Here is a 53742-nt window from a genome sequence, read left to right on the forward strand (position 1 = left end):
TTTTTTATGCGAAGCGGATTTATTCGAACTTCGAATAATTTTTTCATCTTTTATCTGTATCTTTTATTTTTATCGAAGCCTTCGAATAAATCTTCGAATACTTTTGCCGAGCGCCGAGCATCAAAGACCCAGCGACGACAGACGACATACAATGTAAGCGGATGGAGAATCGCGCACGAATGAAAGTTTAAACTTTTAGATTTTTCAATATATCTTCATAAAATTGTGACGAGCGAATGGAGGTGATTTTCCTGATGAAAATGAGGTCAAATTCGAGTGTAATCGAACAAGTTTCACTGATACGTAATGGTACGATAAAAATTACAATCTCATTAAAGACAGTCCAAATGATGTCGTGTTTCGACACATTTCGATCGGAACAAGCTCTAGAACTCATTCGTCTTAACAATATTGTTCTGATTAAAAACATACAAGCATAAATTGCCAATAATGCTCGATTCTCCATACACGCCGACCAGGCGGTGTGCGAGTGTGCCGCCATGTCAGTTTCCCTTAGCCTCCCTGACAAACGACATGCTGCCGAATATTGCTAACCATTTCCCAATGATGCAAAAGTAGGACTGCTGAGGATCTTTCCCGCCTAGATTGAACTTTTATCTAGCTCTTTTCCCTGTGGAAAAGTCCCGTCTCTGCATTATTGGGAAATATTTACAGGCATCCCGGACCCTTTTTTTTTTTTATCGTGAGGAAATGTTTTATACATACCCCGACTCCCTGGGGGAAGCCGGGGTTATGTGGGATTCTCCCCGGAGGACGAACCCCCGGGGACTACCCACTAAAACCTCACGCCCACCTAAGCTACACGGGAGGTGCCTGGATCACGCGAGTACTCAACAGGACACCTCCCAGCTATCATCATGCCCCGGGGGAGGGGTTAACCTCCCCCACTGCCTACGCTATAAGACCCCGGGCGGAGGGACCCGCCCGGTGTCCCCATCCCTGGAGCCTTCGGATTGGACTTCCCGAGCCCCAGCTCGGTCCACCCACAGCTCCCGGAGTCTTCGTGCCCCGCTCGGGGCCAGTGTCCCGAAGGAACCAGCCCCGGCCGAGGCAAGAAGACGCCGCCACCGGAAGGAAGGGCCGTCGGAGGCGCGATCCGGCACGCCCCGACCCTTCCTTTCCCCAAGCCCCCCACGGATCCCCCTCCCCTAAACGGGGAGGGACGGACCGACACCCCCCCAAACCGGGAAATTAACCCGGGGGGTGTCGTCCTATCACGGGGGGAGCTATGCTCCCCCCCGGGGGCCCGGGTCAGCTCACACCCCGGGCCCCCAAGATCACCGCCCCCAGTTGTGGGGGCGTAACAGGGCGCGGGGAAACTCCCCGCGCCAACCCCACCCCGCCCCCCACCACCAGGGGCACACGTTGACGCGGGGGAGACCCCGCGCCCTCCCAGCCGTCGCCGCCCTCTCCTGGGGGGCACACGTCGACGCGGGGGTCGTCCCCGCGCCCACACCCTCCTCGCGGAGCCCGAGACCCGTTCCCGCGCCAATGCGGCTGCCCTCCTCTCTAGTCGGGGGGCGAGGAGCTCGAAGTGTCCATCGAATCGCCAGCGGCCGTCTATGACCAGGCCCAGGTACCTCATCCTGGGCCCGATCGCGACGGAGGTTTCAGCGACGCGAATCCGGAGATCTTGACCACGGGGTAGCCGCCACACCCGAGACGAATATAGCCATATCGCCTCGGTTTTTGTGGCGGCCACTGTCAACCCCAGGCATCCCGGACCCTTGCGATCGGCGTAGGCACACGTACACGCCGACAAGGCGGTGTGTGAGTGTACCGCGGCACGGCTATGCGAACGGTAGCACGGCTACGCATGTTGCCGCACCTTGCCGCAGCGCTAGCGTCGCCGGCATTAGCCGCGTGCAAGCGGCAAGAGCGAGTCGCCGCTCTCGACTCTGCGTGTCCGACGACCCAAGGCGGATTTGCCGCCGCCGAGATTACACAATCTCTCTCCTGTATCAGCCTTCGTCGAGTAAAGACATAATAAAGTTCTCCGTACTACAACACGGAACAGTGCCTTCCACCAGTTTCCGTTTTCCCGGCGGTAGTAGGCCGCAGTCTGGAAATCCCCCAGACCGTAAACCTACAACGAAGCTACGAGAGCGCCATCCACGCTGTCGCGTCGCGCATGATCCTATGGCCTCTGTTTTACCGATACAGTAACTGCTGACGATGCGAGAGATCGGGTACAGAGTACAGCGCTCGGAGCGAAAAATGCCGGAACTATATTTTGATGAAATATCCAATGTTCCCTCAATGATCCAATGTTTGTGGGTTCCCGCAATTATTTGATTAATACGTAAGCATACAACGTGATTGGCGTTGCATTGAGATCCTATATGTTCCCGCTAGGCGGAAAGGTCCTACGAACTCCATACGAGCTCTAAATCTCTCGATATTTACGATAATGTCACTCGATAACACACGAAATCAGCATGCTGCTGATATTGCAAATTACGGCTAAAAAACGCAAAAGTAGGACTTCTGAGGACCTTTGCCGCCTAGATTGAACCTTTATCTAACGCTTTTGACTACAAAATAGTATTATCTTTGCATTATTAAGAAATGAAAGCGGGACTCCCGTACCCTTGCAAATCTCGTGTACGCGTACGGAGTTAGGGAGGGGATGCACGGCGCGGCCAGTGGTGGTTCGATAAATCGATTACAACGCGCAAATGCTTATACTTACTCAAATAGCGATTCGAATGGTCATAAAAAGAAACGACTTAGGAAACTATTATTTTCTTATGGCTTTAACCATCTTCGCATAAAATAAAAGGCGCCACGCCTTCGTTATAATGATTGTAAATACTTCAATTTGGTTTGGAATAGTAAATGGAGTGTACAGAAAGCTGAACAATTTAAAAAACAAATCTTTGTTTATTTCACATTTCGTACATACAGAAAGTTAAAATCTGGTTTCTTAGCTAGAAAAAATACGCATTCGTTGGAATAAAACCGAAGAGTTTACGTATTTACGTAACTTCAGATCTAGAAGCGAGTAGAAACGTTTCGCGCAGTCTCTGTACACGGTTCTCATACAAAATTAATGGAATTCTCGACGTTCCATCTCTCGTTCCATATTAATTCTTCTTTATCGACGTCTGGGGATGTCGAGGCGGTTCTCAATAAATTGCAATTCCTTCTGTCAATTTACAATTACACGACGTAATATAACGGCGATTCACAAAATCAGCTATCCCGTCGTTAAGTTAGTTAATTTACAAGAATTTACACTTATACTTATCACAAGAATTGTATTATTCGTACAATACAGCCCTCACTGTCGACGGCTTATAAGCGTAAGCCCTGTTCTTTTGGATAATTTCACGGATCCCAACGTTTTGCTAATGCTAACGTTATCAGCAAGATAACAAAACGTTAAGAGCATCTTTTCGAAAGGACTAGGCTTACGCTGTTAGGTTAAACGTATCGACAAGAAGAACTGTACAACGCCATTAGAACTTGAACCTATTAACCAGGCGATTGTCTACGTGAAAACTGTAGTTTGTACCATCGCAGACATTTCTATAAAATCAGGTTGAAAAATCATGTCAAAGCAAACGTATGAAAATGAAAATGTTTAGTCAACTGATCTCTCCCGGTCAACAGGTTACTGCGCGATAAGAAGCCTATAGTCGAGATCGAACAAAGACGATCAGTCTATGGGGCTGTAGTCGTTCGGAAACTCTATGTTACTATAAGTCTCCGCTATCCATCCAAGCAAATATTTAATCTTTTCTGTGGTATCATCCGAGGCTTTGAAATCCGCAATCGCCTCTGACAAGCATTTCGAGAGATGTTTCAATACAGGCTGGAAAGAGAAACGTAAATTTGTTTATATCGATTGAATGGTCGATGGAATAGAAAGAGAAGGAAGTACTTACCACAGGCCAGTCCTGCCTAAACAATGCTACACACTGGTCGCTAAAACCATCGATGTCCACAATGTCCTTTGCTATTAATCTTTTAATGAACTTCCCGAAAAGTGGCCAGACGTAATCTTTTTGCGGCTGTGCTAACAGCATAACGTTCCGAGGACTAAATATTCTATATATAGGGAAGTCCAGTTCCAAAGCCTTCCAACGATCCATCAACCATATTTTGATAAACTTATCTTGAATCTTCTCGACAAATAGATCGCTCCGATAGGCAACTGTAAATTGAAATATATGTAGACATAAAGGTGTATAAAACGATCGATAATTGCAAGTTGGTGGATTCATACGTAGCAACAAAGCGAAATCCGTGCTGAGAAAGTACAAAACTTTCTCCGGACCTGCTACAAGATCGGCTCTTTCAGTTAAAGTTTGATACAAGTTGTCCAATATGTTTGACACAGTCGTCATCGACAGAGAATCTCCACCGTTGTCCAATATGTCCCACATAAGCTCCTGAACAAATAAAGTGGACCAATATTTACTGTACTTTAGAATATTTTAGGAAATATATTGTTCCTCATTTTTTCTACATACTCTTAAATCATCCGTAATGGTAGTTGGACTGACAGCGTTTGGATTGTGTTTAATCTCTTGGACAGAATGCAACTGTGAGTTATTCTTTAAAAATCTGTTTTTTTCGACCTCCATATCCTTTAAGAATAATGAGTCCACTATGTAAGATTGTATCCACTGGTGTATACGCTCGCTGGCCAACCTCGTTGCAATTTTCACGCAAATCTCTTTTACGGACGCTAGAGTGTCCTCCGCTAATAGAGAGTCTATAGATTTAACGACACGCGCTTCGCAGATCGTCGATATAGACGACTCACATTTTTCTTTCAGTTCCTTGCACATGCCTGTAGCTAAAGCGTTCATCTCATCTGCCACGGCCGTCTGGTAACAATACGAGTAAATAAATTACTTTAAGAATTACTCGAAGAATACAAGAAAGTTTCGCAAATCACCTTCAAAATAACCGTATCAGTCAACTCTTTCTCGTTCTGTTTCTTTTTCAAGACTTTTCCGAAAGCGCTCATGTTTGCTTCTCTGGAGGTCATCAACAGCGTATTACATATGTGTTTAACGCAAGCCGAAGCGACCCTTTCCGATACGAAATCAATGGTTTTCCAGGTAGACGCTGGTTGCCCGTGAAAAAATGCTTTTTCTAGTTTCAGCTATTGACACGTTGAAAATATAGTATTGTTTTGTGGACTGTTTCAAACAATTGATAAACTCACCTCTAAATGCCTCACACCCACACCCTTAGTTGACTTCAACAGTTGACTAGAAACGGGAGTAATATGCTTATTTGAATTATAATTCTTCGTGCTCGTTTTGGTGTTTATTATGGTCACTTGTCCTACCGAGGGACAACATATACGCATTGTTCTCTCGTTAATAATATCTATCTTATCCAGATTGCATTTAGTAGACGCTACAGGAACTATCAGGTCTCCCAACAGTGCGTTCTTTTGTACGTAGTGTTTGTCAAGTTGCTTCAGATTCTTTAATTCCTCAACTTTGTAAGTTTTCTGCCAAGAGGAGTAAAATTCCTTTGGGAAATTCGGCAAGTCGAACAACCAACTTAAAGTAGATTTCAATAGTATCGCCGTTTGTCTAGATATAGCACTGTCGAGAGCCTTGAAGTCAGAATTGTTCACAGCTTTGTAAATGTAATACAACAGCTCCAACACGTGCTTATAATATGGTAATCGGAGAGAAACGGTATCCAACATGGCCAAGTATTTTGCTATCCAGGGTACGGTTAACGATAATTTTCCTAATACTATTGCATTGTGAAGACAAAGATGTAAATTAATCGTTGGCAATACCTAGACCAGAAGCGTGCATAATATTAGTTTTAATTGTTAACATAATCATAAACATATGAACTGAACTTTTAATAGAGACATGGGTCACGAGTGACCCGAAATCATCTCTTACCTTACTCCTCACTTCTACTTGAGCTATTAAATCTTTCGAATTATTCGATTCTGATTTGTACGGTATAGACACAACAAGTCCTAACATTTTCGCGAGGAGTCGTAAACTGGATAAACAGGTCGTAAAATTTTGTTGTGTTTGCTCGTCGACCATTGTTTCTATTAGAAATAAATTACATTTGGGTATTAAAGAACATAGTCTATCGGTACACAAATAATTTCAAACATATCGATACCTGAATCTTCTATTTCGCTGCCGCTAAACTGAGTATCATTCAACTCCATAATTTCGTGAACTAAACAATTTTCTAAGTGAACATAAAAGATTGGATTAAAAGCGAACAATATGAAATCTTTGAAAAATTCTTGAACTCCTGGAAAAGACGGTTCCATATTTTGATTTTTCGAGGGCTGTGGTGTTATTAAACGTTTCTGAAGTTGATTTAATTTTTGTGGATTTACATATTTTAAAGCTTTAAGAAAACTTAAGCTTTCGTCATCCTCTGCCTCCAACTAAAAATGAAAAGAATCAATTTAACCAAAGAAATGGTACATGTACATACATATATTATAAATGACGAAAACATTTCTACCTACCTGTAACATTTTTTGTACGCATGAAATTAAAAGCTGAGATTTGAACAATCTTGCAAAATGATAGTAGTTTATAGCATCATTGTGTATGGTCAGCATACTTCGTATTTTACTTCCAAGAGCTATCTGAAACGACCACCCAGGCACAGAATGATTTTCTTCCCATATTCTAAATATACTGTAGAATGCATCTCTCTGCTTTCTGAAAGATTGAAAGGCGATTCCAGATGGGAAGTTCTCACGATTATCGGTATCTATTTGAAAGCAGACATTTAATTCCCCCATCGTTTTTTGGTGAACTAGAAAAAAAAATAAAGCATATTTTTCTGTTATAAAGAATACATTGATATTATGGTTAAATATTTGCTGTTTTATACAAAAAGATTTTTTTCAAAATTCCATGTTGCGTTAAATAAAAAATTAGAAAAAAATAGAAATACGTTTGCCACATAAACTTGTTCCGCAGATCGTGTTACCAAATAGTCTTTTTTAAGAAAGAAATAAAATTTCGTAATTCACGTAAATATTAACATATTGTGTTCAAATGCATGCATAATATTTTTTAGTGCAGTTTTTCAGAAGAATTTATTCATTCGTGCATTACATTTGAAAAATATATTCTCTCATAAAATATGTTAACATACTCGTTCGTTTAAATTGTCAAATACATGACGTCGGTGTCGACAGATGTAACAAATTTTGAGGTTATATTTACAATGCGTAATGTGATTGTTCCGTAATGAAATAAAATTTCTCCGATATTGATGCGCGCGATTAAAATTTTTTCCAGAAAATTATGTTAATTATAGTAAAATATCGACTCTGTGTAACGAAAAAGATAATTATTCGAAATTCGATTATTCGGGGAACCGATTACAGGAACATAGAACGAGTGACATTATAACACAGCAAGTCGCATAACACGTCGCTTTCATCAGAGTCTGGCATCGTTCAGAAACCAATTTACGTTCGTTCTGCGCATCTTCGCTCTTATTGGCTCCCTTCCCAATGCACTACGCATGCGCGGAGCGGACTGATGTGACGCCATGTCCGGCAGCGGCATTCGCAACCAAATACGCGGTGTGTCAAAGTATTTCGAATTTAAATAGCGAAAGGTTCTGGCAATCGTCACTTAAATGACCTGGCCCTCAACCCGACCTCCTATGGCATGCACTTGGGAAGGATGGAATTTCCGCGTCCGAAAATTCCCTCGTTCCCACACACCATGGTCGCTTCATTTACATTTTTCAACTAAAAACGTAAAGAAAGAATTCATTTACATTTTCCGACATTATACAGTTAATTATCGAGGTTGAAAAAATTATATTACTATAGTCCAATCCTTTCTAAATAAAACAAAAAAAAATTTAGCGCAATCGGACAAACAGTTCCTAAGATAAAAATTCGTAAATGAAGCCCATTTTCGCCACTCATTTCCTACCCACTTCTTCTGCCTATTAATCTGTACTTTTGTTCTACCGCGTATATTAATCTCGCAGTCTACAAAGTGGGGACTGAGTAGTGGAGTAGGGAGTCTGAGGAGCTCGCAGCGCCCCCAACGTCTTCCGGGCTGCGCGAAATAGTGCCAGACTCTGATGAACGCGACTTTATGTACATATATATGTAGCAGTGTTTACATTTTAGAAAAACAGAATTTAAAAATTAAAAATTTCGAAAAATATTATATGGTAATTATCAAAAAGACAATGTATTATTCGAATGAGAACATTCTCGAGATTTTAAAGTAAAATGTTACGCTGCTCCTAACTTAACAGATGGAAAATCTACAACTATTTTTATTTTAATTTGAACTATTGAAATTTTCAAATTCAGTAGCGAGCGAAAAATGTTGCCCAACAAAATGTTTTAAATAAGAGATTGCTCCTTTTAAAAGAGGGAAGGAATTGTTAATATAAACGATTCGTATATTTATAAAATGTACCTATATGTATATATATATTTGTTTTTTCAATGTACAAATGTGATCATAAATATAAGATACTTATTGCATATAATTTTACTTATTTAGTGGCTGCGCGATAACCTTTTGCCCCTAAAATTATTTACAGTTTTAAATTAATTATCCTTGAGGACCAACGAGGGGGTAGACGGCAGCAGTCGAAATGCCACAATTGTTCTTTCTGTTTCTAGCCATTTGGATGTAACCTTCATTACCCCACGTTGTTCCCCAACTGTTCTTCACCAACCAATAATCATCACCGTTTGCATCGGTTCCGTATCCTACCACTAATACTGCATGATCCAAATCTTTCGAGGAACACTCCGGTTCGTAATAGATTCCTGTATTAAAAGAGAAAATTCATATTAAATAGAAAAGCATTGGAACAATATCCTAAATACATTCGCACCGGATGACGCGTATAAATGATTCGGTGGAAAAATGTTAATAATCAGTAAACAAACCCTCAGAATAAAATTGGAAGGTTTCGTGTGAAGCATCGATAGCAACAGAAATTGGTCCTATAGTAGCAACAGCTGCTTTGAGTTTTTCTTCATCATTTTCAGGAATGTTTACGAAGCCAACGTCGGAAGCTCCACTGTTCTTTGGATTGTATCTAGAATTAATGGTACAATGCAATAATGTTTCGATATCTCGGTAAACTAATCGTTCTAGTTCAGCGTTATCTCAAAAAAATTAAAAAAAAAGATCGGTTTTTCTTCTATAGTAGCTTATACCGATGTGCATTATTGTTACCTGCACTTATCATTTTCAGCTTCGTACGTGTAAGTAGCCTCTGTATCGATACCATGATTGTCCTTAACGTATTGGAATGCAGCATCTATCATTCCACCTTCGCATCCATTGTTACCGTATTTTCCGCTGCAATCGATTAAATTCTGTTCGCTCAAAGAAATTAGAGATCCTGTAGCACGGAAATGTTGTGCTTCCAGACCTCCAGTCTACAATTAAAATGCATTATTAAGACAAAAACTAGTTCGGTAATGAGCATACACATAATAGTCCAGTAATGAACTTACTGCTGAGAATGACCAACATGAACCACAGTGACCTTGATCTTTAACCGGGGTAACAGCTCCAGAATCCCTCCAGTCTACAGAATCTGGCAGTTTTACATTTGCTGGTTCAACAAACATTGCTCCAGTAAACTTTGATCGATTTACATAGTTTACAGACTTGTTGTAACCATTCATTATATTCACAAATTCGTGGTGAAGCTATAAATACAATGTAAAAGTTTATAGAAAGTATAGTGGGCATACATAAATTATACAAAAAGATTATTTACCATGTCTCCATACTTGTTCATCTTCAATTTATAGGGTACATGATTCCTTCCATAATTACCATTATGTTTGGCAATTTTATGCTTATTATCCATAAATATCTTCATTCTGAACTTTTCTTCTATGTCAGAGTTGTATGTTTTAGAATGCTCCAGCTATAATACAAATAATTAATACATATACATATGAAGCAAAGTTGAGAATTTAATGCATTAAATCATTACTAGACTGCGGATTTAATACATTCATGGAAAAATTGAAGGATGTTGATATATTATTTACTACTGTATATACGATTGTTAAAGGATAGAAGATATTTGTATTTGACTCCTATTTCTTACAGTCGATGATGAAAATTTTTATTTTGCATGAAGATCCACAGTCTGATCCTTACTACTGAAATATGTGATTATCGATTACAATTAATGATCACGTTTTTAATTCTGCTAATCCAAGGGAAGTAACAATGTTTATTTGCTTCAGGTTTTTATATGAGCATAAAACTTTTAGTATTTTAGGTGAGATAAGCATGACAGAATGATACCACTATCTCTATGTAAATGATTTATGTACCTTAAACGCGTGCCATTCTTCTTTGACAACTTCATAAAAAGACACAGCTTGTGCCATGGCTATTACTGCCACAATTAAAAGTAGTAACACCTTCATGATTCTATGTTTTACGTCTGAAAAAGAAGATACAAAATATTAATTTTCTCAAACATTATCATTTCAATTTGCTTTCATCACGGGAGTAACTTGTTTAGTTTTTGTTCAAATATACATTAATTATATTTTTTTATAGCATTGAAAATAAAACCGACCTTCAAATCTTTGAACGATTGACACAGAAAATATAAAAACAATATTTTTCTGTACAACCTTATACGAAGCAGGAAAATAACATGAAACAGTCATTAGGTGACATCTACATAGTACATTTCATCCATACGAAATTAGTTCGTATATTAACGGAAAATTGTCAAAGGCGCAATATTGTTAAAATTACATAAGTAAAAGTGGTAAGAAACATTTCCAGATATTTTCTCACAGGAGAAACAATAAACGACCGTCTAATACGCCTAGATGTAATGAATGTATCTACGCGGAAAAATGATCTAAGCAAAAGATTAAATTACTGCAAATGACATTGAAACCAGTACTTCGATTTGATATAACGCAGTAAACGAGTAGATTATCGGACAAAGAAGCTAATAATGTTTTCGACATTCGACGCTCCTCAAGAACGAAACGTCGATCGCTTTTTTCGAAATCATCGTACAAAAAATGAGCCATACAATGAAGATTAACGACTCTTTATTTAAAAAAAAAAAACATCAAAACGAAGGTATATCACTAATATGTTATATGTAAATATATTTCGTCGAGTAACGGTATATTCGGTATTCTGACGATATCAGAACAGTTCGTTGGGAGGAAGCAACATTGGACTTCTTTGATGACGAAAAAAATCAATTCGAAGGCTATCGAGACGTACAACAAAGCAACAGGATATTTTGAACGATGATTGTCAGTATTCTGTCGTTACGTCAAACGATAAAAACAACAACGAGGGAACAGACGATATAATTATTTGAAATGTACCGATTTAGGTGCCAGAAACAGTACAAGAATTTTCGGAATTCTTACCACGCACGAAGATTTGTTAATTGAGGTCCCTCGAAAATAAAACAAGGTCCACGATCTAACTCGTGCAACTTTGAACTAACGAAAACGCTCTCTCTTCCCTATACATATTCTATTCCCTCCCCCTCTACTACGTGATTCATCGACGCATGCCACTGTACACCACAGCGTCTCCCAACTTCCTGTCACTGTAGATCCTAACAAAGAAATTCTCTACAGACAGAACACAAACATCTTGTTACAATAAAGATATTAATTGCAATACGAACTTACCATTTTTGTCGTTCTGCCCAGCAACATTTATCTACACTAACGATTAGACTGCGCATTTTACGCATTTATAACGAAAATAAATTGATGTAGTCTAACACTGTGGACATAGTACTTCGGAGAAAATTTCATGTCTGTTTCTGACGATTGACAGAGCAAATTTTGATTTCACAGATGTACTCGCGAGACGAGTGTGCATATTATTATCGAATCCTATCGTCTGATTAATAAACAAATCGCTGCTTATACCATAATATTTTTACTCATTATCGGGTTAGTAACGTTTGCATGAATTCAGTTCGATTATCTGTAATACTCAATTAATTTAAAAACTGAACTAAAGTAGGTATTTAATCGCTCGTTGCATTAATATTAGCAATTGAAGAGTAATTTGATCAGTGGGTCAAATTTAAAATTTCAGTCGATTTTTTCTAAATTCTGGTATAATACATTTTTTAGTTAGGAAGATTAATAATAGCTCGATGAATTGGGGGACACTGACAGGGTAGAATGTCATTCATATCTCCATCCATTTGCGCGTGTTCCACACATCCACTTCTGGTATTTTGTGTTGTTCGATTTATGTGCGATCATCCGCTGCAGTCGTCATGTGATTTTGATAAATGTAGTAACCCATGATGCGGTTTTATCGCAATCGGCGCGTGTTCGTAATACTTGAAACTACGTTCTAATCTTTCGATTTTAATGCCGCTTGTTCTACATATTTAACTAGATCATTTTGTTCTTACATTCTCGAATGTTTCGTTTAAATGACCCACTACCTTCGTACGATCCACATTTTATATTTAACTTTCACAATTTTACAATTTGGCTTTCTGAATTTAGAGTTGAAATTACAAAGGCGCTTTCGAGCTTCATTGATTATTCATAATTGTTCGTGATCCTTCGAAATGATTTTTAATTTAGCAAACATTCGAATAAAAAATGTATTGTCAAGGAAATTTAGTCATCCGGAATCCCAAAAAATATATATGAAGTCACAACGCTGATGTTGCATTTTTGATACTTGATATCACATGATAATTCCGTTTAAATTGCATGAGTAATGTATTAAATTTCAAAAGTCGCGAAAAAATAAAATGTTCGTACCTTTGAAAGAGATGCCAAAATATTGTAATGTGTGCCATTTGTTTCATCAGGTACCCGAGTTCTACTTCTAAAATATTTTTGTACTCCGGAAAACAATAATTTGTTAAAAAGGTTATGCTTCACGTTTTCAATTTATTTGTTTGAAAGGACATACTTCATCATCATATTTAAAAAATTAAAGCCAACAGTCATTTTGAAATGTCTCATACACGGAGCGATCTTACAGAGGAGGAACTTCTATCATAATCCCCAAATTGGGTGACCTTGACAACCTACATGCAGACAGCATTGCCACTTCTTCAGGTTGATATTTCCATTCTTTTCTCTGAGCTATTAGATGAAGGGGGATAGAAATACTGTGTGCGAAAACTTGGAAACGTTGGAAAATGCGGTCATATTTGAAATGTAGTATGGTATAAAGTGGAGGATATCGATAGTATCGCATAATTAATATGCAGATTCTTCGACGCGTGTCTTAAATATTCTACAATTTTTTATAGAATTCTCTAACAAATCTCCAACAGTTATATATCATTTTGAAAATTTGTCGAGTGTATTTCAATGAGGTATTCGGTCCCTGAGATATGCAAGTATCTCTTCCGTAGACTTGGCCAATATTGCTTGTCGTGGTTGTTTGAAACAATTCCCAGCCAATAACAAAGTTCTATAAGAAAAGGCATTTTTTACTACTCTTTTTACTACATTTATAGAGCCGATTCATTTCTACTTACTTTATATTCTTTAAATTACCAAGTTCCGGTGGCACATGTCCGATATTATTATTAGCTAACTCTAATACTGCAAGTTTTCTTAACTTCTCTAGCGACAATACATCGATATTAGTTATTTCATTATTGTTTGCTATCAATATTTCCAATGGTTCAATCTCATAGATGGCATGTGGAATTTCTTTGTACCTGTGTCACATATTTTCACATGAACTCGCGATATTTATAATTAATCTACAAACATCTGAACGTATACCATACCTGTTAAACGAAATATCAATTTCTCGTAGATATTTTAATAAACCAAGACTGGAAGGAAGGGTTTCCAAGAGGTTGTTACTTAAATTCAAATTTTGCAAATGCTTATACTTTTCACCGATCCATTCTGGTATACTTGTTAACTGATTAGTTGTTAGTTTCAAATCACTAACTCTTTCAATTATAGATAATTGGTCAGGTAAAACCGATAACATATTTCTGCTTAAATCCACTGTGCTTACATCGGCTTTAGATGCATTCTCTAAAACTTCTTGTGGCAACTCGACGAGCTTTTGGCCAGCCAAACTAAGCAATTTTGTACTTTGCATTGTGTATCTAGGATGTTACAACCGATTAAAGAAATTACAAATTTCTTTAAATTTAAAAATTTTTACGACAGATATCTTCATCTACACATACTTATCTGGATAAATATTCGCACTGACATCTATTACTGCATATTCTTTTGTGCTTAAATTTGTACTATCAATACTTTGTCGTATGTGCTGTAAAATGCGAGATGTACCGCACCTTATTATATCCGCTCTTACATTTTGCACATTATTCCCATAGATCGAAAACTGCTTTAAATTTGGTAATATACCAACATAATTTGATACTCTACAAAACAATGTTATCTTCAAAAAAATGTTAGTCTATGTAATGACTAATATGTATATATATATATACATATATATGAAAAACATACGTAGTTAGGTTGTTGTGGGATAAGTCTAAAATTTCCAAGCTCACCAACTTTATAATTTCTTCCGGTATCTGATCGATTTTATTATTCCCTAAAATCAACGTTTTTAATCTTCCTACACCCTCCAAACACGACATGTCGATTTCCTGAAAACTGTGAAAATGAACACTGCAAACGATTTGTAGTAATTATGGATACCTACTGTAATATTATTATCAGCTAAGTGCAGTGTTTCGAGCATAGTACAACCAAACAGATCAGGGATCGTTGTTAACTTGTTCATTTGCAGCGTCAATTTCTCTAGCATCCTCAATTCACTCAAAGGAGGCAATCTTTCCAACTCATTATGGCTGGCATCTAACTTTCGTAAATCTGTTTTCAAAAGAGCATGTATTTATAGTATTATGTCTACATAAATGAACTACGTTTTAGAAGAGAGAAATCTTACCTCTCATACTTGTTAAATCACGTGGTAATTCTTTCAGTTTGTTATGACTTATGTCCAAGACAATCAATCTCACTAAATATCCCATTCCCACTGGTAATTTTGATAAATTGTTGTACGATAAATCCTATGTGCACAGAATATTTCAGATGTATCATTAAAGTCAATTATTTTGCATGCAAAAGCCATATTTTCAATTTACCAAGTAAGATAACATTATTAAATCCCCAAATGCAGGATCCAGTTCTGTTAGGCAATTGTTCTTTAAAAATAGATCTACCAGATATTGCAATTTATAGAATTCCGGAGGCAACTTTTTTATTTTATTATTTGACAGATTCAGTACTACTAATTTACTTAAAGTTCCAATTTCTGGTGGTAAGTCTTCTATCATGTTGTTGTGTAACTAAAATCATGAAATTTTAATAGATATAAACTCATTGGTGTAAGTACTACAATAATTAAGATGTTGCTGATATTTACAAGTAATGTTATTAATTCTGATAAACATTCTATGTTGGAAGAAATCGTAGTTAAGCTGTTGCAACTTAAATCCAATTTCAGGAGTGGTGTTTGTTCCCACCATCGTTCGTTTTCATGTACATAATTGAACTCATGATGCAATTGTTTCACCTCTTCTTTTGTTAGTGCATTTATATGCCATACTCTACTAGGCACTGCAACAGATATTATCAATATTAATACAGTATACAAGTGAACAATTATGATCTTCAAAATACAAGTTTCGCAACAGACATATAAGTTTTACGACTAATAGTGGCTTACCTTATGATATGCTTGTGATGATCTTGTATGCTATGATGATGAACATTGTGTATTCTAGAACATATTTTGCAGTCTAACATGCAAAGCTGTCTATGCGTTGGATGTAAAAAAAATTATAATTATGATTTTATTAAACATAAAAATCCGGTAAAAAGATTAAAATAAAACAAATAATAATATATGTTCATAGCAATTGGACAGAAGTAAAACGATGGTAGAAAGCATAAAGCGGATAGCACATGATGCAATATAATTTGTTTACCCATAAACCAGTAATAATTATAAGTGAGATATCTATGGTATAAAATACAATTTTATTTCGACTGAATAACTATACAAAATAATGGAACAATTATGTATCGTACTTAGAATAACAGTATGGTTGTTTGACACCTTCATTTTACAATATAATTATATATCGATTAAAATCTATCTCCATAAGACACATTAAAAAGACATGTGAAATACCTACTGGGAAATACTTAAAATTAGCTTGAAAAAACGACATGACTTATAGGATGACCTAATAATATGAACATGCAACAATTAGCTCGTTTACGAGTGCAACATCGGAGTATCAAGCATCTGGCCGATTATCGGAGAGTGTACATATCTAAATTAACATCTAAACAACATTCATTTCGGTTTCAAATGTAGCAAATACCCGTGGATAGCCCTTTCGAGGAGAGATTTAGAACACCAGATTTTCTTGCGGCGATAATGTTAACCTCGGACAACTCGGCGTTATCGTCATTTTTTGTGCGTTGCTTGAACACTGCTAGATGATTGATATTTTTCTTAACGCTACTCATGCTGCACTTTTATTGCGCACATTATTTACAGATCGACATCCCCAATTCCCAAGTGCAGGATGATTTAATGATGAATCTTCCCCCACTTTGTGCTTAACAACGCATCGTACAAGGACGTGTGCTTGCGCAAACGGTTAAATGGCTAGACTGCGGATTTTATGCACTTATTTATGGCATACATTGTTGTCCTAAATTCAAATCCAAGCTCAATAATGCCGGATGAGTCATCAATTCATTTGTCAATTAATATTAAACAGATCTTGATCAAGTCACAATCTTGTGCATTTGATTACAGGAGAATATAAACAAAAAGACAATAAAAGTATATAAAAATGTAATTCTCTGTAAACAGAGAACATACCTGTATTAAAATGAATAAAATTTGTTACTACATTAATTATAATTATTATATTAGGCGCAAACTATATTAAACGTTTTTTTTCTAATCTCTGTTATGATATTTCTGGAGAACATGAAACAATTAACACGCCTTCTCAATTTATTTTGAATCTATATATATAAAGTAGACAATTTATCACGCTTTACAAATATAATTTGAAAAGTAATTCAATGACTCAAATATGGGTCGCCCCGTGCGAAAGTGTTAAAAAGAAATTTCGGTAATTTTTTGTTACATTCACCGGAGTATCGCAGAGAAGGATAGAGTAGGAATGCTCTGTGGGAGTATAATGATTTCCTTTTAGTAAAAGTGTACTACCACGTGTATAACGTAAAAAGTTCTAGCATGTGCAATACAAATTGCAACAAAAATTTGTCATTGCTACAGTGAAAACAAATATTCGTATTGTGCTGTGTTTGCACACGTGTAACATGTATGTATACATTTTAACCTTGTATACCGTACACCATGTAACCGAATAACGTTAAAAACAGTTACATGCACGAAGATACTTTATAAGTGTGTCCGAGTATATATGATTGTACTTCACCGTTGTACATATACAAAAACAAGCACACGATTTAAATGTTTCCGATAATTCTTGAATTATTTTTTATTCGCGGTTTTTCAATGCCGGTATACCACTCGATAATACAGGTATAATTATTCTAATGATAGATATCCGATAAAAATATTTATACGGACAACAAATTAAAATATTAATAATTTATGACGAAAGGTGATGATCAGCTATACATGTTGATAAATTCGTTCGAAAGTGTATAATTCATTCTTTATGGCACAAGTAATGGGACTGTACAGTTTGTAAAATAAGTAATTGATTCAAAAAGATTGTTTGACCCAAACAGTGGCAAAAAGATGACGGAAGAAAGGAGAAAGTTACCCACAAATTCGTTAACGTGAGTTTTCTATTGTCCTTTATTTTTTAACACATATTAAGTTACTTTTAATGCATAGAGAGCAGTAAGAAAAAAGTGTTCGATACTTAAAGGACTTATAATATACATAAATCCTAGAGTTACTTGAATATATTCTAATGGTTAATATATTACAGTGTAGAAGAACTGCTGCGGAATAAGGGCATTAAATGCAATGCCTGGGACGAATACGAAAGGTCCGCTAAAACTCTCCCTAAGACTGGCATGAAGCAATTCGAGCCAGATGACTCTTGGTTGCAGAATATGCAAATTGAGAAGGGCCTTAAATCGCGTAAAAATTTAATAGCTGTAGAAAGAGTAGATCGTATCTCGCAATTAGCCAGTGCTGAATGGCTGCCTCTACAGAAGAGAGCTAGGGTGAAGAAGTATTCTGGTCAAGATTGGGGTAATTATGGCTTGGAAAAGAATTGTGCCTTGTATTTATTGCCAGAAGAAGCACTGTTTCTTCTAGAAACTGTATGTTGTCATTATAACGCGAATGATCAGATTGTTTAACGTGGTACAGGAGAAAGTAAGACGCTATTTTGTTTTAGAACTGTTTGGAACTTATTTGGAATGATGTGCCATTGTCCATTCAGCAGGCTTACGAACTTTTAATCGATAATGTTGAATGTACACTAGAAGAATACAGAGTTTACAGTCATTTAGCACGTTACGGTTACCGTATACAACGATTTATCTACAATACAGACAAGAATATGAAAAGCGAAGAAAGTAATAACGTGAAACGCAAAGTCATTGTTGAACCCGAAAATGGTCTTTGGAAACAAACTAATACCGATAACGATACAGGAAACGAAAAGGATGTTAACGATCTGGAAAATATTTCTGCTAATGATTCTGTAGAGACTTGTCAAAACCTAAATGAATCTGTAGACATGAATGATGTACATAAAGTCATGAACGATCTTCTTAGCGCGGTAGAAAATATAGAAAGTGAAAAGAAGGATACAGAAAATTGTAAATTATTGGCTGGTAACGCATCTATTGAAAAAAATAATCAGGAGAAAAGGAAACGAACTAATAAAGTACAGATAATATCGGAAGAAACACTACTGGGCAGCTTTAAAATTGTCACAGACAAAACTAGTTGTATGCAAGGAAATAATTCAAATAATTCATTGTCCAATTGGCGGTCAGCGCGCATACAGCGGAATGTTAAATTGTTGCCCAAGAGAACAGATAAAGCACTCTTACCCACTCCCGATATTTCTGTGCTGGATACTAATACCAAGAGCTTCGACAGCAGTCTAGGAAAACATAAGTCGTCTTCACCATCCGGGGAGGAGTATCGAAGCAAAAGGCTGAAGCACGAGGTACAACAACGTGTAATAACGTTAATATATAATGATTACGTTAACATAACAACACCAAGTTAACCCGTATCTTTCATGATTTTAGGTCATCGAACTTTCCGACGACGAAGTTGAAGAATTGCCACAACCCATGTCGCGGATGGAGATATTAAATTTAATTCCAAACATGGCAGCCCAACAGACTGTCGTAGTGAAGATTTCGAGGGGCTATATACCGCACAGTGTGAAGCCCCAAAATAATGTTTATCACTACGAAAGTAGAAAGCTGAGAAATTTACATCACACAGATCAAAACCTAAAGCATTCCGGCGTAAAGAATGGAAATGCATCGAATAGCAATCAAAGTAATAATACGCCTCAGTACAATAATGCATCGACGAGCAATAACGTTAGAAGGAGCACACACGTCGCTACATTGAATCATAATTTAGCGACGAACGTGCACAACGTTTTTATGCAAGATTACTTCTCTATGGAACGTAGACAGTACACGAACATTAATACCAATTATATGTATAATAGTAGAATGCCATTCGCGTACAACCAAAACTCATTTTGGCACCATAGGAATACTGTATTTCAAAATATATTCATTGGAAACCACAGTGCGGCGATGCAGAATAGGTTTATGTCCGTACAGATGAATAATTTGTTAGTGCCAAATTTGGGTAACAATGTGATGAGAAGCGTTGTTACTCGGAATCAATTGCACCACAATTTTCAGCCGAATAACTCGGTGCCTCCGAGAAGAATGTATCACCATAGAATCGAAGAAAATATGTCGATTCATTGTAGCGTGGCGAAAAACGTGTCGTTACCCGAGCCTCGTCAAAGGTATTGGCCACGTAATCATTATAGAAATTCGACTAATAATAATAATCGTTCGAATCATAATGACGAGGTGAATCAAGCGGCGTTTAAAGTGCTACCAGGGGCATCTTCCTGGTCTGAATTGAAAACCAAATGGCGCGAAGAGAAAATGATCACCATCGACGATGAAGACATATGCAAGGATGAAGAGTGCGATGAAGTACAAGTGGTTGGCCGATTGAGGAGTCCACTTTGTGGGCCAAAGAATGCAACCAGCTTGGAGGAAGTTTTCAGTAAACTCAAAATAATCAAATCCATGCCCGAAAAGACTGTGAGGAGAAAAAAAAGCAGATATAAAATATCGTACAATATTTATTCGAACACGCAGAATTATAGAAAAGCCAATCCTGGTCCACCCCTTTATCGAATTATTGTGATAAAGTAACTACAAATTTTTCTGTCGACTAATTGTATTTTTTTCTCAGAAATCTAATTTGTTTTCTCGTTAATTGCAGGCAAGATGATCTATTTCTACAACCAATTGAGTTGCATCGTCTGGTACAGGATGCAAACAAGTCGCCATTAATGTTGGCTTGTGTTTCCATGTCAATTTCATACATTCAGCCGGGATTTGTATGTACACCTAATTTAACGTAATCGAAATAAAATATTTAATTACGTTTATTTACACTTTACAATTTGTTTGTTTCATTTTATGGTATTGCTCCGATCTTTCATCAAACTAATATATTTTTATAATAAACTAGTACCTAAGAATTCTTTAGTAGGCAGTAACTAATATCGTCAGGACTGCTGCAAATAATTGATACAGGGCAAAGGAAAATGCAGAAACGTATGTTACACGAATAATGTGTATTTCGAACTTTATTATAAATGTTGCAAGTAACATTTCACGTGGTATAAATTCTTTTCGTTTTCTCTTTGTGATATTTTGGTCTTCTTCATAGTGTTCGTAAAATTATTTTCGATCTATAACCGGTTCTATTGTTTGCCCACCACAAATCTGACCCCAGCCGATCAGACGCCAGTGTTTCTCGATACGGCGTGACAACGCGATCTTCTCCTCGATCTCTGTGCAGACGGGGTTCGTTAAACTGATTTTCGCCAAATCGGCACGGGTGGCTATTACACGGCCTCCAGTACTCAGAGATCCGATATTTACCAACAGCACTTCGTTCTTTGATAACTTAGGTACCTGTGTTTGATCATATTATTTTATAGTTCCAATGAAAAAGAAGCGTAATCGATGCAGCGAACAATAGTCTTACCCTTGCAGCCTTTTTATCACCCTCAGTTCGAACTCCCAACAATCGCTTAAGCAGATAGTATGATATTTCAAGTTCAATAAATATTTTTGGTAAAGCCCCTACAGCTCCCAAAATTTGACCAACTAGACGATCCGCTCGACACAATGTCGGTTCAATTTTCGTTCCAACACCTTGCGATTCATTGTAAAGATATTATTATCGTTTCATAAATAAATGTACAAATGCAGAAAATATGGTTTACCGATCAGGCCACCAGGAACAGCAAACTGAAGTTCATTCTGTTCAGCGAACAATGACACTATTCGAGAAAATATGGGTCGACAGGTCAGCTTCCCATCGCTATCTTTTGATACTAATCCAGGCCGTACTTCGATTTCCATGCCCACCTGCGAATCGGACAACATTGTTATATATATGCACGAAGCGGGGAACAGGAATAAAAATTAATAATTGGTCGTACTTTTAATACTCCTCTTAAAATACTTCCTCCCGCTACACCTCCTTTTAGATCATCTACTTCACAGCCAGGCTTATTCACGTCGAACGATCGAATTACAATTAATCTCGGCTCCGAAGTGAAGTCTCTTAAAGGTACTGGAATCTTTTTCGTGATGTACTCGCACAACACCTCGATATTGTATTTTAGCTGAGCGGATATTGGTATCACGGGCGCTCCTTCAGCCACGGTTCCTGAACAAGGAACATAAAGAACAATTAGGACTCGAAGAAAAATTAAAAAAATTATCGACGGCGATTAAAGTACCTTGCACGAACTTCAAGATTTGTTCGTATTGTTCTTTCGCTTGGGCTTCTTTCACCAGGTCTATCTTGTTCTGCAGGATCACAATGTGTTTCAGTTTCATAATTTCAATTGCAGCCAAGTGCTCGGATGTTTGAGGCTGAGGACACGACTCGTTGCCAGCTGCAAATAAGTGTTCTCATTTTTATATTTCTAGCAAGAAACTGTAACGATACGCAGTCAACTATGTACAGTGTGTCCCGGTGCAATGGTACAATCGCGGAGGGGGTAATTCTACATGAGAAAATAAATCGAAAATATGGAATGAGTTTTTTTCGTTTGAAGCTTTATACTTGAGAAAATCGAATTTGGAAATTCGTCTAACATGTCTGATCATGATCTACTGATTCCACTTCTTACAAATGCTAGGCACGCAAATTAGACGCAAAGTCGGTTTTTTCGAAAACAAAGTCTTCCACGAAAAAACTTTATTCCGTATTTTCGACTTATTTTCTCATGTAGAATCACTCCCTTCACGGTAGTACCAGCAATACTGGAACCCCCTGTATATACATAACAAAATTGTGTACCAATTAATAGTAAAGCGGCGTCCATGACTGCTGCACCGTTCAACATAGTTGCCATAAGAATGTCGTGTCCTGGGCAATCAACGAAGGACACATGACGAACAAGTTCGAATCGCCCAGTACAGACTGGACGCAAACAGGGAAACGTATCATCTTTGCTTGATCCTCCGGATATATAGCATCCTGGTCTTGGGCATTTTTCGTTGTTGCATTTATAAATCTTGGCATTTGCATAGCCTGCAATGAACCAATTAAAAATATTCATTGTGTGTTATAGCATTTGTCTTTCTGTTTTGTTTGCAGCAAATACTTTCTTTAGATTAAGAGCTGAATCAATCTCTTTAGCATGAGAAATTACGTTTTACTTAAAATTAATGTTCAATTGAAAAATTATATGGGTAGTAATTGTATTCAAGCGGAATCAACCAGTGGTTTAAAAATTTAATAGCTATAATAATAATAATTTACATATTTTTGCGGATAATTTATACGTGTATACAATCAGCGATACAATTTTCCTATAAATATATAAAACATCTACACATACAAATAATCAAAACATATAATATTTAACACAATAATCGAATTACTTTTTTACAAAATATTGGTGCTTCTTCGTACAGCAATTTCGGCGAATCTTCGTTTAATAAAAATTTCGATTATGAAAACGAGTATATACTGTAGAAGATTCATCGAAATACACGTTGATTGACGCTAGTTAAAGCCATAGTCGCCAGATCAAGTCTTGTTCCCCCACTCTGATTTCCCCTTCTACAGCGTTATTTCCTACGCTTCCGCCGCAGCCCGGCCACGTGATGCGTTTCGTCTCTGTCGTGCATACTCCGGTATTGGCACAGAGAGGGTAACTTTTTCCCCTCAATTCGTGTTAAAGCAGGCAATTAGCAGGCTGAGCAATTGGTGGCTCTAACCTTCCCCCCTTCTACCGCGCTATTCCCCTCTGTTTACGCCACGGCCCGGTCACGTGACGCGCTTCGTCTCTGTCGTACACGTGTCACAATGTCACGTGACTAATCCGGTACTGGCAGAGAGGGTAACTTTTTCCTTTAATTTGAGACAATTCCTCTGGTCTGGCGACACTGCTAAATGTACTTAGCAACAAACCAAGCTTTAAGCTGGTTGTTTCTAAAATGGTGAACCATATGATTTCGTTTATCTTAGGACTTATCTAGTACAAATTCCTTAATACAACACATTTTGTGTTTAAACGAACTAAGAGAACTAAAGATTAATTAGAAGTAAACACAGTTTCACAGAAACATTAATAGAAAGGAGATGAAATTTTAAAGCCAGCGGGTTATATACAGGGTGGCCCACATAACTCTGAACAGCTCGATATCTCGAAAACTATGCCATCGATTTTAAAGTTCTTAGTCTTAAATTGCATGGAACTGAAGGGCCTTTCTGACTACATAAACGTGAAGTGGCCTCCCTTCCCTTTTAACGGGGGAGGGGAGGTACCTTTATAATTTTAAATGGAACCCCCTATAAAATGTTACATATTTAGATTCTACCGGAAAACAAGTCAATTTTGTCTGAAACATTTTTTTGTCAGATACTTCCATGATGAGATATAACAGTTTGAAGTTTCGAGTTGTAGGTACTTGAAGCGCTCGGAAATAGCGTTATGGAATTATACGCGCTTGAGTCCTTTGCTTATTCATGAAGAAACACAAACAATAATATTTACAATTCTTGAGTTTGACTCACTTATCTATGAAAACGTTTTCAGTTTAGAGCTGTTATTCAAGCAGTAACATTGTGATTATGGCTACTTTTGACACAGAAGTGAATATGTTATTAACGTTAGGTGTTTTTTGAACGTTATGGGATCAAAAAATGTCATGCAACATTTCATAATTTAGAAAAGCGGCTTCGCGAGCACGGTGAATTGTGTAAAAAAAACTCGCAATAAACCTAAAGCTGTCAGTAATGAAAATAATAGTGCCAGTATTCTTGCTGCAATTACATTAAATCCTCATATTAGTCAACGTACACTTGCACAAACATCACATATTAGTCGTTCATCAATTCAACGAATTTTGAAACGGCAAAAGTATCATTCATATCGCATGGTTTTATCACAAGAGCTTTCGATAACAGATTACGATCACCGCGTAAGATTTTGTGAGTGGCTGCAGGGTGTTGTGGAAAATGACTTTTTGTGCAAAATACTTTTTTCCCATGAGGCCACTTTTATGAATTCAGGGCATGTAAATAGACATAATCTGCATTATTGGGCCGTGGAAAACCCAAATTGGATGCGATGTGTTCCCTTTCAACATCGATGGTCTTTAAATGTTTGGTGTGGCCTAATAGGAGATTTTGTGATTCGACCTTATTTTTTTCAAGAAACTGTAACATTTGCAAGTTATTGTGATTTCTTAAAAAATCATTTGCCTGCGCTTTTGGAAGATGTGCCACTGCACGTTAGAAGAGAAATGTGGTTTCAACAAGACGGCGCTCCTCCACATTTTGCAATCATCACCAGGCAATTTTTGAACGAAAAATTTGGGAACAAATGGATAGGTCGTGGGGGACCTCGTCAATGGCCTCCTCGATCCCCCGATCTAACACCATTAGATTTTTTCTTATGGGGATATGTAAAGGACAAAGTTATGTTTGAACCACCGACGACAAAAGAGGATATGAAACAAAGAATACGTGACGCTTGCGCTTCAGTGACTCCCGAAATGTTAAAAAATGTCAGAACAACTTTGATTGTAAATATTATTGTTTGTGTTTCTTCATGAATAAGCAAACGACTCAAGCGCGTATAATTCCATAACGCTATTTCCGAGCGCTTCAAGTACCTACAACTCGAAACTTCAAACTGTTATATCTCATCATGGAAGTATCTGACAAAAAAATGTTTCAGACAAAATTGACTTGTTTTTTCCGGTAGAATCTAAATATGTAACATTTTATAGGGGGTTCCATTTAAAATTATAAAGGTACCTCCCCTTCCTCGTTAAAAGGGAAGGGAGGCCACTTCACGTTTATGTAGTCAGAAAGGCCCTTCAGTTCCATGCAATTTAAGACTAAGAACTTTAAAATCGATGGCATAATTTTCGAGATATTGAGCTGTTCAGAGTTATGTGGGCCACCCTGTACATTTTACAAAATCATTTCTTTAAAGTGTACTTTCTGCACAAGAAAAATAAATTGTTAACAAAAACAATTCTACCTTCTACTAGACAAATAGCGAAAAAATAACATGGCAGTTTACAATTCATAATCCTGTCTCCAAAAATTGAAAATCGTATGATATAAGTATAGTGACCCACACAATCAATTCAACGTTTTAAAAATTATTACAATTTCAGAACAATGGAATTGTAATTATATTTAAAAAAAGGAATGCTTTCTAAAACAAGTTGGTTTATTTATAATTCACTCTCCGTTATTAAAATAAAGATTTACAACATTTCTTAAAAAAAAAAAAAAACATTAAATTGTTATGTGCATCACCGCGGCCGCAACTCGTTATGCTTATTAGCAACATATAATTTGTTCTCTCTTGAATTAAGTAGTCATCACGTAACAGTTCACTTTCTCAGTATATGAAATATCGATCTCCTTTGTTTAAACATTATTATAATGTATATGGTAATTCTATGCAACTTATCCATTTTGCTAAATGTACATTTGGTACCAAATGTACCAAATGTACTTATCCAATATGAACAGTCCTACCTCGATAACTGTTCACGTGACTATCGCGTTTTAAGAAAAGTATTGTCAATCTCTCATAACGTGGTATTCGGAAGTAATGCAGAAGCAATGCGAAAGGAATTCGCAAAGGAATTCGCAAAGAAACCTGATCTGATTGGCCAGGCGCGTCACAATTGAGTTACACGCATTCTCGCATTCTCGAGATCACCATTACTACTTCAAGTGTATCGCATCGCGTGACGGTGAACTTTGTACCCCTTGTCCCTATACAGTCCCGAGTACGATATTATGAGACACTGACAATACAGTACACCCCCCCTGTTGGATCTTCAGACCCTCGACCACCGAATGAGAACCGTTCTCATTCTCTCAAAGTCCTAAAAAAATGTGAGAAAACTGCGACATTAATCGAAGCGTTACTATAGTTCAATTTGGACGATTTAAGTGTCATACCCAATTTTGGCGCATTTAACCCTTTCATTACAGGACTTAAATTAATATATGATGAATTATAACGATAAATTCAACTGGAATTGTTAACAAGTAGAAACAATATTTTAATATATAACTATAATCGTCGTTGGTAAAGAGAGGGTTTCAATAGTATCATAGGTGAATGACTTTTCATCAAAGTGAATAAACATTTAACAATATGAGAAATATTAACTTGTACACTAGATTTGTGAAAAACATTAAGATAGACATTAGCAGAATTGTTCTTCCTTCGCATCGTTGCGATTTCACCAGAATTGCCGCTAATAATTATTGGTGTTAACATATAATTTGTTTAGCATTAGTCATATTAGATATCATACCTTGTAAACATCTCTGATCAATTTATCTGAGGCATTGCTCTTGTAAAAGTTGTAAAATATACACACGCGCATCATGCATTGAGACTAGTCTCGACTGAAAAATCTCATATATTAAGATGCTCTGAAGTACTGAAAGACAGTGCAGCTTCGAGTTAATGTCCATTAATTTCATGCAAATCTGTGTTTTGTACGAGGTTTACTCAGAGCACAGAACGTGGTTTATATTGGCACTTAGGGACTATTTCGCAAGTTTGTCTTTTTTAAGAAGATGTCTAATCAATGAGTGAATTATTAGACTCTGTAAGCTTACACAAGGTTTCTAAACGAAGTTAATAAAACAACTGACAGACTGAAGTGTCGATATGCACAAATGTATGTAATAAATGTAATAAATTTAAAAGAGTAATCAAAACAGGTATCGCCTACAATTCTGAGCTCCACATTTACATAAAGTTTTTGTATAAGACGTGTCGGATTGTGGCGTGTCCGGTCGAATTTCGAACTCATTTTGAGATTCCTTGGTGATCGACGTGCCTAGAGTATCTTCTTTGATCGATATGTCCTGCCTGATACACGTCTCGCTGTTCTTCGACGTCTGACACGTGTAATCGAAAGTGATCTCTTCATTCCTCCTAATGTCTCTGGTTGCGAACAACGCGAGCTTCGGGAGATTCGGATCGAGACAGTCGATCCAAATGGCGTAAACTGCCAAATTTGGCTCGCAGGAATGGTTGATGAAGTGAGAAACATTACCGTAAACGGCAGCGTCAACGGTATAAGGACATTGTTCTTCAGTCTCATTATAATCTAAGTCGAACAGGTACGTTCTGCCGGCAGCATCGTATTCTTTGCCGCGTTTCTCGGCTTCTTCGCTCGAGATCACCTCGCCTACGTACTGGGTCACGAACGCCCCTTTTTTGATCGCTTCCAGAGTCTTCACACCCCAACCTCTTCCATTGGCAGTTCGAAATATGCAGAGCTTCATCTCTGTGCCGCGTTGCACTACGCGATTGATACAGCTCATGTCGCACGCACATCGTTTGTTGCATTCGTATATCGGCGTGCCGGGCGGCACTCGTATCTTGCATGTGATAGTGTAAGGACAGTTTCCATCGTATTGGCCGAAGCAACATTTTGCTTTAGAATTGCAAACGGTGCAATCGCAGCCAATAGGTGGATCGTCGGGTATTATCACCCCAGCCCCGGGCAGATAATCGTCTATGTAATAGAAGTTCTGAGGCCCTTCTTCCAAGTCGACAAAATTCTCCACCTTTATCGTCGGTTTACCTTTAGTAATGGTGTTCATTTCGTTCTCCCAAAGCAGTAACGATTCCATTTGTTTTTTTCTTAAATCGAAAACCATCATTCGGAGAATTCCGTCTTTGATGAATTCAAATTTTGAAATTCTATTAGTTTTTTCCTTTAAATAGTTTCGCATCGCGGCGAACAGTATGTCGCATCTAACCGACATGGATGTTACTGTCCTTTTCTTATGATTAAGCTTCTTTAGGAATGCCTCGATGTCTTGTTTGGTTGGATAGAAGTTCACTTTTTCCTGAAAATCAGTCAGCAATTCTAATCTCTGTCTCTCGAACTCCTGCAAGATATCCGAGCAATTGACTAAATTGCTCTCTGGCTCCCAGGTATTGTATTCGTTATCCCAATTTTTCCATTTAATTAAGTATTCCAACTGGCCGTCCAGTTCTTTCTTCCCGAGAATCTTTTCTACTTCCCATAAATTACTATCTAAGTGCGATACGTTTATTCCGTTCTCCTTATCGTATTTAATATCTTTCAATATGACTTTTAATTCCTTTAACTTAAAGTTGTCTAAGTTGTAATTTAGTTGTAATCTTTCTATATCGTTACGATTTTTGTCTGCGAAACTAGCACTGTCGTTATTATTAAATTTATTCAGTCTTGTGTCTTCACCTTTAACACCGTTCTTATTTTGTGAATACTTTATACTTCTTTTGATACTATCTTTGCTAATAGCATTTTTATTGTTTTCTGCATTGCTGCTGCTTAAGTAATGATCTACAGTTTCGCCTGTACCAATGCTTGCTAAAGAAAAATCAAATTTCGCTTGTTTGGCAGATGGCTGATTGTTCCCTGGAGAGGCAGGTCTTTTTTCTCGTGTTGAGAGCATTTCATTTGTGCTGTCGAGAATATCTTCTTTATCCTCAGTATCTTCTTCTGCACGAGCGCCTGTAATGTCAAATATTTAATGTTATTCCCTCCAGTTATATATTTCTGTGTATCGTTTAACTGGTATAATTGTTCCTCCTCTATTTCTCTCTCTTAGCATTAGCATATCATCTTCCACTTCAAAATATTTTTTTTAATCCTTTTCGTTCTTCTCTTTTGGACAAAGTGTCGGTATTAGAAATGACTCTTTATAGAATTACATTATAGTTGTTTTCATTTTGTTACAAACAATGATTAACGCCTGCATAGATATACAAATGCTAATTGACTAAAGCACACCTTAATAATTTTTAATAAACTTCCTTTTGTACTTTCAACTATGATAACTAGACTACTATGGATTTTATTGCAAGTTAAAATTTTTATTAAATCACAATTAATGGAGTTAATATATAGTGGAATTCTTCTATAATATTTCTTTGTATTTGACTAAGCTAATGTTAACAATGCTAATCTTTATTATGGCACATAATAAGGCTATTTTGGAAATATAAAATACAATTTATAGAGTAATTCAATTATAAGTCTGCACAATCCCAGTATTTATTTGCTTACATTGTTTTATAAAATACACATGCTGTGTTGCTGTTTTAACACAAGTGTCATGTAAGCACATTTAACCAAACAAACTCATAGTATACAAACATAAAATACACATTAGTAAATGTAGAAATTTTAATCATTTATACTTATACTTACCTTTGTTTAAATCTTCTAATTAAATAAAATTATACTTACATACACAACTATTTCTTTATAGAACACTTCTTATTTAAGAATATTTAGATAACATTCGGTATTTTATTAAGGTATGCTTTAATCAATAGTGTATGTAAGTCTGTCGATTCGTACATTCATTTATGTGCAGTGCATGTACTGAGACAGACAGTCGTTACGAACACTGTAGAATAACCGTTAATGATAGTGAACGAACAATCACTAGTACACAGTGAAAATGAATTTTACTCAATTTAAAGGCATCGGAATTAATTTTTGTCACGCGTTAATCAATTCACTGACGACTGGAACGATAAAATACTATTCCGAACATTTGTCTGCTGTTTTGTACGGTTTAAAGTGAAATAGAAAATGATTGAGGACAGTAACGAAATAATGCTGTTGGTCTCACCTTAAATTAAGTAAAATAAAATCCAGATTTCAAATAGCTACATGATCCATGATTCCATAAGAACTGGAAATGAAAAACTGTTTCGGTTGCGCGCGATCCGGAAATACGAGTTTATAAGATGGCGTCAATACAACCAAAAACGGCGCCATCTTTAGAACCAGACCAGCAAACGTTCCTTAGCGTCTCGTATTCATTCAAGAGATGCTCGGGAGAAGAGGAAACTTTTCGTCCTCGTTTTCATTGGTCAGTAACATTGCTGCGACAGTGCTGCCTCCATAGAGTGCCAAGCGAGTGAGAGGGAACGACATAAACACGACACTTATGCGAGTGACAGTGCATCATAGCTTCTCTCACTCTATTATCCCATTCTCTTTCTCGTACACATTCGGTTCACTATGGTCTTTTCTCGATATAAGAGACTTGAAATTTACTGGCGGTCGCGATAACTATTCACCCCACTCGTCTCAATTACACGTGAAAGTGGAATGTGATGAACAATTATTATAATGGTCACTTCACCTTAAATTTCTCATTTCGAAAAACAAGACATAACAGAGTTTAAATTCACGTCCCGTAAGGTCTCGCACTTACGCACCGATACGCATAAAAATCGGCGCGAGATCGTTGAACGCCGCGCAAAGATTTCATCTGACTGTAAAGCCATCTGAAACCGCCTTTAGTTTCATATTATGACTGCATTGCATAACTTTTCCAAGTATGGAATATATTAATTTGTGTGAATTAGTACTTCTAATCCGAGTATTTATTGTATGATTATATGGTGAGGTGATTTCGCCACGGTTTATATGCTGAAGATAGATAGTAAACTTAACTTCAGATATTCCCCAATGTAGGGAAAAAATTATGACGAAAATCACTGGACTTTTCACGAATATTAATTGATGAAATTATATTTTCTCATACCATTGTATCAATTGAAAAATGGCCAACCTCTTTACAATAGAGTGGACTAATACCTTAATATTCATTGATAAACATTAAGCAGATAGTTCTTCATATAAGATTAGAAGAAATTAGATTTACATATAATAAGAAATTAAATGTCTTGTTGGTGTTGCATGCAAAGTGTATTTTGGTTTTTCAAATGTATGCGAATTGTAGAAAACATGATACAAACAATTGATTCTGAATAATATAAATGGCTCAGTCTACTTACCAAGCTTGATAGTAATATTCCTCTCTAATTCATTCTTAAAACGAACAGTCTGTACTCCTGATATCGCTTTTACAATTGTGGATTTTCCATGGGCTACATGACCAATAGTACCTGTACAAAAGTTCCATACTTATACTTTACTTTATTTCTTATACTTTATACACATATAATTATATATTCTAGATGGAGTAATTATTAATAAAAAATACATTATAGTTACCAATATTGATTGTAGCTTGTCTACTGATGACCTCAGGTGATAATGCAGTTAATTTACTTACATCCTAACAAATAAAAGATTTGTAAATTTCAAAAGTATATTCGAATAGAATATATAAAACATCTTTTTCTCTTAATCCCTGTCCCGGCTCCAATTAACTTTATGTCACTTAAATATTTATTACCTTCGTGTTATAAACATTTACTTATTATAGGGAGTATAATTATATTTGATTACAGTACCGAAATACATTTATGCCCAAGTTGTAACAGTGTACATAAAAATGTACTAGAACAGGAAGATTTCCTGCTCGCTTTTTGCAACAGAAAAATGTAAAAATAAGAAAATCGGATGCATCGATTCGGCGATACGATTGAAAACATTAATAAAGCTTTGCAAATGCAATCGAATCACCGTAAGCTGGATGCAGATGTCATTAACAATTGTCATAATATAAACGGTGACGAGCTAAAAGAATCTCTTCGCGAAGTGGACACTATTTCAATGCGATTTTACTTGGTTTCCTGTATATCGGCGAGAATTTTCATTCACATTAACCCAACCGAAAAGTATTACAGTATGCCAGCAGCAGGAAAGATTGAGGTTATGCGAAGTATGATGAAAAGTTGTCAGACTATGAGGACACATCCGCTCCAATTTTACTCACTAGCTTTGAGAGATCTTGCTTATAAAGATTTGGCTGACCGGTAGTCACTCCTAATCGTTCTTCACCGCCCATAATCACTGAGTCAGTATTTGCAATAGGCAAACCACGCGAGGAACACTTCAAAAAAGGCGAGAGTTCATTTAAAGTTACAAGCACGGGCGACTCCAGAATTGAAAAGAAGCTGAGAGACTGCGATCAGCGCCAAGTGGAAACACATCGAATCACTACTACATTTCGAATCGACTAACTAAATTCGGCACTAAATCAAAATTAGTCACTCGATCACCCCCGAAAGGATTAAATTTTGCGATTATACGCACGTCAGAGCCATCCAAGTGTTTATGTTAAAATTCTTCGTTAAGGTGCGCAAGAAACACTGGGATGTACATTGGTATTTGTCGGAAAATTGTCCATACAGTATTCAAGATTATTTTCTAAAATTATAGACAAGGAATGTTAATAGACTTAGTTGGCTGTTCTATTTGAATAGAGGGCGCAAAAAAAGCACTGATTTTTAGCGTCTAGTATAATGTTTAAATACGAGCATATAGGCTAGTATGAAGTTCAAATACGAGCAAAGTCGGTAAGGTCAATTTCTTCATTGAATCGATCCTATCATGAAGAGCAAACTGCACAGATCTGGAGATGGTTGCCTATGTTAAGGATAACCGACATGAAGTTGGAACAGTTACCTATTGTTGGTTACGATTCGTTATCGCTGCAGATAATGTCAAGGCAAATTATTTTGGTCAACCTCAGGTATACATTTTCAAAGCATTGTTAAAAAACGATATGTAAGCTACAGATTAAATAATCAATTTCAATTTTTTGTCCTTTGAAATTTCACTACTTGCATATAGAGATTCGTAAGTGATGAATATTGAATGCTAAACGTTAATGATTGAGGAAAATTTCAATTGATTAATTCTCAACTCTGTTAGACAACCTCTAACGGAATCGTTACGGAGGAGATGCCTAGCAATATTACTAATTATCTGGAGAGAAGCTATTTTACTGTACGGACATTAAAAATGATCTTTAGAACCAGGAGAGCGAGGGGGAGAGTTTTTCATTAAGAAGAATCATTCTCCGGTTCGTTCGTACCACGAATTACCACGCAGCCAGCATAAAAGCTGGGTCAGGAAAGGGATGCATATATGTATGCTGACTGCACTATCGGGTGCGTGCACCGCCACATCGCGTTAGCCATTCCTTATATCGTAATCTAAGGAGGTGGCTGGCCGCACGGTCACGGGGGTGAGCTTGCATGCTTTCAAACAGAGTAGGTTAGAAGGTTCGTGAATTTCTCATGAAGGAAAATGCACGGTCCGTCGTTGTCGGCCACCTAGCCAGCAACTTTCCTTTCGACAAAATGGTGACCAGTGTCACCGAGATTCTACCACACTGTCCAGAAGTCTGGAAATCATCCTCACCGAAAATTTTCGTTCACACTGTTACACAGAGCCAGAGAACAATATACGTATACTTCTCAACATTCGCTGACACTATTTCCACCAGAATTCTCACGATCTAAATTTGATCCAACCAGATTACTCAATTCAGTTTTCTCGCTCCGTTAAAAAAATTAGAATAAGAGAGGAGACAATGTTGCTCAGCAATTTGAACACTTCATCGTTCAAAGCGTCTCGGAAAGCGCACGCGGACGGCAACTTGATTTCTCGAGAATTATACAAAGCCTTTGAAATTGGTTTACCGTGTTCCCAAGCTATGTCAGATAATGCACCAATATTTTCGTACACGATGTCTTCGCCTCTTGAGTCCAGGCACTATCGCGAACGCAACGACGAAATCAAAACTCTCGAATAAAGTGATAACGTTTGGAAAGGTGGAATATTCACCGGCATCGAAAAACATAGCTGTACCGTTACGAATCTAGGGAATTTCTCTTTATTTCAACGCTAGCATGGCTCGCCCACTATGATCGGGAGAAGAATTCACGGGGAACGAACGAGGAAACAACAATTGGCGAGGTATTCGAGACTCGGTTATTGTGCTTCGCGTAACTGCACGCTAGAAGTACCAGCAAAACGACAAAAACCATCTCGAACGAGTCCGGTTCCGTGTGTTTTCGGCGCGACAGCCTCCGGGAAAAAAGTCGAGCCTCCCGAGTTCCTCGCTCGGATACCACGCGACTATATCGGGATTAAATTCATTCGTGCGAGACCAACCACCGCAAATTTGCAGTGAGTCATGTCGGAAAATCTTCGCGGATTTCCACCGGACAAGGAGAATCCTTTTCTAGAGCTCTATCACAGGATTCATCGTTATTACGTCGATACTGAACGTTGTCGACACATTTAGATCGTGTTTGGCTGTCTTATGAAAGTCGAGTTCAGGACAATTTTACGTATCATTAGTTGGAAAACGTTCGATAAGTTCGATTAGTTCAACTGCAGCGTCTCGTGGGTTTTACCATCAAGAATGTATTGTAAAAATATTCTAATTCGTCGATTCCTCTTCAGTATCAGTAAATTTGATTCAGCATTGTACGATATACGCTTAACCCCTTGCTATATAATATCGAGTCAGACTCGTGATGAAAATTCTGACCAGAGTCTAATAAACATATGTGTTATTAATTTTCTTTTTCCAGGAAATTGTGAACTACAAACAAGTTCTAATCACGGCAAAATAAATCGTAATGCAAGGGGCTAATGTTGTTTCAAGACTATTTAGTGAGGATATTCGAAGAACCTTTTAAATCCGAGGGAAATAATGGTATCGGAATAACGTAAGCTATTTTAAGCTTAATATGATTGCAAAATGATTGTCGGTGTGCCAGCGTGCGACCACCCACGCCGCAGTTATCAGGGGTGTTAGGAATGCGAAGTGTGTTCGGTCCCACACAGACCGAACGTGAGTTATGATAAACACGGTCGGCTGCAATAGCCAGAACACTTTAGGCGACGCGACGGTCCCAGGATTTGGAGTGTCATCGGACACCACTGCGAGACCTCCGTGAGCAAGCCCATTGAAAGGGCAATATACAAACAGTTCACTTTCCAGACCTCTTTCCCATATCTCTCACACCTAATCCATTCAGATCATCTAAACACAATTCCACCAAATCGCATCCCCACTCCGACGACCAAATGCACCACCCATTAACCAATAGAAGAAGAGCCCGAGTTGACATTATAGACGACACGACACCGAACCGCAGAAAGCTAAGATACCTCGAAGAGAACACAAATCGATCGCGTCAAGAAACTCGTTGTACGCGTTATACCTCGCCAACTAACTTGTGAATGTTAAGGGGGCCGGCATGGTTTGAAATCCATATACGTATGCAAGGGTCAAAATCTAGACAAACTGCCGCTTCAATATTGGAATGAGCAGTTTAGAAGTGGTCAATTGTGTTTCCTAAAAGTCCAATCTACGTCTGTATAGAGCCCAAATTGCGAATTTCTACCTCATCGCGGAGTAATTTGTAATATTCGGCAGAAAATTCGAATTCTGAAGCAAGTATGACGTCACAAGATGGCTGCCGCTGAAAGATTCTCTTAATTTCGAGGGATTTAGTGTTCGTATCGAAAAAAAGGCTCTATACAGACGTAGCAAAGACATGTACAAACACGGTGGTATGCATTTTTAATTGATTACTTACTTATTTAAGACGTAAAATGTCTAGAAAAGAGGCACAGGATAACATAGCGTGACAGTCAAGGCCAAATGCCTGCCGGCCCCCTTAAGTTTGAAATACATTGAAGTGTTGTCCAAAACGTCGAGTTTCATTTCAAATAGACGTAGTTACCCCGTAACTCCGTCAAGGCCCGAATATCGTCCGCGAGCAAGCGAAACGGGATTTACGACCCCGCGAAGTCCGACAGGCGGACTGACGACACTTCGGACGCCTCAAAGTGCGTTCCTAAGGACTTAGGAAAGTTCCTCTGAGCAGAAGTTGTTCTAAGTATACCAAAAGTTGTCTTATTGTTAGTAAAGCCGTCTGGGCGGTTAGTCATCTGGTATTCAGGTTAAACAGCGGTCCCCTCGACGCTAAGAACGGTTGACCACCAGCGAAGTCTTCGCGAAACGGACTGTTCGACCAAACGGAGAATTTATTTGCCGAGTATAGTCGCGGCGGCGGCGGCAATCCAATCTTCTCAAGCTTGAAATAGTAGTGTTCGATGAGGGCGCAGGGAGAGAATGCAACAGAAGTGGACTGGACTGTTTCGTGTTGCATGCGGATGATGGTGGCAAGCCACCGCGAACTATTACGGTGTGCCACGCGGCTTTTCTGACCACCGTAGGATACTCAGGAAGTCCTGCACGGGAAGGGAAATGAGCTTCTTGCGTGAACAATACGACCCCGGTGACCGTTCCTCGGTATCGTGACAGGAATGCCGGTGGACTCGCGATTTCGCGGACAAGATCCTCCATCGAAAACAGGGTACAATATCTGTACATAAATGTATAGTGGACGAAACAATTAAAAAATATCTGGTATACTAAGAAAGGTCCTTTTTAGCGCGAGACAACTCCTACGAGTACACCGTAATTCTGAAAATACAAATTTCTCAAGTAGAAGCAACGTAGTGCCACAGGTCTTTCAAAGAGTTGGCGGGTTCGATGGAACAGAATCGAATTTTTATTCGTTGTTTTTCGGGGAGGAATTTTGATTCGCGAGATCGCCGCAGGTCCTTTCGAAGTCCGGAGGGTTGTTCGGGAGTTGGTGGAGCTATTTCTTGGTCTTGGGCCGCTTCTTCTTTTTCTCCTCGGGTCGATACGGCCCCAACTTCCGGCGCACCATGACGCCTCGCCACCAGGCTTGAATCCTAATCGCGCTTCTTCGCTCGTGCTCCTTCCGCTCCTTCTCTAGCCTGAGCGTTTCCTTTTCCGTCAGACACGTGTCTATGAATTCCTGCTTATGGCGATACTGTAACGGAGTGTTACGTGTTCCACTTAAACCGTATCCGGGAACATCGATTCGCGGTGATTACTGCCGTGCAGAGTCGGAGTCGGGAGCGCGGCCGGGAATAAAAACAGGAATCGGGCAAACGGGCAAACGGGCAAGAAACGTGACCGTTGTCTTTCGAGTTTAATCTTATATTTACGCTCGTTGTATCCGTGTTGTTATTTACTTTCTCACCGTCGCTGCCCATGCCCCGGCGAAGAAAAGGGATCGGTGTCTACAGGATGAATCGGATTCGTTGGATCGAATGAAACGCGGCTGATTAATGGGAGCCGAGCCAATCTGTTGCGGAATATAGCCAAGTGCTGAGTCAGAAGGACTCAGAAAAGGTGCAGTAGAGAAAGAAAAGTGAAATATGTAAGGAAGGAGGATAGTGTGAAGAACGAGAGAGTATATAATGAAAACAAAAGATATATTCACGAACGGTAACAGTAACGGTACAGGAGTGAACGCGAAGCCCGCAGACACTTGTATTAGACGGCGATCAGTCGATCGTAAAGACAATAAATCAGCGCTATGCAAGGATCAGTCGATCACGAGCAGAAGTCAAAGGACACCCGTTTCGGAAACGCAGGTCTACTTATACTAACGCGGGCCGTTGGTTTCGGCAGGATGAGGAGTGGGATTTTCGAAATAGGCAAGGATGAGGCAGAGCAGCCCGTTCGTTAGGACGTCCTAACGGCGTCCCAACGGTCGGGGCTGCGATGGGAACAAAGGGTAGAGGCAGTGGATTTCGGAGTTTGGAAAACAACCAACGGCCCGCGCGGCGCGTGCATGAGAATCGCACGAGAGCCAGTGTTTACAAATTCGAACAGCTGACTGTTGTCGCGCGAGGAAGACGGTGTTTACCGGCGACGGGCAAAAACGCCGATGCGTGATCGCTCATGCACGACGCCGGTGTCGGTGGCAATAATACCCGGATTAAACGGTTAATTCGGGGAATCGACTTATAATGAAGACGGCGACGAGAAATCCGCCGATGCAGATTTTAAACATTCCGCCCGCCTTCGGCTATCGCCGAATGTGGACAGAGCGCGGAAGCGGGGGAATGTCGACGGACGGCGCGACGGCAGGTTATGCCTGGTTCTCTCCGGTCTGGAGAAGTCGGACTATTTTTGTTACCGGCCGGGTGAACGAAGTGGTGGCTGTTCTAACGGTGATGACCCGGACATGGCCGTCGGCTCCAGGGTGGACGTCGGTGATGCGTGCGAGCGGCCACTTCGTGGGGGGGGTGGCTTCGGACTTCACCAGCACGAGGTCCCCGACGCCCAGGGATGGCTGGGTGGTTGTCCACTTCCTTCGCGTTTGAATTTGGTGCAGGTATTCTGCGGACCAACGTCGCCAAAAATGTTCCACCCGCTGTTGGAGTTGTTGCCACCGGGAGAGCCGCGAGGTAGGGACGTCGTGCAGCGTGGGCTCCGGGGTGGCCAGGAGGGGGCCTCCGACGAGGAAGTGTCCCGGCGTCAGGGGGGTCAGGTCCTCTGGGTCGTCCGTCAGTGCCTGGAGTGGACGCGAATTCAGGCACGCCTCCACCTGGCAGAGGAACGTCGCCAGCTCCTCGTACGTGTGAGCGTTGTCGCCGATGACGCGACGGAGATGGTGCTTCACGGAGCGGACGGCTGCCTCCCATAGCCCGCCGAAGTGAGGTGCTCCTGGTGGAATGAATTTCCACCGCACTCCCTCCTTGGACAGCTGTCCGGCGATGGCAGCTGCTTCCTTGGACGATGCCCGGAACATGCGGCGCAGTTCCTGGTCAGCCCCCACGAAATTTGTGCCGCAGTCGCTCGTTACAGAGGCGCATGGTCCCCGTCGGCCAGTGAATCGCCGGAATGCTGCGAGAAAGGCGGCCGTGGTGTAGTCCGACACAGCTTCGAGATGGACTGCCCGGGAGCTGTAACAAACGAAAATGGCCACATACCCCTTGATAGATTTGTGGCCACGTCCTGGCGCCGTTTTTAATTTGAACGGGCCGGCGTAATCCACGCCTGTGTGGGTGAATGGGCGCGATGGCGTGACCCGGTGGAGTGGTAGGTCGCCCATTAATTGGCTGGCGGTTGCCGCCCGCCATCGGAGACATCTGATGCAGCGGGAGACGCATTTCTTCACGTTTTGGCGTCCTTGTGGTATCCAAAATCGTTGGCGGACGGATGCCAGGGTCAACTGCACACCCCCATGCAGTGTCCGTCGGTGGTGCTGCTCGACGATCATCTCGGTCAACTTTGATCCTGATGGCAGAATGATGGGGTGCTGCTCGTCATAGGAGAGCAGGGAGTTTTTTAATCTCCCTCCCACCCGTAGAATGCCCTGGTTGTCGAGGAACGGGGTCGTCGCTCGGAGGGCACTGGACGGTCGAAGAGGTTGTCCATTGTTGAGAGCAGAGAGCTCTCGTTCGAAGGTCGATCCCTGCACAATCTTGATCCAGAGCGCCTCCGCTTGGCTCACCTCCTCTGGATGCAGGATCGGGAAGACGTCTCCTGGTGACGGAGCTGGTCGACGTCTCGTCCAACGCAGACACCAGGCAGTGACCCTCAAAAGTCGGGTCAGCGATGAGTAACGATGCAGCAGGGACTCGTGCTCCGTGTCGGCTATCCGGGTGTGGAAGCTGGTCGTCGTCGGGGCCCGCTCCTCCTCGGTGGTGTCGAGCGTGGGCGAGGTCGTGTCCCACGTCGTGGGATGTTCGGTGAGCCACGCGGGTCCGTGCCACCATAGGGGGTGACTCGCGAGCTGGCTGGCGGGAATGCCTCGCGAGGCACAGTCGGCAGGGTTGTCCTGGCTGCCGACGTGGTGTAGGCGGACGTCCGGTACAGTTCGGTGGAATTCAGCCACCCTGTTGGCGACAAAAGTACGCCACCGCGTCGGTTCACCGTGTAGCCATGCGAGGGTGACGGTGGAGTCTGACCAGAGGTGACTCGTGTCGAACTGCAGTCCCATCTCGCGGCGTAGGTGGGATAGCAGTCGGGCCCCCAGTACTGCAGCGCACAGCTCGAGCCGTGGGAGAGACAGGCTCTGGAGCGGCGCTGTCTTTGTTTTTGCTGCAACCAGAGTGACCTGTGTCCGGTGTGGGTTGCTGGTCCGGATGTAGGCGGCTGCAGCGTAGGCTCGTTCGGAGGCGTCCACGAAGACGTGGAGTTGCTGAGTGGTCGTAGCTGTCTCCGTGCCCAGCCATCGTGGGAGCCTCAGCGACGTTAGGTTGGCCGCGTCGGCGGAAAGTTTCCTCCACGTTTCAGCTGCGGTCGATGGAAGCTGCTCGTCCCAGTCGAGGCGGTGCTGCCACAGCTGCTGAAGGAATATTTTCCCTCGGATGGTCGCGGGTGCCAGCCATCCGAGGGGGTCGAACAATTTTGCCACCTGGGACAACACATACCGCTTCGATAGTGTCGGAAGTGGAGACGTCGGAGGGCCCTGGAAACTGAAGGTCAGAGTGTCAGACTGTGTGTGCCACTTCAGCCCCAAGGCACTGCATCCCAGCTCTGGCTGCCAAGGTAACGTGGAGGACAGGGCAAGGTCCTCGTCGGGCAGGTGCGAGGTCAGGGCGGTGCTGTTGGCGCTCCACTTTTTTAGCGTGAAGCCGCCCGCCCTGCAGATTCCGACGAGTTCCTCCTGGGTTTGTCGGGCCTCGTCCTCGCTATCGGCTCCGGACAGGATGTCGTCCACGTAGGTGGCTTCCCTCAGGATGGCGGCACCTCGTGGGAATTGCTCCTCTTCGTCGTCCGCAAGCTGCAGCAGGGTGCGGATGGCCAGAAAAGGGGCGCAGGTCAGTCCGTATGTGACGGTGGTGAGGTGGAACACCTGGATCCTCTGGTCCGGGTTGTCCCTCCAGAGCACTCGCTGGTAGTCCCGGTCGTCGGGATGCACCTGGATTTGGCGGTACATCTTTTCCACGTCCGTAAGGAAAGCGAACTTGTGTCGCCTCCACCGCAGTAAGATGTCCATGAGGTTGCGCTGTAACTTGGGACCAGCGGAGAGGAGGTCATTCAACGAGCGGCCGGTCGAAGATGGTCGGGACCCGTTGAAGACCACCCTCAATTTTGCGGAGGCGCCCGTGCCCTTCATTACTCCGTGATGAGGCAGGTAAAAGTGCGGCGCTTGGGGACACTCGAGTTCCCTGGCGACCTCCTGCATGTGGCCGAGCTGCAGGTACTCTCTCATGAAGTTGTGATAGTGGTCACGGAGGGTCGTACTGGTCTGGAGGCGTCGTTCGGTGGACAGCAGGATGCGTCGGGCAACGCTGTGCGTCTCCCCTAATCCGTGGACTGCGTCCTTGAAGCAGAGGCGAACCACGTACCGTCCGTCCGACTGCCGGTAGTGGGTCTGACGAAACCCCTCGTCGCAGGCCTCTTCTTCTGCGTTCCAGTGCCTGGTGGTCGTTGGAACTTCCTCCTGTTCCCAGAAGCGACGCACCAGAGCGGCCAGATCGTCCGTGGTGGTCGTGTGAGTGGAGACGATTCGGGAGGGTGATCCTCCTCTCGCAGTCGGCCCTGAAAGAATCCACCCGAAGATGGTTTCTTGAGCGACTGGAGCGTGTTGTCCACCGCGACGTATCCCTTCCAGAAGAATCTGGGGATACACATCCGCTCCGAGCAGGAGCTCGATCGGTGTCGCCGAGGTTGCCCTGGGGTCTGCGAGCGGCAGGCCGTTGATGTGGGGCCAGCGCGGAGTGTGGGTGGCACCAGAGGGCTTGTAGGCCGTCAGCCTGGGCAGCACCAGTGCCTCCACCGTGCATGACCGTCCGAGTCCGGGAACGGTTGACGTCAGGGTCAGTCTGACCTTTCCTCGGGAGGTTGCTGTGGCCTTTCCTCCGGCGCCGAGGACCAGGCGCGAACACGACGTCCGAGGAAGTCGCATCGTCTGGGCCAGTGCTTCGCTGATGAGCGACACCTCAGAGCAGGGGTCAATCAGTGCGCGAGCTGTGACCATCCGGCGTCCTGCAGTCGCTGTGACCAGGGCGGTGGCGAGCAAGACAGGAACTGAGTCCGAGGTGGAGTTGAGCCTCTTCGTGGTGTGCAGCGTTGCGACCGTCGATGCGTTGCTGGATCCGTCGGACGCCTCGTGCAGCATCGTGTGGTGTGGTTGGGCACACCGTTGGCACCGCTTTGCCGACGGACAGTTCCCGACGGTGTGCGGACCGAGGCAGTTTTTACACCAGCGGCGACTCGTGACCATTTGGAGACGGGCTGCAGGGGTCAAGGATCGGAACGCGCTGCAAAAACACAAAATGTGGTCTCCTTGGCACAGGTTGCACCGAGGCCTCGATGCGGCGTCCGTGGCGGTGTGTAGCGCCTTGACCTTCGTGGGCGGCGGTTTTGATGGTGCGGGAGAGCGAGTCCCCTGACGGAACTCGAAAGCCTCGAGAGTTCTCGTCGTCGTCTCGAGAAATTCGAGGAGTTCCGAGAAGGCGGGGAGATTCACGCTGTTTCCCAGGGACTTTTCCCACTCCTTCAAGGTGTGTCTGTCCAGTCGACGGATGGTGTGGTGGACGATCCAGTGGGATTCGTCGGTGACTGGTACCCCGAGGCTGTTCAGGACCGCCGTCGCGTTGCACGTGGAGTTCAAGAGGCCCTTGAGCTCCGTTGCACTGTGATTGACACATGGCTTGATGTTGTACAATGCGTCGAACTGCGCGGCAACCAGAAGTCGTCGATTCTGGTAGCGGTGCTCTAGCAGTTTCCAGGCCTGGTCAAAGTTGGCGGCAGTGACGGGAATCCGTTGAATCAGCTGCGCTGCTTCCCCGGTGAGGCTCGCCGACAGGTAGTGGAAGCGCTCTGCATCCGTCCAGGCCTCGTCGTCGATGACCAAGGACATGAAGAGGTCCCGGAATCGCGTCCAGTCAGTAAATTGACCGGAGAACGTGGGCAGTGTGATCCGTGGCAGTGACGATCGAGGTCTGGGCCCTGGCGTGGGTGGATGTCCTGCAGTTGAGGGTGCCTGACTCTGCTCGACGTCTTCGAGCATCGTGGACAGAATTCCCTTCTGATTGCAGTACACATCCTGCGTTTGGTCGAAGAAGTCCTCGGTGAAGTAGTCCACCTGACGGTTCTCCTCAGTAGTGGAGGCGATGATTTGAGCGTCGCGGTCTTGAAACTGCGCCCAGGCCTGGTCCAAACAAGACAGTTTGGCCAAAATCGTCCCCTTGTTGATATTCGCTTTGCCCTGTTTCCGGAGATTGTCCACGGTTCGTGCGATGCGCCCGAACAGAATGTGTTGATGGGCGATAAGCGAGTCCATGACGAGTAGAAAGGAGAAGAAGAGAAAGGAAAAGTATACAAGAAAAGAGATGGAGAAGTGCGCGTGGATGGAAAGGTGGAAAGGTATCCGGCTCGAAGGACCAAATGTTGCGGAATATAGCCAAGTGCTGAGTCAGAAGGACTCAGAAAAGGTGCAGTAGAGAAAGAAAAGTGAAATATGTAAGGAAGGAGGATAGTGTGAAGAACGAGAGAGTATATAATGAAAACAAAAGATATATTCACGAACGGTAACAGTAACGGTACAGGAGTGAACGCGAAGCCCGCAGACACTTGTATTAGACGGCGATCAGTCGATCGTAAAGACAATAAATCAGCGCTATGCAAGGATCAGTCGATCACGAGCAGAAGTCAAAGGACACCCGTTTCGGAAACGCAGGTCTACTTATACTAACGCGGGCCGTTGGTTTCGGCAGGATGAGGAGTGGGATTTTCGAAATAGGCAAGGATGAGGCAGAGCAGCCCGTTCGTTAGGACGTCCTAACGGCGTCCCAACGGTCGGGGCTGCGATGGGAACAAAGGGTAGAGGCAGTGGATTTCGGAGTTTGGAAAACAACCAACGGCCCGCGCGGCGCGTGCATGAGAATCGCACGAGAGCCAGTGTTTACAAATTCGAACAGCTGACTGTTGTCGCGCGAGGAAGACGGTGTTTACCGGCGACGGGCAAAAACGCCGATGCGTGATCGCTCATGCACGACGCCGGTGTCGGTGGCAATAATACCCGGATTAAACGGTTAATTCGGGGAATCGACTTATAATGAAGACGGCGACGAGAAATCCGCCGATGCAGATTTTAAACACAATCAATCCCGGCTAGGAAAAGCTTCGCGTTCTTATCCGAAGTAAAAATGCTCAAAAATCTAAACGGCGATAAATAATCTCTTTTTAATATCGCCGCGGCGAGATTAGCGAGATACTTTTAATGCATTGTGATCGGAGAGCTCGAGAGGGTTTTTTTTTTATTTTACGGGAGAGACCGGAGAATTATGGGATCGCATGATGCGGAACTTTTCTCTCTCTCTCTCTCTCTCTCTCTCTCTCTCTCTCTCTCTCTCTCTCTCTTCTCCTCTTCTGTTCGCACTCGAGAAATTTCACATGATTTAGAGTGGCCAGAAACAGGTTCTTGACACGAGTTATCGATTTCCCCGGCAGAATATCCGCATTGCACGTAGATTCTAAGCCTACGGGAGCAAGCTACACAGGCACGATTTCCAATAGGCTTAACGCGATTAACGCCGGTTAATCACCGGTTCACGCCGAATAGTTAATGAGACAGTTATTGCGTGCGGCCACGGAACGAGCGGCTCGTTCTTTCTCGAGTCCGCGAATCGAGTTAATCGCGGAATTTTTCATAGCACCGGTTTTACACCGTTCTCCCTTATTTCATCGAGCGTGCAAATTAACGAAAATCTTCCGGTACTTCTCTCCGCACAATAAGGAATCTTTGCAAAGATTCACAGTCGGCTAATTAGCCGGCGTGGAGACGGGAAAGGTAACTTTGCAGAGATTCCGGGCCAGCACCGTGAAGAATGGCCCTTGAACGCCTCGCTCGGTTAAGAGTAAACGTCTAACATCTCGGAAACTCGAGGAATAGGGAGATTAACTGCGGGTATCGGCTCGCATCAACAGGTTAAACTTTCGTTTTTCGAAGAGTGATCACCGGACTGCGGATCTTGTGCAACTGTGACAGAAATGAATCGACGAACCCAATATATTTGCATCATTACCGTATATATACGCCCAACTTCTGACCGTTTGAAATTGTTACACTATTTATAATTGTTACACTATTTTCAGCTTAGTTGAATTATCCAAATAGAAAATTAATGTCTATTTATCTCCTGCTTTTGATAATGGTCTGAGTAGATTTTTATTTTGTATAAGAATTCACGGTCCAGTGATAATTCTTCGTGGAGGTTTTGCTTAATGGGATTCGTCAATGTTTGGAAAAGCGGGGAAAGAAGCTTCGAACTGTTTGGAAGGCTAGAGTACCTCTTCTTCGAGTTCCTCCAATTCTTTCCCTCGAGCTGCTATCTCGATGTGTAGCCGGCGAATCTCTTTCTCGTAGATTTCCTTCTCCCGGAAGTATCGTCCCTCCCATTCCTTCGTCTTCTTCTCGAACGACTGGAAAAAAGGGTTCGGAGACGCGAGCTAATTATTGCCGTACACCGGTACATTCAATCCACCGCGCGGGATTTCGATCTTCTCTGTCGTAGGACAAACGCGACCGATAATTGAGCTGTTCCGGTTCACCGTGTACTTCGGAAAGTAGAGTCGAGGTTTCTTCGGTGCCGCGAAATTGGAAACCCGATTCGAGCCTTAACAAACCCCGGTTAATTGACGACCTCCGCCGCAGCATTCTACTTTGAACACGGTTTTCAACTCGTTCGTTTTCTCGTGTTCGCACCTTCGCCGGAAGACTGTCCGTTTATGATGGAGCGTGCGCGAATATGCTCGGTTCGCTTATTAACTGCTCGAACGCGTTTAAAATAAAAGAAAAGAGTCTCGCAGAAACATTATTAAAAACTTTATCTAGCCGTGCAGTTTTACCGCTCGGATTTCCTATAAACGCGCAAACATCCGCTGTATCGTTTCAGTCGACTGACAGAGCGATTGTGTTTCAAACGGAAGAACAAGATCGCAGACAAAAATTTGTTCGAAATGATCAAGTTGTAAGGGACGAATTGTTACTTTTGAGTTCTCTTAATCCGTCTACTGTTTCAAATCGCGCCTACCCATTTTTGTCATAATTGCATAAAATCCACAATCTACTGATCGCCCGGATATCAACATTTATCGACAGTCGCGCCTCTATGTTCAACTTTGAACATAAGTAAGAATGAGCAGGTCGAGTGTAAAACAGCGAAGGCATTAGAAGGACGGAAGAATGCGGTCATGTTGTTTTCAAGTAATAATGTTATTAGAAGACATTTTATGGCTTATTTTAAATAACGAACCATCGAGCTTTTGCCGTGCTGTTCTTCGACAGAGAAGATCCTAGAACATAGATTTTGGTTCGAAAACCGAGCATACTCTCGGTTGAAAATTGCGCGTGGGCGCGGCCACTCACCTCGGTATCCAGTATCAGGAACTTCGTTCGCTCGTTATGAACGCGTCGCTCGTTTTTTTCGCGCACGCGGCACTCGTTTAATACCTTCTCCAACTTTTCTATTTCCATGTTAGCGCGCAACGCGTTCTGCTCGTACCTCGCCGCTTCCCAGGCGGCAACATAATCCAGCTCCGCGTCCGCAATTAATTTCAGTTTCTCTGTCTCTCGCTGCGGTGTTTGAAAAGCATGGAATTACTATATCGCCGCGAATTAAAAACACGCTCGTCGGCGGAGAGCCGCCGGATCGTTCTGCGAATTTCATTTTCAACGTTAACCAACTATTAAATCTTTAAAGAAGCGGCGAACTCCCGATGCGCCGAGAGGATTTTCGTTTGCCGACAGATCCGGGATTTCCATTCGTATCTGTATCTGGCACGGTTCTCGGTTGAATTGTGTATTTTTTCTAGACAATGAAACCATTTTTAACGAAATCAGAACGGTCAAAAGAATTTTAACCGACAAGACTCGGAGAACGCTGCAGCGCTAAATCGATCGGTGAATTACGCTCTGTAACAGTGATTCGTAAGGTGTTTCTTTAGCTTGGATAACTGTGCGAATGTTCCAAGAATATTTACCGAAGCAAAGTCGCTTGTTGAAAAGTTACAACTAGTTTTCTTTATGATTTTCTCACTGCGAGAACAGTCTAGTTTGTGAGTGTTACCTGTTCTGCGGCCAGCTCGTTCAGAATCCGCTTCTCCTCCAGCTGGTCCGCGGTCTTCTCTTGGGCGATCGTTTGCCGCAACTCGTCCGCAAGTTTCTCGAGTCTCTCGCTTTCCTCTCGCACAGCCTGCTCCTCTTTCCCCTGGCCGAGCAATTTTTCGACCTCCCTGGTCAATACCACGAACGTTCCTTTCTCGCGTATCTCCTGCTTCAGCTCTTCCATAATTTTCCCCATGTGTAGACTGCGAGAACGTTATCGGTTTCAGTGGAAACTCACTTTTCACCGCGCCGTTTACTTTCGCTCAGCGTTTTCCAAACTTACTATACCCTGGCAGCTGTTCCGAGCATTTAACACGATGAACGCCGCGCGTTATCAAGGACAATTGTTAGTTATCGGATAATGAGGTTCTCGTCGTACACTATAATCCAGTTTATTAATAATGAATTATTAAGAATAATTTTTAAGCGATACGATGGTGTCGGTCACCGGTGACCACCATGGCTTTCAACGTGTTAGCGCTTCCTAGATTGCAGATCTTTCTGGAAAATAAAAATTGTCTGCATCTATATAGCAAAGATTACGAGCCGAGGACTTAATCTTCTCATTGGTGCTATATATCTCGAATTTCCAAAGGTCAGTAAAAGCAACGTACGCTTCGCCAGACACTCGTAAAAGGAAGCTCTCGCGGTGAAGACAGCCGTTCAAGCAAATAAAAGATTCGCAGTTCGCGAAACGCTGTGCGTCGCGAGCTGTCGATTCCGTCGATTTTTCCCGACTCGATCGACCCGCGGAAGGTTGAGAATCGCTCCCGGATAAATCATATCGACATCTTTATCACGGTCGAATCTATGGCAGCCGGGTTGGAACGGGTTTCGATCGAGAAATCCGCCGGTTAACAGGTTCAGTAGAGGAAACATCGCGTTCCTCGGCGTACCATAACATTAAGTTGCCCCCGTTTTATGTGCACCGAGAAGATCCGAATCGAATCGAGCCGAATCGAAAGGAATTCCCCGGAAAATCGAAGAGAAAGAGCAGCCGCCACGCTCCTCCGGAGTCCCGGACTCGTCGCAGCTGTCTTCGTAAAGTTTCGCAGACGCAGCTTGTTCTTTCAGTTGCTCGATTCTCGCGACGTCACCGGGGCTGAGCTGCATATCCGACAGTTCCGAGTCACTGGCACGCGGACGGACATGCAACATACAGGAATTCTTATTCCTTCGCCCGACTCTTCCTTTGCCCTTTTCCTTTTTGCTCTTTATTCGCCCGTCCGTCGCGTCGCGACGCTCGAACAATCTTTTCGTCGACGCCCTGCCGCGCGGACGAACAGGTGCAACGAATTTTCTTACGTTCGCCCGAGGCTCGATAAATATGTCCACGGACCGTGAAATCGATGCGTCTATTAGTTTCGTCCCAGGAAATTCTCGAGCCCATCCGTTTCTACTCGTGGACGGACCCACGAAGACGAAGATTTCTGTTAGACGATTGCAGGAGATCCTGCCCGATTTGAAAATCAAATGCGAGCAGCTACATTTTAAGATAACAGTTTTGAACTGCATTTTCTACAATCGTCTCTCAACGTAGCCGGAGGATTTCTTTATCGTACGAACCACGTCGTTCCTAAGGTCTCTGAAAGTCGAGCACGAACTTTTGCATTCATCCAGTGCATTACACTGTCCAACAAACAATTATCGATAATCCGATTCTCTTATAAAGAGAGTCTACAGAAACGTTCCACATGCGAATCGTTCGCATAGTGTTCGTGCCCAGAGCGGGACAAATTCTTGAAGCTGAAACATCGACTATAACAATCGTCTTGTTGCACAGTGTCGTTAGTTCTTTCTAAGCTGAGATGAAATTCTATTATTGTGGACGTTACTTCGAAGAAAACTGACTATTTCACACTAAACCTACCGAGCACTGAAAATAGTTACTATGCGTTTACTTATAAAAATGACACACGGTCGAATTTATTTGGCTTATTATGTATGCTTCAATAAAGAAACGCGCATGGAAGCTTCTTTATAAATTTCATAATTTTAACCCATTAACGCCCAAGAATTTTTTTTTAAACAAAATGAATAAAACACACATAACTGTACTTAGATATTTATTAGAAGTAAATCCATATATGACAGTAATAGAAAAACAATAACAGGAAGCGATATATATGTGCTCAATCGAATACAATGGGCTTATGAATGATATTGGATGAAACAGTCCCTTTCAGTACACAATGTAACCTTACACTTAATGCATGCCCATCTCACCCTCATATGACTATCGTTTCTACACTGTACTGAACGGATATCAACAGAGCGTGCAGGGACTCGCAGTATACCGGACTGCAGAATCAAAATATGTGCGAATATCTCATTTATGGTCGGTAAAAAAGAGATAACCATTAGTAATACAGCTTTCTACATGTTTAGTGAGTACTTCTAGACAATCTAGACAATCATAGATGGCGCTAGCAGCAAACAAATATAATCTTGTTATCCTGTACTCAAGCGAGTACAATGGGCGCTAACGGGTTAAAATACAAAATCTGGAAACGATCATTTGACCGGTAAAATGGTAGGTTCGGTGTTAACAAATAAAATCAGATATAAGACTGTGACCTTTTCGATCTCGGTCGAGTATTAGGAAAGACCCGGTTTCATAATTGATCAGAATTAATTCCATCTATGATATTTTATGGAAACGGCTCTCTGCGCGCCAGGATGCAACGTACTCGGTATCGGAAAGAATGCAGCCGTCGATGTCGTTATCATATTCCGGTGGGTTTTCGAGAACGTCGTGATAAATGGCCAGAGCGTTCGTGTAGTCCTCGAGCGCGGCTAGAATCGTTGAGCGGTCCTGCGGGGACAATTGCGAGACGACGACACTGCTCGTGCTCGCGGCCGTGCTCGTTTCGATCGCGGCCATTCAGCTTCTCCGAGCAACTTTTTCCACCGTTTTCGCGGCTCCTCCCTGCGGGTTCAACCTTTGACTTGAAATCCGATCGGTTCTGATTCGAAATTAATTCAACCTGTTAACCGGGCAACATCGTACCGGGACATAGCTGCCCGCCCGCGCCGCGTGTCTCATTGATTTTTCATATTTCCTGTTCATTGAATCGCAGCCCCCGCAAACCACAACTTATTCGGGCTTCGTACGGCCAGAAATCAATTGGGTAGCTCCTTTACCCGGTCAACAGGTTCGCATCAATTCGCAATGAAATTTTTCGACCACATCCTCTTAACCGAGAGCGACTTTTAGCGATGTTAGCAACCGGTCAATTCAAACCGTTTATTTATTCCCGTCTTTCTCCGGTACGATCCTCCTTTGAACCTTTTCAGCTCCAAGACGGCGAAATTCAATTCAACCATGAACGAATGAATACGGAATGTTTCTTTTCTGTATTTAACGAGCAAGGTAACCCGAGCTGCCGTTTCGTAATGGGTTTATTTGCAGCTCCGTATCGTTTGTCGCGGCAATCCCATCGTTAGAGACACGATCGGACGTTCTGAACTTTGTAGATCCATCTTGTTCGGCGTGCGTTCGATTTTCATGGCGCGATACACAGATGTTGCTTCGAACGCAGCGGCAGGTGTTCCGCCGTGTAGCGCTTCGAATTCATCCGCATAAACCCCGAAATTACCAGCCCGTATTTTCCTTTTCCCCGGTTTCATTTTCGGAAATTTCTTGTCTCGAGCGTCTCTCGTAAAATTCGCGAACTTTTGCGAGAAGCCGATGGCCGCGTTTGCGCGCTGGATTTACGAGAATCTGATAGTTTCGGAGTGGGGGAAGTATAAATAAATCACCTGTAAGATAATGCGATGCGACTGCAAAATACATAGTTTCGCATTTTAATAGGGTTTATCAGTTTATCACTAGGAGAACTGCTTTGCGCTTGCTTTACCAGGAGAAGTGGTTCAAGCAATATTTAATAAATAAATAGTTTCAGAGCGAAGCCCACTGGAACTGAAACGGTTGACAGCAGGACACCGATCGAACGAGTTCGAGATACAATGAGCGCGATGCGCAGAATGAAATGATAATTGTTTGTTTGTTGGTTCTCACCCAGAAGACTCGAGGTCCGATTAGGAGGCGGCGATGGGCGATTTGCAGAGACTTCGATTCTAAATCGTGAAACTGATCATGATTGGAGGAAAACAAATCGTGATACGGCGCGCTTTGGCAGCGACTAAATGCTGCTCGATAAAGGCAGGCTCGCGGAGCTTTAAAACACGTGATGTGATACGGTTTGATCCATTGGCCCGCGTTGCCCGTGGAAACGAGCGTCGGGACGCCTACCGGCCCGACCGTATATTTATACCCTCTCGTTGTTACGAGGGAATTTCACAGTACTTAGCAATTTCTGCTTCTTTCCTGGGGGAACCGCCATCGATAACGACCTCTCCCACCGTTACGGGCTAACATTTTTCTAGCATTGATTTGTAGAACCCCGCCGAACCTTCGCCTCGCACCTCGGCGAAACGGCTTCCCCGGGACGCGTAAAATTTCTACGATGCTGGAACACCTAATTTCTGGAATGTCCGTTTCGATGACACGGGAGAACGTCACGCTACTCCGCGGGCTCCGAGGGACGATAAAAGCGCAATTATTTTCCCGGAATGCGATGGAAAAGTTCTAAGAAGAGCAGACAAATCGACGAGCGCACCTGCTAGCATATTCGGAATGGTTGGCCTTAGACGATCGTAACTTTAAAACGGATGCACGAAACGGGAAAAATCAAACGCTGTTTTGCAACCAGAAATCGATGTTTATATCAGGCGTACAAAAATTGCCGAAAATATTAATTGGTAACCATGTAAAATAAGGTAATACAGTGATTTCTCTATATATGTCGCCAAGGTCCCGCTACCGCGTGGTATACTCCGTAAGGGGCCACGAAGCTCGAGAGGCCTCGGACGCCGGACATGTATCGAGAATTTACTGTACTTCATCTACTTCATCTGCTGTTAACTAATAAGTTCATGCCGCTTAACTAAATTATAAGACTTGATCATGTGGAATATTTTTCGGACGAGAGTCAACGCGTTAACGTTTTAGATGCTGGAGCTATCTAAAATTTTGACCATTTTCTAGCAGGTCTGCTCTCGTTGGAGGACGCTCTAGAATTGCGGAAGAGCGCGCAAAGCTCGAGGGTCTTAGTTCATCAGTCATCCGGAGGGGGGGGGGGGGGTTAAAAAGGATTTCCATCCGCGACAGCCTGTATAGTATATAATATACAAAGTTTCGCAACAGCCTGTATAATTAGCAGTTCCATTTGGAGGGACCCTCGACCGCGTCCGGCTCTCATTCTTATTATTAATAATCTTAGCTGCTTCGGTTTTCCGGTCGCGGTGGAAGTTTCAAGTATCCAAATGGGGGGGAACGAAGAACTGCGATGGAGAAGGTCGAGAAGAAGAACTGTCAAGCAGTCAAGTTCTAGGAAAGACAGCCGCCGCGTTAAAGCTTCGCCGAACAATTCGTCGTGGAAGGATATCCTTATGGACACTGTGGACGACTTTTTCTTCGTCCATCGCACCGCCCTGGCCCGTCGACTCTCTTTCCCGTCTCGGTCGGTCAACGAGGGAAGAAAGCTTCACCGGGGCACGTACCGGTCTGATTGGAAAACTTTTTCGTAGCTCACGGACTTTAATCGAATCTGCATTAACGAACGGCTTCTTCGTCGTAGGTCGATTTAAAATCGGGCTCCGTCCCGGGCTCTCGTCTCTGTATCGCTTCGATCTCGGCTATAGCGAAGCGAAAACGCCCACGAACGCCGAGGTACGCGTAACGAGCATCAGACGCGTCAGCAAACAATCCAATGTTTCGTCGCGAAATTAACGTTTGCTATAACAGAATCGAAGAGTTACAGTGTATCGAATTCAACTGGGATCGAAAAGTCATTTTTCCTCCGCGGTCTCTCCACGTAGTTTTCGTTGCGATCGTTTCCCGTCGATTCCATTAGGTTTCGACTTCGGTGCGTTGGAATGCTCGAATTCGGAACACAGTCTTCGGTGGCTAAATTTTAATAAAATTGGCACACATCATCCATTGCGGAGCAAGTAGACGCACCATTTCTTCGTACGTTAGAGATCTGTAAAGATAAGATAAGCTCGGTTCAGATCCGAGCCTTTGAACGGGATGAATTCTTTCATAATGTAATCTAAATTAAGTTAATTTATATTCGTACAGGGAAACCTCTAGATTTGTAATCTTTCCCACCGTTCAATCCTCTTTACTTTTAGTTTGTCAATTTTCAACATTTT

General features: G+C 41.8%; 7 protein-coding genes across 12 annotated transcripts; 1 reads left to right on the forward strand and 6 right to left on the reverse strand.

Moving 5' to 3' along the window:
- Window positions 1–2894: 2894 nt before the first annotated feature.
- Dlt (codanin-1 like protein dlt) lies at window positions 2895–7420 on the reverse strand. Its single transcript, XM_076786263.1, has 10 exons — window positions 7147–7420; window positions 6506–6801; window positions 6145–6421; window positions 5910–6067; window positions 5204–5797; window positions 4931–5140; window positions 4500–4859; window positions 4253–4418; window positions 3912–4180; window positions 2895–3838 (listed from the first exon to the last, which is right to left on the reverse strand). Exons 2-10 carry the CDS (start codon window positions 6785–6787, stop codon window positions 3683–3685), a joined length of 2472 nt encoding a protein of 823 aa, XP_076642378.1. The 5' UTR covers window positions 6788–6801; window positions 7147–7420; the 3' UTR covers window positions 2895–3682.
- A 1010-nt stretch (window positions 7421–8430) lies between these two features.
- Window positions 8431–11566, reverse strand: Ctsl1 (cathepsin L). 2 transcript variants are annotated; one of them, XM_076786270.1, is made up of 7 exons: window positions 11420–11566; window positions 10343–10455; window positions 9772–9924; window positions 9503–9700; window positions 9219–9424; window positions 8927–9078; window positions 8431–8803 (listed from the first exon to the last, which is right to left on the reverse strand). In XM_076786270.1, the coding sequence occupies exons 2-7, from the start codon at window positions 10436–10438 to the stop codon at window positions 8583–8585; spliced, it is 1026 nt and encodes a 341-aa protein (XP_076642385.1). In that variant the 5' UTR covers window positions 10439–10455; window positions 11420–11566; the 3' UTR covers window positions 8431–8582. The 2 variants fall into 2 exon arrangements, with proteins under 2 accessions (XP_076642385.1, XP_076642384.1); XM_076786269.1 differs by lacking the exon at window positions 11420–11566 and adding an exon at window positions 10594–10702.
- A 1342-nt stretch (window positions 11567–12908) lies between these two features.
- Window positions 12909–16834, reverse strand: LOC143353164 (leucine-rich repeat-containing protein 40). Of its 4 annotated transcripts, none has more exons than XM_076786266.1 (11): window positions 16384–16524; window positions 15720–15749; window positions 15417–15610; window positions 15136–15339; window positions 14937–15060; window positions 14691–14860; window positions 14492–14634; window positions 14203–14403; window positions 13786–14118; window positions 13528–13713; window positions 12909–13460 (listed from the first exon to the last, which is right to left on the reverse strand). In XM_076786266.1, exons 4-11 carry the CDS (start codon window positions 15325–15327, stop codon window positions 13355–13357), a joined length of 1455 nt encoding a protein of 484 aa, XP_076642381.1. In that variant the 5' UTR covers window positions 15328–15339; window positions 15417–15610; window positions 15720–15749; window positions 16384–16524; the 3' UTR covers window positions 12909–13354. The 4 variants fall into 4 exon arrangements, with proteins under 4 accessions (XP_076642381.1, XP_076642383.1, XP_076642380.1 ...); XM_076786268.1 differs by having other exon boundaries at window positions 15720–15805; window positions 16384–16517; XM_076786265.1 differs by having other exon boundaries at window positions 15720–15809; window positions 16384–16517.
- Window positions 16835–17226: 392 nt separating this feature from the next.
- Window positions 17227–20807, forward strand: Tsen54 (tRNA splicing endonuclease subunit 54). Its single transcript, XM_076786284.1, has 6 exons — window positions 17227–17588; window positions 17671–17851; window positions 18007–18346; window positions 18424–19206; window positions 19292–20457; window positions 20532–20807. The coding sequence occupies exons 2-6, from the start codon at window positions 17811–17813 to the stop codon at window positions 20671–20673; spliced, it is 2472 nt and encodes an 823-aa protein (XP_076642399.1). The 5' UTR covers window positions 17227–17588; window positions 17671–17810; the 3' UTR covers window positions 20674–20807.
- A 63-nt stretch (window positions 20808–20870) lies between these two features.
- Window positions 20871–32728, reverse strand: Su(var)3-9 (suppressor of variegation 3-9). Its single transcript, XM_076786296.1, has 9 exons — window positions 32541–32728; window positions 31874–31937; window positions 31654–31764; window positions 22635–22868; window positions 22069–22227; window positions 21766–21995; window positions 21547–21691; window positions 21306–21475; window positions 20871–21232 (listed from the first exon to the last, which is right to left on the reverse strand). Exons 1-9 carry the CDS (start codon window positions 32610–32612, stop codon window positions 20996–20998), a joined length of 1422 nt encoding a protein of 473 aa, XP_076642411.1. The 5' UTR covers window positions 32613–32728; the 3' UTR covers window positions 20871–20995.
- On the reverse strand, window positions 27543–31602 carry LOC143353171 (histone-lysine N-methyltransferase SUV39H2-like). Of its 2 annotated transcripts, none has more exons than XM_076786290.1 (2): window positions 30477–31602; window positions 27543–29347 (listed from the first exon to the last, which is right to left on the reverse strand). In XM_076786290.1, exon 2 carries the CDS (start codon window positions 29286–29288, stop codon window positions 27546–27548), a length of 1743 nt encoding a protein of 580 aa, XP_076642405.1. In that variant the 5' UTR covers window positions 29289–29347; window positions 30477–31602; the 3' UTR covers window positions 27543–27545. The 2 variants fall into 2 exon arrangements, with proteins under 2 accessions (XP_076642405.1, XP_076642406.1); XM_076786291.1 differs by lacking the exon at window positions 30477–31602 and adding an exon at window positions 30086–30460.
- Window positions 32729–37007: 4279 nt separating the features above from the next.
- Window positions 37008–50513, reverse strand: LOC143353176 (dynein regulatory complex protein 9). The gene is made up of 5 exons (XM_076786298.1): window positions 50214–50513; window positions 47486–47726; window positions 46786–46992; window positions 45708–45839; window positions 37008–37437 (listed from the first exon to the last, which is right to left on the reverse strand). Exons 1-5 carry the CDS (start codon window positions 50405–50407, stop codon window positions 37240–37242), a joined length of 972 nt encoding a protein of 323 aa, XP_076642413.1. The 5' UTR covers window positions 50408–50513; the 3' UTR covers window positions 37008–37239.
- Between the last annotated feature and the right edge of the window lie 3229 nt (window positions 50514–53742).

The sequence above is a fragment of the Halictus rubicundus genome, chromosome 4, assembly GCF_050948215.1.
Source record: "Halictus rubicundus isolate RS-2024b chromosome 4, iyHalRubi1_principal, whole genome shotgun sequence".
NCBI lineage: Eukaryota > Metazoa > Arthropoda > Insecta > Hymenoptera > Halictidae > Halictus > Halictus rubicundus.

Coding starts and splice junctions, on each gene's coding strand:
- LOC143353164 (XM_076786264.1), bottom strand. CDS start 16,531: ATGAGTAGCGTTAAGAAAAATATCAATCATCTAGCAGTGTTCAAGCAA. Junction 15,611..16,383: donor CTCGAAAGGGCTATCCACGG/GTATTTGCTACA, acceptor TATCTGTTGCAG/TGCCTAGTAGAGTATGGCAT. Junction 14,635..14,690: donor TAGCTGATAATAATATTACA/GTAGGTATCCAT, acceptor CACAGTTTTCAG/GAAATCGACATGTCGTGTTT.
- Tsen54 (XM_076786284.1), top strand. CDS start 17,811: ATGACGGAAGAAAGGAGAAAGTTACCCACAAATTCGTTAAC. Junction 17,852..18,006: donor TTACCCACAAATTCGTTAAC/GTGAGTTTTCTA, acceptor AATATATTACAG/TGTAGAAGAACTGCTGCGGA. Junction 20,458..20,531: donor TATCGAATTATTGTGATAAA/GTAACTACAAAT, acceptor CGTTAATTGCAG/GCAAGATGATCTATTTCTAC.
- LOC143353171 (XM_076786290.1), bottom strand. CDS start 29,288: ATGCTCTCAACACGAGAAAAAAGACCTGCCTCTCCAGGGAACAATCAG.
- Dlt (XM_076786263.1), bottom strand. CDS start 6,787: ATGGGGGAATTAAATGTCTGCTTTCAAATAGATACCGATAATCGTGAG. Junction 6,068..6,144: donor CAGCGAAATAGAAGATTCAG/GTATCGATATGT, acceptor TATTTCTAATAG/AAACAATGGTCGACGAGCAA. Junction 5,141..5,203: donor TGGGTGTGAGGCATTTAGAG/GTGAGTTTATCA, acceptor ACGTGTCAATAG/CTGAAACTAGAAAAAGCATT.
- LOC143353176 (XM_076786298.1), bottom strand. CDS start 50,407: ATGGCCGCGATCGAAACGAGCACGGCCGCGAGCACGAGCAGTGTCGTC. Junction 46,993..47,485: donor ACGAGCTGGCCGCAGAACAG/GTAACACTCACA, acceptor CAAACACCGCAG/CGAGAGACAGAGAAACTGAA. Junction 45,840..46,785: donor TCCTGATACTGGATACCGAG/GTGAGTGGCCGC, acceptor CCTTTTTTCCAG/TCGTTCGAGAAGAAGACGAA.
- Ctsl1 (XM_076786269.1), bottom strand. CDS start 10,687: ATGACTGTTTCATGTTATTTTCCTGCTTCGTATAAGGTTGTACAGAAA. Junction 9,701..9,771: donor TGAACAAGTATGGAGACATG/GTAAATAATCTT, acceptor TTGTATTTATAG/CTTCACCACGAATTTGTGAA. Junction 8,804..8,926: donor CTTCCAATTTTATTCTGAGG/GTTTGTTTACTG, acceptor CTTTTAATACAG/GAATCTATTACGAACCGGAG.